General features: G+C 42.5%; 1 protein-coding gene across 1 annotated transcript; it reads left to right on the top strand.

Moving 5' to 3' along the window:
• Positions 1 to 11,802: 11,802 nt before the first annotated feature.
• Positions 11,803 to 53,003, top strand: LOC128644300 (poly(A) polymerase alpha-B-like; the record flags this gene model as incomplete). The annotated part of the gene is made up of 3 exons (XM_053696967.1): positions 11,803 to 12,068; positions 12,245 to 12,387; positions 52,903 to 53,003. Coding segments are annotated over exons 1-3 (340 nt in total), but the record flags the coding sequence as incomplete, so codon positions are not given.
• Between the last annotated feature and the right edge of the window lie 6,623 nt (positions 53,004 to 59,626).

The raw sequence follows: 59,626 nt of genomic DNA, 5'->3' as shown, positions 1-59,626 counted from the left end.
GTGCTTACGAGACTGCCGGACGGCAGCCTCCTGAAAGAATCACAGCTCATTCCACTAGGGCTGTGGCTTCCACATGGGCCTTCAAGAACGAGGCTTCTGTTGATCAGATATGTAGGGCAGCGACTTGGTCTTCACTGCACACTTTTACCAAATTTTACAAGTTTGATACTTTTGCTTCTTCTGAGGCTATTTTTGGGAGAAAGGTTTTGCAAGCCGTGGTGCCTTCCATTTAGGTGACCTGATTTGCTCCCTCCCTTCATCCGTGTCCTAAAGCTTTGGTATTGGTTCCCACAAGTAAGGATGACGCCGTGGACCGGACACACCTATGTTGGAGAAAACAGAATTTATGTTTACCTGATAAATTACTTTCTCCAACGGTGTGTCCGGTCCACGGCCCGCCCTGGTTTTTTAATCAGGTCTGATAATTTATTTTCTTTAACTACAGTCACCACGGTATCATATGGTTTCTCCTATGCAAATATTCCTCCTTTACGTCGGTCGAATGACTGGGGTAGGCGGAGCCTAGGAGGGATCATGTGACCAGCTTTGCTGGGCTCTTTGCCATTTCCTGTTGGGGAAGAGAATATCCCACAAGTAAGGATGACGCCGTGGACCGGACACACCGTTGGAGAAAGTAATTTATCAGGTAAACATAAATTCTGTTTTCCAGGCATGCTGCATAAAGACCTGCAATTGCCATGCCTTTTTGTTTATTTTTATTTTTATTTACCCTTTTTTCATTTTTAAACAATTCCTGGACATAAGTCCAGGCATTTTCTTTCTCTTTGGCATCTTTAGCAAATTCTGTGCTTTTATTCTTAGTGATATATGAAAGAATAAAACTTTCTAATTCTGACATTGTTTCCATTTTTTTTTGGTATATATTTATTTATTTACTTACTGTTTAAACAAAAGTAATTCCCTTTTTTTTCTGTTTGTATATCCTCCCCAGTAAGTTGGCCGGCACTTAAAGGTTCTTCTAATATACTATGCTTTAAAATATTTGGGAAATTTTAATTTTCAGTGTAGATCCTCTCCCTTATGTTCACTAGTCGTAAGGGTTACTCTAATCATACACTTTTTAAACAAAGAACTATATCGTGATTTTGTTAGCGTGGGGTAGGTTTTAAAACCTTTCCTTCATCTAATATCCTATCCGTTAGGTTTTCTTCCTTACCGAGATAGGCGTTGTTCAAAATTATGCTTAATTTCTCACAGACAAAATTTTTTATTAGAACAGTTTCAAAACTGCAAATCACATAATATACAATACTTTAGGCCTATATATTAATGCAGTAGTAATTGTTTTATTTCAAGGTGACAATTTAGCTTATGTCCACAAGATTTTAACTATTTTCATAGCTTCCTGTGGCTCATTGGAAAAATTAACAATTCAATACTAATTAATCCAGAAGTATATACTTACAGTACATGCCCATGCATGATATAACTATATAAATTCTGGCTTATTGTTTTAATTAGAGGGGCCACAATACAATATTTCTATAGTATGGGACTAGATATTTCTATATCAAAGCAACATGTTGCTTACAAGTAAAATGACTAGAATTTTATTCCACACAAAGGTGTGACTATTGCATAAACATATATAAATGTATATTTAAACCCAAATATTGTATTAAAATAAATATTATAACCAAATTTAATCTGTGAGGATTCTTTGAATAGAAGTAATCGTTCCAAAAAGATATCTTACTATTAGAACAATAAGCAGAATATGCTATGATTCTGTTACTGGTGATGACTGAAAACAGCCTAAAACATCCAATAGCCTCATCATATGTATAAAACATACATGCCGGATCTTATACCTTAATGGACACGACAAGTTCTAATACCCGAGTGGTCGCCAATTATTGAAGATTAATTTTATTAATTTTGGAATATAATATTTATATTAATAACTATTATTTATGAAAGAATTTGCTTGTGAGAAAGACAGCTTAATATAACAACTTTATTAGTCACAGCACCCAAAATCTTAGATCACACGATATAATATTCTATGCTTCTTTATATGGTACCATTAATATGTGTTACATTAAATACATTACATAAAACACATTGACATAACTGCATACAATTTCTTACATCAAATGTAAACAGACATAAAAACAACCTTATAGCTATAAAGTAAATAAGTGCATAATATAATTACCTCTGGGCCCAGTAAGAGGTTGTCAACTTGTCTCCTTTCTTTCCTTTCTCCTCTCCTCTCTCTCTTCTACTCTCTTCCTTCTCCCTATACCTTATATACCTTTTAAATGACAAGCCTCTTCAGCTAATACTTCCCAAAATGGATAATGGTGGGTATCCATTTTGGGTTAGCCTTTGAATGTGATTGGTTAGTATAATTCTGAGATATATTTTTGTATTTCTGCACTTCTAGCTATTTCTGACTTTTGAATAGCTGTTTCTTAGGCCACCAGTTGCGCTATTAATCATGCTCCTTACATGGCTTCTGGACTTTATTCTAACTAAAGGAATTTATTGCTTTATTCTTGTAAATGAACAGGTGTGTTCTTGGGAAGTTGTAGTATTTGAAACACACACAAACACACATAAATATATATATATATACATATATATATACACACATGCACACAAATACATATATACAATTTGATGGTATTTAGCCAATTACTCATATTGTAACAGTTTCTGGACCAACACTTCCAGTTTGTGGCCCTTCCCTTTGGTCTGGCGCTTTCGCTCAGTCTGAGAATCATTTGAGGGCTCTTCATCTTTTGCTCCAATCTCACGGTTGGAAGATCAACTCAGGAAAGAGTTCCCTGTTTCCCAGCAACAGGATGGATTTCCTGGGCACGATAATAAACTCGATCTGTGAGAAATATTTTCATGGACAATTGATGCAGGAAGATTGCGTCCTCTTGTCTTGCCCTTCAGTCCTCCTCAAGCCCCTCGGTGGCTCAGTGTATGGAGGTGATCAGACTCATGGTTTCGAGCATAGACGTCATTCCATTCGCCAGGTTCCATCTCAGACCTCTTCAATTGTGCGTGTTGAGACAGTGGAACGGCGATCATTCAGATCTCACAGCAGATATCCATGGATGCTCGGACTCAGATCTCCCTCTTGGTGAATCCGTCCGGAGCAAATGTCCATGGGGGCATCCTTCTTGAGACTGTCCTGGGAGATTGTAACCACTGACTCGAGTCTGCCAGGATGGGGAGCTGTTTGGGGGGCCAAGATGGCACAAGGAAAATGGACCCGGGAGGAGTAGCTCCTTCCGATAACTATTCTGGAACTCCGCGCAATCTACAATGCTTTGAAGGCATGTCCTCCTCTGGGGTTGTTCAGCTTCATCAGATTCCAGACCGACATTACCTTAGTGGCTTACATCAACCATCAGGGGGTACGAGGAGCTCCCTAGCTATGAGGGAAGTGTCTCGGATCTTGGAGTGGGCTAAGTCCCACAGCTGCTCGCTCTTAGCGATTCACATTCCATGTGTGGACAACTGGGAAGCAGATTTTCTCAGCAGGCAATCCTTCCATTCGGGGGAATGGTTTATCCACCCCGAAGTGTTTGTGTAGATTTGTCTCAGGTGGGGATCGCTGGATATAGACTTCATGGCGTCCAGACTCTATTGCAAGCTTCCCTGATACGGGTCGAGGTCCAGGGATCCCCAGGCAGAGCTGATAGATGCCTTGGGGGTTCAGCCTAGTTTACATTTTTCCGCTGTTACCAATTCTTCCTCGTGTGGTGGCACAAATTAAGCAGGAGCGAGCTTCTGCCATTCTGATTGCTCCATCGTGGCCGCGGAGGACGTGGTTTGCATATCTTGTGGGAATGTCATCCTCTCTGCCGTGGAGATTACCCTGTCAAAATATTGATTCTCTGAGGCTGACACTGTGGAGATTGAACGCCTAGACTTGGCCAAGAGAGGTTTTTCTGAAAGTGTGATTTGATACGCTAATTCAGGCAAGGAAGCCAGTCACTCGTCACATCTACCATAAGGTGTGTAGGACTTACTTGTCCTGGTGTGAGAAGCATGGATATCCTTGACATAAAGGTATCCAGGATTCTGTCCTTTCTCCAAGACGTCAGTTCCTTAAAGGGACAGATTTTGGCACAGTCAGTCTTGTTAAGACACTCGCTTAGCTCCCTGACAATACAATCTTTTGATCATGCTCTGTCTAGAATCAGGCCTGTCTTTAGACAGTCTGCTCCCCCATGGAGCTTAAATTTGGTCCTTAAAGGGACACTCAAGTCAAATTAAACTTTCATGATTCAGATAGAACATGCAATTTTAAACAACTTTCCAGTTCACTTCAATTAACGTGCACAGTCTTTTTATATTAACACTTTTTGAGTCACCAGCACCTACTAAGCATGTGCAAGAATTCACAGAATATACGTATATGCATTTGTGATTGGCTGATGGCTGTCACATGATACAGGGGGAGTGGAAATAGACATGACTTTGAAATTTGTCAGAAAAACATCTACTACTCATTTGAAGTTTAAACTAAGTGCTAATGCATTGTCTTGTTATCATGCATTTGTTTATTATGCTAATTTACTGTATTTACTGGTCCTTTAAGGTATTGTAGAGGGTTCCGTTTGAGCCTATGCACTCTATTGATATTAAGATTCTGTCCTGGAAGGTTCTTTTTCCTGTTGGCCATTGCATCGGCATACAGAGAATCTGAACTGGCTTCCTTGCAATGTGAGCATCTGGTTTTTCATGTGGATAAGGCTATGCTTCACACTAGTTTTGGGTTTCTTCCCAAGGTGGTGTCTAACTGTAACATTAATCAGGAAATAGTTGTTCCTTCATGTCCTAACCCTTCTTCTAAGGAGAGGATCCTTCATAACTTGGATGTGGTTCGTGCCTTAAAGTTCTATCTTCAGGCTACAAAGGATTCCAGACAGTCTACATCTTTTTGTGGTGCTTTCAGGGAAGTGCAAGGGGCATAGGCTTGGCCTATGAGACAGTGGGACATAAGCCTCAGAGGATAACGGCTCATTCAATTAGAGCTGTGGCTTCGTCTTGGGCCTTCAAGAATGAGGCCTCTATGGAGCAAATTTGTAAGGCGCTACCTGGTCCACCTTTCTCCAACATAGGTGTGTCCGGTCCACGGCGTCATCCTTACTTGTGGGATATTCTCTTCCCCAACAGGAAATGGCAAAGAGCCCAGCAAAGCTGGTCACATGATCCCTCCTAGGCTCCGCCTTCCCCAGTCATTCTCTTTGCCGTTGTACAGGCAACATCTCCACGGAGATGGCTTAGAGTTTTTTAGTGTTTAACTGTAGTTTTTATTATTCAATCAAGAGTTTGTTATTTTAAAATAGTGCTGGTATGTACTATTTACTCTGAAACAGAAAAGAGATGAAGATTTCTGTTTGTAAGAGGAAAATGATTTTAGCAACCGTTACTAAAATCGATGGCTGTTTCCACACAGGACTGTTGAGAGGAATTAACTTCAGTTGGGGGAACAGTGAGCAGACTTTTGCTGCTTGAGGTATGACACATTCTAACAAGACGATGTAATGCTGGAAGCTGTCATTTTCCCTATGGGATCCGGTAAGCCATTTTTATTACAGAAAGAAAAAAAAGGGCTTCACAAGGGCTTTTTAAGACTGTAGACATTTTCTGGGCTAAATCGATTTATATATAAACATATTTTATACTCCATAGCCTTGAGGAATTATTTTAATCTTGGGAATTATGTAAAATAACCGGCAGGCACTGTATTGGACACCTTATTCTCTAGGGGCTTTCCCTAATCACAGGCAGAGTCTCATTTTCGCGCCTCTATTGCGCACTTGTTTTTGAGAAGCATGACATGCAGATGCATGTGTGAGGAGCTCTGATACATAGAAAAGACTTTCTGAAGGCGTCATTTGGTATCGTATTCCCCTTTGGGCTTGGTTGGGTCTCAGCAAAGCAGATACCAGGGACTGTAAAGGGGTTAAATATAAAAACGGCTCCGGTTCCGTTATTTTAAGGGTTAAAGCTTCCAAATTTGGTGTGCAATACTTTTAAGGCTTTAAGACACTGTGGTGAAATTTTGGTGAATTTTGAACAATTCCTTCATACTTTTTCGCAATTGCAGTAATAAAGTGTGTTCAGTTTAAAATTTAAAGTGACAGTAACGGTTTGTACTTTGTTATCAAGTTTTTGCCTGTTTAACATGTCTGAACTACCAGATAGACTGTGTTCTGAATGTGGGGAAGCCAAGGTTCCTTCTCATTTAAATAGATGTGATTTATGTGACACAAAATTTAGAGAAAATGATGCCCAAGATGATTCCTCAAGTGAGGGGAGTAAGCATGGTACTGCATCATCCCCTCCTTCGTCTACACCAGTCTTGCCCACACAGGAGGCCCCTAGTACATCTAGCGCGCCAATACTCCTTACTATGCAACAATTAACGGCTGTAATGGATAATTCTATCAAAAACATTTTAGCCAAAATGCCCACTTATCAGCGAAAGCGCGACTGCTCTGTTTTAGAAAATACTGAAGAGCATGAGGACGCTGATGATATTGGTTCTGAAGGGCCCCTACACCAGTCTGAGGGGGCCAGGGAGGTTTTGTCTGAGGGAGAAATTTCAGATTCAGGGAAAATTTCTCAACAAGCTGAACCTGATGTGATTACATTTAAATTTAAATTGGAACATCTCCGCGCTCTGCTTAAGGAGGTGTTATCCACTCTGGATGGTTGTGAGAATTTGGTCATTCCAGAGAAACTATGTAAAATGGACAAGTTCCTAGAGGTCCCGGGGCCCCCCGAAGCTTTTCCTATACCCAAGCGGGTGGCGGACATTGTAAATAAAGAATGGGAAAGGCCCGGTATACCTTTCGTCCCTCCCCCCATATTTAAAAAATTGTTTCCTATGGTCGACCCCAGAAAGGACTTATGGCAGACAGTCCCCAAGGTCGAGGGGGCGGTTTCTACTCTAAACAAACGCACCACTATACCCATAGAAGATAGTTGTGCTTTCAAAGATCCTATGGATAAAAAATTAGAAGGTTTGCTTAAAAAGATGTTTGTTCAGCAAGGTTACCTTCTACAACCAATTTCATGCATTGTTCCTGTCACTACAGCAGCGTGTTTCTGGTTCGATGAGCTAGAAAAGGCGCTCAATAATAATTCTTCTTCTTATGAGGAGATTATGGACAGAATTCATGCTCTCAAATTGGCTAATTCTTTCACCCTAGACGCCACTTTGCAATTGGCTAGGTTAGCGGCGAAAAATTCTGGTTTTGCTATTGTGGCGCGCAGAGCTCTTTGGTTAAAATCTTGGTCAGCGGATGCGTCTTCCAAGAACAAATTGCTTAACATTCCTTTCAAGGGGAAAACGCTGTTTGGCCCTGACTTGAAAGAGATTATCTCTGATATCACTGGGGGCAAGGGCCACGCCCTTCCTCAGGATAGGTCTTTCAAGGCCAAAAATAAACCTAATTTTCGTCCCTTTCGCAGAAACGGACCAGCCCCAAGTGCTACGTCCTCTAAGCAAGAGGGTAATACTTCTCAAGCCAAGCCAGCCTGGAGGCCAATGCAAGGCTGGAACAAAGGAAAGCAGGCCAAGAAACCTGCCACTGCTACCAAGACAGCATGAGATGTTGGCCCCCGATCCGGGACCGGATCTGGTGGGGGGCAGACTCTCTCTCTTCGCTCAGGCTTGGGCAAGAGATGTTCTGGATCCTTGGGCACTAGAAATAGTCTCCCAAGGTTATCTTCTGGAATTCAAGGGGCTTCCCCCAAGGGGGAGGTTCCACAGGTCTCAATTGTCTTCAGACCACATAAAAAGACAGGCATTCTTACATTGTGTAGAAGACCTGTTAAAAATGGGAGTGATTCATCCTGTTCCTTTAGGAGAACAAGGGATGGGGTTCTACTCCAATCTGTTCGTAGTTCCCAAAAAAGAGGGAACATTCAGACCAATCTTAGATCTCAAGATCCTAAACAAGTTTCTCAAGGTTCCATCGTTCAAAATGGAAACCATTCGAACAATTCTTCCTTCCATCCAGGAAGGTCAATTCATGACCACGGTGGATTTAAAGGATGCGTATCTACATATTCCTATCCACAAGGAACATCATCGGTTCCTAAGGTTCGCATTCCTGGACAAGCATTACCAGTTTGTGGCACTTCCGTTCGGATTAGCCACTGCTCCAAGGATTTTCACAAAGGTACTAGGGTCCCTTCTAGCGGTGCTAAGACCAAGGGGCATTGCAGTAGTACCTTACTTGGACGACATTCTGATTCAAGTGTCGTCCCTTCCTCAAGCAAAGGCTCACACGGACATTGTCCTGGCCTTTCTCAGATCTCACGGGTGGAAAGTGAACGTAGAAAAAAGTTCTCTATCTCCGTCAACAAGGGTTCCCTTCTTGGGAACAATAATAGACTCCTTAGAAATGAGGATTTTTCTGACAGAGGCCAGAAAATCAAAACTTCTAAACTCTTGTCAAATACTTCATTCTGTTCCTCTTCCTTCCATAGCGCAGTGCATGGAAGTAATAGGTTTGATGGTAGCGGCAATGGACATAGTTCCTTTTGCGCGAATTCATCTAAGACCATTACAACTGTGCATGCTCAGTCAGTGGAATGGGGACTATACAGACTTGTCTCCGACGATACAAGTAGATCAGAGGACCAGAGATTCACTCCGTTGGTGGCTGTCCCTGGACAACCTGTCACAGGGGATGAGCTTCCGCAGACCAGAGTGGGTCATTGTCACGACCGACGCCAGTCTGGTGGGCTGGGGCGCGGTCTGGGGACCCCTGAAAGCTCAGGGTCTTTGGTCTCGGGAAGAATCTCTTCTCCCGATAAATATTCTGGAACTGAGAGCGATATTCAATGCTCTCAAGGCTTGGCCTCAGCTAGCAAGGGCCAAGTTCATACGGTTTCAATCAGACAACATGACGACTGTTGCGTACATCAACCATCAGGGGGGAACAAGGAGTTCCCTGGCGATGGAAGAAGTGACCAAAATCATTCAATGGGCGGAGACTCACTCCTGCCACTTGTCTGCAATCCACATCCCAGGAGTGGAAAATTGGGAAGCGGATTTTCTGAGTCGTCAGACATTTCATCCGGGGGAGTGGGAACTCCATCCGGAAATCTTTGCCCAAATCACTCAATTGTGGGGCATTCCAGACATGGATCTGATGGCCTCTCGTCAGAACTTCAAGGTTCCTTGCTACGGGTCCAGATCCAGGGATCCCAAGGCGACTCTAGTAGATGCACTAGTAGCACCTTGGACCTTCAAACTAGCTTATGTATTCCCGCCGTTTCCTCTCATCCCCAGGCTGGTAGCCAGGATCAATCAGGAGAGGGCATCGGTGATCTTGATAGCTCCTGCGTGGCCACGCAGGACTTGGTATGCAGACCTGGTGAATATGTCATCGGCTCCACCATGGAAGCTACCTTTGAGACGAGACCTTCTTGTTCAAGGTCCGTTCGAACATCCGAATCTGGTCTCACTCCAACTGACTGCTTGGAGATTGAACGCTTGATCTTATCAAAGCGAGGGTTCTCAGATTCTGTCATTGATACTCTTGTTCAGGCCAGAAAGCCTGTAACTAGAAAAATCTACCATAAAATATGGAAAAAATATATCTGTTGGTGTGAATCTAAAGGATTCCCTTGGGACAAGGTAAAAATTCCTAAGATTCTATCCTTTCTTCAAGAAGGTTTGGAGAAAGGATTATCTGCAAGTTCTCTGAAGGGACAGATCTCTGCTTTGTCTGTGTTACTTCACAAAAAGCTGGCAGCTGTGCCAGATGTTCAAGCCTTTGTTCAGGCTCTGGTTAGAATCAAGCCTGTTTACAAACCTTTGACTCCTCCTTGGAGTCTCAATTTAGTTCTTTCAGTTCTTCAGGGGGTTCCGTTTGAACCCCTACATTCCGTTGATATTAAGTTATTATCTTGGAAAGTTTTGTTTTTGGTTGCAATTTCTTCTGCTAGAAGAGTTTCAGAATTATCTGCTCTGCAGTGTTCTCCTCCTTATCTGGTGTTCCATGCAGATAAGGTGGTTTTACGTACTAAACCTGGTTTTCTTCCGAAAGTTGTTTCTAACAAAAACATTAACCAGGAGATAGTCGTGCCTTCTTTGTGTCCGAATCCAGTTTCAAAGAAGGAACGTTTGTTGCACAATTTGGATGTTGTTCGTGCTCTAAAATTCTATTTAGATGCTACAAAGCATTTTAGACAAACATCTTCCTTGTTTGTTGTTTATTCTGGTAAAAGGAGAGGTCAAAAAGCAACTTCTACCTCTCTCTCTTTTTGGATTAAAAGCATCATCAGATTGGCTTATGAGACTGCCAGACGGCAGCCTCCTGAAAGAATCACAGCTCATTCCACTAGGGCTGTGGCTTCCACATGGGCCTTCAAGAACGAGGCTTCTGTTGATCAGATATGTAAGGCAGCGACTTGGTCTTCACTGCACACTTTTACTAAATTTTACAAGTTTGATACTTTTGCTTCTTCTGAGGCTATTTTTGGGAGAAAGGTTTTGCAAGCCGTGGTGCCTTCCATCTAGGTGACCTGATTTGCTCCCTCCCTTCATCCGTGTCCTAAAGCTTTGGTATTGGTTCCCACAAGTAAGGATGACGCCGTGGACCGGACACACCTATGTTGGAGAAAACAGAATTTATGTTTACCTGATAAATTACTTTCTCCAACGGTGTGTCCGGTCCACGGCCCGCCCTGGTTTTTTAATCAGGTCTGATAATTTATTTTCTTTAACTACAGTCACCACGGTATCATATGGTTTATCCTATGCAAATATTCCTCCTTTACGTCGGTCGAATGACTGGGGAAGGCGGAGCCTAGGAGGGATCATGTGACCAGCTTTGCTGGGCTCTTTGCCATTTCCTGTTGGGGAAGAGAATATCCCACAAGTAAGGATGACGCCGTGGACCGGACACACCGTTGGAGAAAGTAATTTATCAGGTAAACATAAATTCTGTTTTCACACTTTTTACAAAGTTACAAATTTTATGTTTTTGCTTCCGTGGAAGCTGTTTTTGGGAGAGGTTTTGCAGGCTGTGGTGCCCTCAGATTAGGGTCCACCTTTTACCCTCCCGGTTTCATTTAGTGTCCTCTAGAGCAGTGTTCGCCAACCAGTGGTCCAAGGACCACTGGTGGTCCACGAGAAGATGTTGGTGGTCATTGACACCATCAAGCAGGAATTAGTCTCCTCTGATGGTGTCACCCTGTCGTGCCGCAACTCCCTACAGTGCCTGGCTGGGCATCAGTGAAAATGGAGGAGGAGTTAAATTACAATCTCCCTACTCATTAGGAAGTATTCTCTGTTTTGTCATTCAGTTAGTTAATTCCAAAAAATAATTCTTAAACATGTAAATATACACATAATGTAAACTTAGCTATGGTTATACTAGTTATGTACAGTGTGTGTGTATGTATGTATATATATATATTATGTATGTGTATATATTTTTTATTATGTTAGTGGTCCACGGGATTCAAAATTGTGAGTTTAGTGGTCCCTAAGGTCCGAAAGGTTGGTGACCCCTGCTCTAGAGCTTGGGTATATGTTCCCAACAGTAATTAATGAAGCCGTGGACTCTCCTTCCCATTAGATGGAAAACCATAAATTATGCTTACTTGAACATTTTATTTCCATCGAGGGGAGGAGAGTCCACGGCTCCTGCCCGTATCTCCGGTGGGCGGACCTAAATTTAATTAACCTTCTGGCACCATTTATACCCTGATTCTTCTACTGTTCCTTGTTCCCTCGGCAGAATGACTGGGGGGGATGAGGGAAGTGGGGGAGGTATTTGAGCCTTTGGCTGGGGTGTCTTTGCCTCCTCCTGGTGGCCAGGTTCTTAATTCTCAACAGTAATGAATGAAGCAATTGACTCTCCTCCCCTCAATGGAAATTAAATTATCAGATAAGCATAATTTGTTTTTCACTTTTTGTTTCCGAAGTTTACCGACAGGCAATAAATAGCAAGATGTTTGAAATGGACATGAAAATTGCGGCAATGCACGTCAAGCGAAAACAACTGCACCAACTACTTCCTCATCATGTACTCCCAAAGAAGAAAAGGGTAAACTAATTTTTCTGAAATCCTATAAAAAAAAATCATGTTGCCGACAATGTTTTTTTAACTTACTAATAAGTAAGCAAATTATTAAAATTTAATAGTAAAAATGTTATCTGGTTTATTGTAATAGTAAGTTGTATATTGTGTAGATTTTTTGTTTAATACCTTTCTGTTTTCAGCATTCAGTTGAAGGTGTTAAATTGGTATCGCTGCATGACAGCAGCCTTGACTTATCGATGGACAGTGACAACAGCATGTCTGTGCCTTCTCCCACTAATACATCTAAGACCAGCCCTTTGAATTCTTCTGGTTTGTCACAGGGGTAAGGAGAACTTTACTATATATTAGTAATTTATGCATAGTCTTGCAGCTGATCTACCTACATTAAAGGGACATGAAACGTTCTTTTCTTTCATGATTCAGATAGAGCATGCAATTTTAAACAACTTACTAATTTACTTTTATCAACATGTATTTGTTCTTTTGGTATCTTGTAAAGCAGAGAAGTAAGCCAAGGCGCATATACATGTCTTGCACACTATATCGCAGCAGTTGTACAAGAAAGTTCTGCCATCTAGTGCTCCTAAAAATGGATAACTTTCTTGCAAAACTGTTGCCATATATTAAATAGTGCTGCCATCTACTGCTCTTGAAAATGGATAACAATTTCCTGCCATGTGTTTCTCCAGGCACCTACCTTCTCTTCAACATAAAAGAATAACGTGAACAAAATAAATTTGATAGAAGTTAAAAAAAATAAAAAAAATTTGCATGCTCTGTCTGAATCGCAAAATAATTTTTTGGCTTTATATCCCTTTAAACTGATACCTAGCAAATATTTGTTTACCCGGAACAGTTATTTTTAAACACCTTGCAAATACTCTTACAAGGTTGTTCTGCTGTCTTGCATTAAAGGGATAGGAAAGTCAGAATTATACTTGCATTATTCATATAGAGCATGTAATTTTAAGACACTAAAGTCACTTCTATTTTCAAATATGCTCTTGCTTGGTATCCGCTGTTGAAAAAGAATACACACATATCCTATACTAGTGGGAGCTAGCTTCTGATTGGTGCCTGCACACATTTGTCTCTTGTGATTGGCTAACTAGACGTGTTCATCTACCTACCAGTAGCGCAATGCTGTTCCTTCAACAAAGGATAACAAGAGAATGAAGCACATTTGATAATATAAGTAAATCGGAAAGTTGTTTGAAATTTGTATGCTCTATCCAAATCATGAAATAAAATTTGGGGCTTTCCTGTCTCTTTAACCCCTTTTCGCTGGTTGTTAAGGGATTGTCTGGGTATAATAGCGTGAGCTGCACAACCACGCTATTAGACCATATGGGGTACGTCGCTGGTCGTTAAGGGGTTAATATATACTTGAAGAATATGAAATGTTTTGTAATGCGTTCACCACCTTGTTTGCCGCATTAAAAACTATTTTTTTTTTTTTTAAAGAATTCATGTCAAACTGTTTAGGGCAGTCCCTATTTTGAAGTTCCTTATCTGATCCTCCTGCTGAGGTCTATTAGGGACAAATTGGTGCCAGGGGTCTAAAGTCGTGCACTTGCAATTCTCAGAACTGAAATAAATTAGTTTTTATAGTTTATATTGAAAGAAAAGGGAGCAAAATAAATACAAATCTAAAATGTTTGTGCATAGTAAAATAAGTTTAGATTTGCCTTAGTGTTTTTAGGTCCTTTAAAGTAAAGTTACCTGGTCTGACATCTCTAAGGCTATATGCAAATTAGCTCTGCACTGATCTGTGTTATCCGTGTAGAAGGTAGCAGGGTCTGAGTATCTTGTAACCTACATAGAAATTGGTCATTTTTGTTTTTCTTTTGTAATATCTAAGGATGTCATTTAAAGCTTTTGAGAAAAAACAAACTTGCAGGTCAACCAATAATTTATCATATTAGTTTCAATGTCAAAGTAATTCTCTAACTTCAACTTTTTAGCACCAAAAAATATTTAAAGGGACACTAAATGCATTCCATGCGCCTTCCTATAATAATATTTGGTGCCACTGCAGGTATGTGAAGGAGAGTTGCTGCACATGTGCAAAAAATTTAGTGATGGACCCCAAGGCAGAACATAGGACAATCTGTGATGTCATCGCAGAAAATGCAGCCTGTCTGCAGAAAGATTGGGTCCTACAGATGCAGAGCATAGAGCTGAAGCGTTACTCTTTGCACGCTATGAAATTCCTTTACAACTAACTGCAAGTCAGTTTCCACTCATATCTGCGTGCCTCACAGTGCATATCTGATTATGGTGGCTTCACTGCTTGCCTTTTAACCCCCATTCTATAGCTAACAAAGATTGCAGCAATGTATTTCTGTGCAATACACTGCAGCTTTTTTGGAAGGCATGGGGTTAACGTGCAAACGTTTTAGCTGTGTGAGGGCTGCTCCACATGTGGGACTGCTGAGCCTTTGCGGTGCGTGAGGGAATGTCAGTGTGGCTACTTCCTGCAATCCTGCAGAGGCTTGATTTCTTTCTAATGACACGGTGAGTCCATGGATCATCTAATTACTTTTGGGAATATCACTCCTGCCCAGCAGGAGGCGGCAAAGAGCACCACAGCAAAGCTGTTAAATATCACTTCCCTTCCCTCCAACCCCAGTCATTCTCTTTGCCTATGTTAGAGCAAGGAAGTTAGGTGTTGGAAAGAAGATTCTTCAAGCAAGATTTTATTTTTCAGCAGTGCAAGATTGTTCTTTGTCCTAGGGTGTAGCCGTAGTCCATATCGGTCTCTTCAGTAGAGCAGAGGTAGCTTTCAAGCAATGGGAACTTGTGGGGATACAATCTTTCACTGTGCCTCCCATATAGTTAATGCTGCCCTAATACTGAGAGCCTGAGTAAGATTACTCGGTCTTTATATCTTTTTCCACAGGTCCATGTGAGGAAGACATCTCAAACCTAGTGCGCTGCCTGGCAGATCTGAGGTAAGTGCTGAGTTTATTTTCTTTTACAAGATACGATGAGTCCACAGATTTCATCCTTATGGGATATCGCCTCCTGGTCAGCAGGAGGAGGCAAAGAGCACCACAGCAGAGCTGTATATATAGCTCCTCCCTTCCCTCCCACTCCAGTCATTCCCTTTGCCTGTGTTAGTGATAGGAAGAGGTAAAGTGAGGTGTTAGTTTAGATTCTTCCATCAAGAGTTTATTATTTTTAAAATGGTACCAAAGTGTGCTATTTTACTATAGGGTGTAGCCGTATTCCTTGTCAGCCTCTAGAGTAGAGCTACAGGTGGCATTAAGGCACTGGGAACTGGGATGATTTTACGCTCTCTGTGCCTCCCATACTGTGTGCTGCCCTGCTGAATATGGTCTTAGCAGATATTATCTAAGACCCAGTTTGTACCCACAGATATCCTGGAGGAGAAGGACTTCTTGCAGTGTGGGACAAGTCATGCTGTTACTCAGCATTGAGGTATGTGCAGTCCCTTATTTTCTGTGACACTCAGTAACTCAGAAAAGACTTTGTTTTTCTTCTGTAAACTTGGCTTACGTTAACATGTCTGTGTTCTATTACACACAGTACTGAAGGGCTCCCCTCATTATTTGGTCTAATTTGGAACTGACATAATGTTTATATGGGGTTTTATTTGTGACGGTGTACACCGTTTTTAACCCTCTTTACACTTGGGCTGACGCTGGGGATCTGCCTTGGAGTATTATACTCCGGGGTGCACTGCTCTAGAATTCTTAGTCCCGGCGAGGTTATCAATAGCAGCAGACCGGGAGTTTGTTTTCAGAGGGGACTGGCTTATTTTTATTTCTATGCCACTGAGTTAGGTGTGGAATCTGTCCCGGCAGCTCCATTTTGTTTTTACACAGAGTACTGAGCCGCCCAGGAGTTTCGAATGGATACGCCCACGATGCTGGGCGTGGCCTTTCGTTCGTGCGCTGGAAGAAGCCGCGCAGTGTGTTCCTGGGAGTCGGACAGTGTGCTTTTGGCTCCGGTGTTTGCCTAGACAGAGTGGTTGGTAGAGAAACACTGGCGGTCTTAGGCACTCTGCTGGTCGGGTTGACGTCACCATGTCATAGGGAGCAGGTAGGTGCCGCAGCAGAGCTGTGGCGAGGTGCTTTTTATTTTCCAAGTGTGCAGTTACTTATCCCATTTAGATAACTTATTTGGCATATGTAAGACACGGTTTTTTCTGTTCAAAATTTTTGTACAGAGTGCTGGGCAATAAAATATTTTCGTTTTTATTTTAGAGAATAGTTTTTTTGTTTTGTTTTTTTTTACAAGTGGTCCTATGTTGGATATTTTCAAATTCTGTATGTGTTAAGTGCATTACATAATTGAAAACAGAATTTATGCTTACCTGATAAATTACTTTCTCCAACGGTGTGTCCGGTCCATGGCGTTATCCATAACTTGTGGGAATATCTCTTCCTCAACAGGAAATGGCAAAGAGTACAGCAAAAGCTGTCCATATAGTCCCTCCTAGGCTCCGCCCACCCCAGTCATTCGACCGACGGACAGGAGAAAAAACAGGAGAAACTATAGGGTGCCGTGGTGACTGTAGTTAAGAAATAAATATATCAAACCTGATTAAAAAACCAGGGCGGGCCGTGGACCGGACACACCGTTGGAGAAAGTAATTTATCAGGTAAGCATAAATTCTGTTTTCTCCAACATTGGTGTGTCCGGTCCACAGCGTCATCCATAACTTGTGGGAACCAATACCAAAGCTTTAGGACACGGATGAAGGGAGGGAGCCAATCAGGTTACCTAAACGGAAGGCACCACGGCTTGCAAAACCTTTCTCCCAAAGATAGCCTCCGAAGAAGCAAAAGTATCAAATTTGTAGAATTTGGCAAAAGTGTGCAGGGAAGACCAAGTCGCTGCCTTACATATCTGATCAACAGAAGCCTCGTTCTTGAAGGCCCATGTGGAAGCCACAGCCCTAGTAGAGTGAGCTGTGACTCTTTCAGGAGGCTGCCGTCCGGCAGTCTCATAAGCCAATCGGATGATGCTTTTCAGCCAAAAGGAAAGAGGTAGCAGTAGCTTTTTGACCTCTCCTTTTACCAGAATAGACGACACAGAGAAGATGTTTGTCTGAAATCCTTTGTTGCTTTTAGATAAAACTTTAAAGCACGGACTACATCTAAATTGTGTAACAAACGTTCCTTCTTTGAAACTGGATTCGGACACAAAGAAGGCACAACTATTTCCTGGTTAATGTTCTTGTTGGAAACAACTTTTGGAAGAAAACCAGGTTTTGTACGCAAAACGACCTTATCTGAATGGAACACCAGATAGGGCGGAGTACACTGCAGAGCAGATAACTCAGAAACTCTTCTAGCAGAAGAAATAGCAACTAAAAACAAAACTTTCCAAGATAACAACTTAATATCTATGGAATGTAAAGGTTCAAACGGAACCCCTTGGAGAACTGAAAGAACTAAATTTAAACTCCAAGGAGGAGTCAACGGCCTGTAAACAGGCTTGATCCTGACCAAAGCTTGAACATCTGGCACAGCTGCCAGACGTTTGTGTAACATGACAGATAAAGCAGAAATCTGTCCCTTTAGAGAACTCGCTGATAATCCCTTCTCCAAACCCTCTTGTAGGAAGGAAAGGATCCTAGGAATTTTAATCTTACTCCATGAGAATCCCTTGGATTCACACCAACAGATATATCTTTTCCATATTTTATGGTAAATCTTTCTAGTTACAGGTTTTCTGGCTTGTACCAGAGTATCTATCACAGAATCCGAAAACCCACGCTTAGATAAGATCAAGCGTTCAATTTCCAAGCCGTCAGCTGGAGAGAGACTAGATTTGGATGTTCGAATGGACCCTGTACCAGAAGATCCTGTCTCAAAGGTAGCTTCCATGGTGGAGCCGATGACATATTCACCAGATCTGCATACCAAGTCCTGCGTGGCCACGCAGGAGCTATCAAAATTGCCGAGGCCCTCTCCTGTTTGATCCTGGCTACCAGCCTGGGAATGAGAGGAAACGGTGGAAAAACATAAGCTAGGTTGAAGGTCCAAGGCGCTACTAATGCATCCACTAGAGTCGCCCTGGGATCCCTGGATCTGGACCCGTAGCAAGGAACTTTGAAGTTCTGACGAGACGCCATCAGATCCATGTCTGGAATGCCCCATAATTGTGTCAACTGGGCAAATATCTCCGGGTGGAGTTCCCACTCCCCCGGATGGAATGTCTGACTACTCAGATAATCCGCCTCCCAGTTTTCCACTCCTGGGATGTGGATCGCAGATAGGTGGCAGGAGTGATCCTCCGTGCCCATTTTATGATCTTGGTCACTTCCCTCATTGCCAGGGAACTCCTTGTTCCCCCCTGATGGTTGATGTAAGCAACTGTCGTCCTGTTGTCTGATTGGAATCTTATGAATCTGGCCTTTGCTAGCTGAGGCCAAGCTTTGAGAGTATTGAATATCGCTCTCGGTTCCAGAATGTTTATCGGGAGAAGAGATTCTTCCCGAGACCATAGACCCTGAGCCTTCAGGGAGTCCCAGACCGCGCCCCAGCCCTCTAGACTGGCGTCGGTCGTGACGATGACCCACTCTGGTCTGCGGAAGCTCATTCCCTGGGACAGATGATCCTGGGTTAGCCACCAACGTAGTGAGTCTCTGGTCTTCTGATCTACTTGGATCACTGGAGACAAGTCTGTATAATCCCCATTCCACTGTTTACTGCACAGTTGTAATGGTCTTAGATGAATTTGCGCAAAAGGAACTATGTCCATTGCTGCAACCATCAATCCTACTACTTCCATGCACTGAGCTATGGAAGGTCGAGGAACAGAGTGAAGAACTTGACAAGCGTTTAGAAGCTTTGACTTTCTGACATCTGTCAGGAAAATCTTCATTTCTAACGAATCTATTGTCCCCAAGAAGGGGACTCTTGTCGACGGAGACAGGGAACTTTTTTTTATGTTCACCTTCCAGCCGTGAGATCTGAGAAAGGCCAGAACGATGTCTGTGTGAGCCTTTGCCTTTGAAAGAGACGACGCTTGTATCAGAATGTCGTCCAAGTAAGGTGCCACTGCAATGCCCCTTGGTCTTAGAACCGCTAGAAGGGCCCCGAGTACCTTTGTGAAAATCCTTGGAGCAGTGGCTAGCCCGAATGGGAGAGCCACAAACTGGTAATGTTTGTCCAGAAAGGCGAACCTTAGGAACTGGTGATGATCTTTGTGGATAGGAATATGTAGATACGCATCCTTTAAATCCACGGTAGTCATAAATTGACCCTCCTGGATTGAGGGTAAAATCGTTCGGATAGTTTCCATTTTGAACGATGGTACTTTGAGAAATTTGTTTAGAATCTTTAAATCTAGAATTGGTCTGAAGGTTCCCTCGTTTTTGGGAACTTCAAACAGATTTGAGTAAAAACCCAGTCCTTGTTACACAATTGGAACTGGGTGTATCACTCCCATTTTTAACAGGTCTTCTACACAATGTAAGAATGCCTGTCTCTTTATTTGGTTTAAAGATAAGTGAGACATGTGGAAGCTTCCTCTTGGGGGTAGTTCCTTGAATTCCAGAAGATAACCCTGAGAAACTATTTCTAGTGCCCAGGGATCCTGAACATCTCTTGCCCAAGCCTGAGCAAAGAGTCTGCCCCCTACCAGATCCGGTCCCGGATCGGGGGCTGCTCCTTCATGCTGTTTTGGTAGCAGCAGCAGGCTTCTTGGCCTGTGTACCCTTGTTCCAGCCTTGCATCGGTTTCCAGGCTGGTTTGGTCTGCGAAGCATTACCCTCTTGTCTAGAGGCTGCAGAGTTGGAGGCCGGTCCGCTCCTGAAATTGCGAAAGGAACGAAAATTAGACTTATTCTTGGCCTTGAAAGGCCTATCTTGTGGGAGGGCATGGCCCTTACCCCCAGTGATGTCTGAGATAATCTCTTTCAACTCTGGTCCAAAAAGGGTTTTACCCTTGAATGGGATATTAAGCAATTTTGTCTTGGAAGATACATCCGCTGACCAAGACTTTAGCCAGAGCGCTCTGCGTGCCACAATTGCAAACCCAGAATTTTTCGCCGCTAATCTAGCCAACTGCAAAGCGGCATCTAAAATAAAGGAATTAGCTAACTTAAGTGCGTGTATTCTGTCCATAACCACCTCATACGGAGTCTCTCTATTGAGCGACTTTTCTAGTTCCTCGAACCAGAACCACGCTGCTGTAGTGACAGGAACAATGCACGAAATAGGTTGTAGGAGGTAACCTTGCTGAACAAGAATCTTTTTAAGCAAACCCTACAATTTTTTATCCATAGGTTCTTTGAAAGCACAATTATCCTTGATAGGAATAGTAGTGCGCTTGTTTAGTGTAGAAACTTCCCCCTCGACCTTAGGGACTGTCTGCCATAAGTCCTTTCTGGGGTCGACCATAGGAAATAATTTCTTAAATATAGGAGGGGGAACAAAAGGTATGCTGGGCTTCTCCCACTCCTTGTTCACTATGTCCGCCACCCGCTTGGGTATAGGAAAAGCGTCGGGGTGCACCGGAACCTCTAAGAACTTGTCCATCTTACACAATTTTTCTGGAATGACCAGATTGTCACAATCATCCAGAGTAGATAACACCTCCTTAAGCAGTGCGCGGAGGTGCTCAGATTTAAATGTCACAACATCAGGTTCTGCCTGTTGAGAAATTCTACCTGAATCTGAAATTTCCCCATCTGACAAAATCTCCCTCATGGCCCCTTCAGAATGGTGTGAGGGTATGACAGAACAATTATCATCAGCACCCTCCTGCTCTACAGTGTTTAAAACAGAGCAATCGCGCTTTCTCTGAAATGCAGGCATTTTGGATAAAAAATTAGCTATGGAGTTATCCATTACTGTCGCCAATTGTTGCATAGTAACAAGCATTGGCGCGCTAGAAGTACTAGGCGTCTCCTGCGTGGGCAAAACTGGTGTAGACACTGAGTGAGATGAAGTAGAACTATCTTTACTCTCCATCTGATGAACCATCTTGGGCAACCTTACTATCTGTGGCAGTACTGTCCTTACTTTGTTTGGATGCTATGGCACAATTATCACACAATTTGGAAGGGGGAGACACATTGGCTTCCATACATACAGAACATAGCTTATCTGAAGGTACAGACATGTTAAACAGGCTTAAACTTGTCAAAAAAGTACAAAAAAACGTTTTAATTAAAACCGTTACTGTCTCTTTAAATTTTAAACAGGGCACACTTTATTACTGAATATGTGAAAAACAATGAAGTAATTGTTCAAATTTTACCAAATTTTCACCACAGTGTCTTAAAGCATTCAAAGTATTGCACCCAAATTTTCAGAGCTTTAACCCTTAAAATGAAGAAACCGGAGCCGGTTACAGATTTAACCCCTCTACAGTCCCAGCTACAGCCTTTGCTGCGACTTTACCAAACCCAGGGGGGAATGCGATACCAAATGAAGCCTTCTAGGAACCTTTTCAACTACTTTCAGATCCACACACATGCAGCTGCATGTCTTGCTCTCAAAAGTAACTGCGCAGTAATGGCGCGAAAATGAGGCTCAGCCTACTACAGTGAAGGCCCTTCCTGACTGAAAAGGTGTCTAAACCAGTGCCTGATGTTAAAAAACGTTCCCCAAAGTTTATAAGTGTGAAATTCAACCTCAATCTGTATAAAATGCCCAAATAAAGCAATCGATCTTGCCCATAAAAGTGTCGACCAGTTTTATAGCCCATATTAAGCCCTTTATTCTGTTTGAGACTAAGAAAATGGCTTACCGGTCCCCATGAGGGGAAATGTAAGCCTTCCAGCATTTCACAGTCTTGTTAGAAATATGGCTAGTCATACCTTAAGCAGAAAAGTCTAACTGTTTCCCCCAACTGAAGTTATTTCATCTCAACAGTCCTATGTGGAAACAGCAATCGATTTTAGTTACTGCTGCTAAAATCATATTCCTCTCACAAACAGAACTCTTCATCTTTTTCTGTTTCAGAATGAATAGTACATACCAGCACTATTTTAAAATAACAAACTCTTGATAGTAGAACAAAAAACTACAACTAAACACTCTCTTAACTCTCTCCGTGGAGATGTAGCCTGTGCAACGGCAAAGAGAATGACTGGGGTGGGCGGAGCCTAGGAGGGACTATATGGACAGCTTTTGCTGTACTCTTTGCCATTTCCTGTTGGGGAAGAGATATTCCCACAAGTTATGGATGACGCCGTGGACCGGACACACCAATGTTGGAGAAATACTACGACCAATACCATTTTTTATCATGGAAGATCTTAATGCCAGTATCTGTTCCATGTGTTTGAATGCCAATGTGGAACCCAGTTACTTTTTGTCCCTCATGCACTAAGAGGGCATTAGTTTAGAGAGCAGATATTCTTTAATAAAGCTATATCTAAGGATGTTTCTCAGCCTGATGAGATTCAGAGTATGCCGCAACTTTCTCCCCAAGCGTCACAGCCGTTAACACCCGCGCAGGCAACGCCTTGTTCTTAAACTGTGTCTGCTGCATTCACCCTGCAGGATATTGCTGCAGTTATGTCATCTACTCTTTCAGGAACTTTCTGACTCAGGAAGTACATTGCCCCCGACAGATTAGGACATGTCTTTCAGGTTTAAGCTTGAACACCTCCGCCTGTTACTCCGGGAGGTTTTGGTGACTCTGGACGACTGTGATTCTATTGTGGTCCCTCCGGAAAAATTGAGTAAGATGGAAAGATATTTAGAGGTCCCTTCTTATTTTGACGTTTTCCCTGTTCCTAAGAGAACTTCGGAAATTATTGCTAAGAAATGGGAGAGACTGGGTATTCCATTCTCCACTTCTATTTTCAAGAAAATGTACCCTATAGCTGAAACCATTCGGGTTTCTTGGCAGATGATCCCTAAGGTCGAGGGAGCTATTTCCACCCTGGCTAAACGTACTACTATTTCTTTCATGTAATTAGCAAGAGTCCATGAGCTAGTGACGTATGGGATATACATTCCTACCAGGAGGGGCAAAGTTTCCCAAACCTCAAAATGCCTATAAATACACCCCTCACCACACCCACAATTCAGTTTTACAAACTTTGCCTCCTATGGAGGTGGTGAAGTAAGTTTGTGCTAGATTCTACGTTGATATGCGCTCCGCAGCAAGTTGGAGCCCGGTTTTCCTCTCAGCGTGCAGTGAATGTCAGAGGGATGTGAGGAGAGTATTGCCTATTTGAATGCAGTGATCTCCTTCTACGGGGTCTATTTCATAGGTTCTCTGTTATCGGTCGTAGAGATTCATCTCTTACCTCCCTTTTCAGATCGACGATATACTCTTATTTATATACCATTACCTCTGCTGATTTTCGTTTCAGTACTGGTTTGGCTTTCTACAAACATTCTACGGGGTCTATTTCATAGGTTCTCTGTTATCGGTCGTAGAGATTCATCTCTTACCTCCCTTTTCAGATCGACGATATACTCTTATTTATATACCATTACCTCTGCTGATTTTCGTTTCAGTACTGGTTTGGCTTTCTACAAACATGTAGATGAGTGTCCTGGGGTAAGTAAATCTTATTTTCTGTGACACTCTAAGCTATGGTTGGGCACTTTATTTATAAAGTTCTAAATATATGTATTCAAACATTTATTTGCCTTGACTCAGAATGTTCAACATTCCTTATTTTCAGACAGTCAGTTTCATATTTGGGATAATGCGTTTGAATCAATCATTTTTTCTTACCTTAAAAATTTGACTTTTTTCCCCCTGTGGGCTGTTAGGCTCGCGGGGGCTGAAAATGCTTCATTTTATTGCGTCATTCTTGGCGCTGACTTTTTTGGAGCAAAAAATCTTTTCTGTTTCCGGCGTCATACGTGTCGCCGGAAGTTGCGTCATTTTTTTGACGTCCTTTTGCGCCAAAAATGTCGGCGTTCCGGTTGTGGCGTCATTTTTTTTACTTCAGGAAAATCGCTGTCTAGTGCTGGAACTACCAAAGCTAAGTGTATCTGCTGTAAACTTTTGGTAGCTATTCCTCCGGCTGTTGTTTGTATTAATTGTCATGACAAACTTGTTAAAGCAATATAATATTTCTTTTAGTAATGTACCATTGCCTGTTGCAGTTCCCTCAACATCTAAGGTGCAGAATGTTCCTGATAACATAAGAGATTTTGTTTCTGAATCCATTAAGAAGGCTATGTCTGTTATTTCTCCTTCTAGTAAACATAAAAAATCTTTTAAAACTTCTCTCTCTACAGATGAATTTTTAAATAAACATCATCATTCTGATTCTGATGACTCTTCTGGTTCAGAGGATTTTGTCTCAGAGATTGATGCTGATAAATCTTCATATTTATTTAAAATGGAATTTATTCGTTCTTTACTTAAAGAAGTACTAATTGCTTTAGAAATAGAGGATTCTGGTCCTCTTGATACTAATTCTAAACGTTTAGATAAGGTGTTTAAATCTCCTGTGGTTATTCCAGAAGTTTTTCCTGTTCCTAATGCTATTTCTGAAGTAATTTCCAGAGAATGGGATAAATTGGGTAATTCATTTACTCCTTCTAAACGTTTTAAGCAATTATATCCTGTGCCGTCTGACAGATTAGAATTTTGGGACAAAATCCCTAAAGTTGATGGGGCTATTTCTACCCTTGCTAAACGTACTACTATTCCTACGTCAGATGGTACTTCGTTTAAAGATCCTTTAGATAGGAAAATTGAATCCTTTCTAAGAAAAGCTTATCTGTGTTCAGGTAATCTTCTTAGACCTGCTATATCTTTGGCTGATGTTGCTGCAGCTTCAACTTTTTGGTTGGAGACTTTAGCACAACAAGTAACAGATCATGATTCTCATAATATTTATTATTCTTCTTCAGCATGCTAATAATTTTATCTGTGATGCCATTTTTGATATTATCAGAGTTGATGTCAGGTTTATTTCTCTAGCTATTTTAGCTAGAAGAGCTTTATGGCTTAAAACTTGGAATGCTGATATGGCTTCTAAATCAACTCTACTTTCCATTTCTTTCCAGGGTAACAAATTATTTGGTTCTCAGTTGGATTCCATTATCTCAACTGTTACTGGTGAGAAAGGAACTTTTTTTACCACAGGATAAAAAATCTAAGGGTAAAAACAGGGCTAATAATCGTTTTCGTTCCTTTCGTTTCAACAAAGAACAAAAGCCTGATCCTTCATCCTCAGGAGCAGTTTCAGTTTGGAAACCATCTCCAGTCTGGAATAAATCCAAGCCTTCTAGAAAGGCAAAGCCTGCTTCTAAGTCCACATGAAGGTGCGGCCCTCATTCCAGCTCAGCTGGTAGGGCGCAGGTTACGTTTTTTCAAAGAAATTTGGATCAATTCTGTTCACAATCTTTGGATTCAGAACATTGTTTCAGAAGGGTACAGAATTGGTTTCAAGATGAGACCTCCTGCAAAGAGATTTTTTCTTTCCCGTGTCCCAGTAAATCCAGTGAAAGCTCAAGCATTTCTGAATTGTGTTTCAGATCTAGAGTTGGCTGGAGTAATTATGCCAGTTCCAGTTCTGGAACAGGGGATGGGGTTTTATTCAAATCTCTTCATTGTACCAAAGAAGGAGAATTCCTTCAGACCAGTTCTGGATCTAAAAATATTGAATAGTTATGTAAGGATACCAACGTTCAAAATGGTAACTGTAAGGACTATCTTGCCTTTTGTTCAGCAAGGGCATTATATGTCCACAATAGATTTACAGGATGCATATCTGCATATTCCGATTCATCCAGATCATTATCAGTTCCTGAGATTCTCTTTTCTGGACAAGCATTACCAGTTTGTGGCTCTGCCGTTTGGCCTAGCTACAGCTCCAAGAATTTTTACAAAGGTTCTCGGTGCCCTTCTGTCTGTAATCAGAGAACAGGGTATTGTGGTATTTCCTTATTTGGACGATATCTTGGTACTTGCTCAGTCTTTACATTTAGCAGAATCTCATACGAATCAACTTGTGTTGTTTCTTCAAGATCATGGTTGGAGGATCAATTTACCAAAAAGTTCATTGATTCCTCAGACAAGGGTAACTTTTCTGGGTTTCCAGATAGATTCAGTGTCCATGACTCTGTCTTTAACAGACAAGAGACGTCTAAAATTGATTTCATCTTGTCGAAACCTTCAGTCACAATCATTCCCTTCGGTAGCCTTATGCATGGAAATTCTAGGTCTTATGACTGCTGCATCGGACGCGATCCCCTTTGCTCGTTTTCACATGCGACCTCTTCAGCTCTGTATGCTGAATCAATGGTGCAGGGATTACACAAAGATATCTCAATTAATATCTTTAAAACCGATTGTACGACACTCTCTAACGTGGTGGACAGATCACCATCGTTTAATTCAGGGGGCTTCTTTTGTGCTTCCGACCTGGACTGTAATTTCAACAGATGCAAGTCTCACAGGTTGGGGAGCTGTGTGGGGATCTCTGACGGCACAAGGAGTTTGGGAATCTCAGGAGGTGAGATTACCGATCAATATTTTGGAACTCCGTGCAATTTTCAGAGCTCTTCAGTCTTGGCCTCTTCTGAAGAGAGAATCGTTCATTTGTTTTCAGACAGACAATGTCACAACTGTGGCATACATCAATCATCAAGGAGGGACTCGCAGTCCTCTGGCTATGAAAGAAGTATCTCGAATTCTGGTTTGGGCGGAATCCAGCTCCTGTCTAATCTCTGCGGTTCATATCCCAGGTATAGACAATTGGGAAGCGGATTATCTCAGTCGCCAAACGTTGCTTCCGGGCGAATGGTCTCTTCACCCAGAGGTATTTCTTCAGATTGTTCAAATATGGGAGCTTCCAGAAATAGATCTGATGGCGTCTCATCTAAACAAGAAACTTCCCAGGTATCTGTCCAGATCCCGGGATCCTCAGGCGGAAGCAGTGGATGCATTATCACTTCCTTGGAAGTATCATCCTGCTTATATCTTTCCGCCTCTAGTTCTTCTTCCAAGAGTAACCTCCAAGATTCTGAAGGAATGCTCGTTTGTTCTGCTGGTAGCTCCGGCATGGCCTCACAGGTTTTGGTATGCGGATCTTGTCCGGATGGCCTCTTGCCATCCGTGGACTCTTCCGCTACGACCAGACCTTCTGTCGCAAGGTCCTTTTTTCCATCAGGATCTCAAATCCTTAAATTTAAAGGTATGGAGATTGAACGCTTGATTCTTAGTCAAAGAGGTTTCTCTGACTCTGTGATTAATACTATGTTGCAGGCTAGTAAATCTGTATCCAGAGAGATATATTATAGAGTCTGGAAGACTTATATTTCTTGGTGTCTTTCTCATCATTTTTCTTGGCATTCTTTTAGAATTCCAAGAATTTTACAGTTTCTTCAGGATGGTTTAGATAAAGGTTTGTCCGCAAGTTCCTTGAAAGGACAAATCTCTGCTCTTTCTGTTCTTTTTCACAGAAAGATTGCTAATCTTCCTGATATTCATTGTTTTGTACAAGCTTTGGTTCGTATAAAACCTGTCATTAAGTCAATTTCTCCTCCTTGGAGTTTGAATTTGGTTCTAGGGGCTCTTCAAGCTCCTCCGTTTGAACCTATGCATTCATTGGACATTAAATTACTTTCTTGGAAAGTTTTGTTCCTTTTGGCAATCTCTTCTGCCAGAAGAGTTTCTGAATTATCTGCTCTTTCTTGTGAGTCTCCTTTTCTGATTTTTCATCAGGATAAGGCAGTGTTGCGAACTTCTTTTGAATTTTTACCTAAAGTTGTGAATTCCTACAACATTAGTAGAGAAATTGTGGTTCCTTCATTATGTCCTAATCCTAAGAATTCTAAGGAGAAATAGTTACATTCTTTGGATGTTGTTAGAGCTTCGAAATATTATGTTGAAGCTACTAAGTCTTTCCGAAAGACTTCTAGTTTATTTGTTATCTTTTCCGGTTCTACTAAAGGCCAGAAAGCTTCTGCCATTTCTTTGGCATCTTGGTTGAAATCTTTAATTCATCTTGCCTATGTTGAGTCGGGTAAAACTCCGCCTCAAAGGATTACAGCTCATTCTACTAGGTCAGTTTCTACTTCCTGGGCGTTTAGGAATGAAGCTTCGATTGATCAGATTTGCAAAGCAGCAACTTGGTCCTCTTTGCATACTTTTACTAAATTCTACCATTTTGATGTATTTTCTTCTTCTGAAGCAGTTTTTGGTAGAAAAGTACTTCAGGCAGCGGTTTCAGTTTGAATCTTCTGCTTATGTTTTTCATTAACTAGCTCATGGACTCTTGCTAATTACATGAAAGAAAACATAATTTATGTAAGAACTTACCTGATAAATTCATTTCTTTCATATTAGCAAGAGTCCATGAGGCCCACCCTTTTTTGTGGTGGTTATGATTTTTGTATAAAGCACAATTATTCCAATTCCTTATTTTATATGCTTTCGCACTTTTTTTATCACCCCACTTCTTGGCTATTCGTTAAACTGAATTGTGGGTGTGGTGAGGGGTGTATTTATAGGCATTTTGAGGTTTGGGAAACTTTGCCCCTCCTGGTAGGAATGTATATCCCATACGCCACTAGCTCATGGACTCTTGCTAATATGAAAGAAATGAATTTATCAGGTAAGTTCTTACATAAATTATGTTTCCTATTGAGGATAGTTGTGCTTTCAAAGACCCTATGGATAAGAAGTTGGAGGGTCTCCTCAAAAAGATCTGTGTTCATCAGGGGTTTCTAATGCAACCGGCGGCCTGTATTAGTCACGACTGCTGCCGCTTTTTGGTTTGATGCTTTAGCAGAGTCTCTTAAGACTGAGACTTCTTTGGAAGAAATACAAGATAGAATTAAGGCTCTTAAGTTGGCTATTTCTTTTATTACAGATTCTTCCTTTCAGATAACCAAATTGGAGGCGAAGAGTTCAGGATTTTCCATTTTAGCACGCATTGCCTTATGGTTAAAATCTTGGTCTGAGGATATGTCATCTAAATCTAAGCTTTTGGCTATTCCTTACAAGGGAAAGACCCTGTTCAGGCCTGACTTGAAGGAGATTGTTTCTGACATCACGGGAGGTAAGGGACACCTCCCTCAAGATAAAACGTTCAAACAAAGTGGGCGACAGAGTAATTTTCGTTCCTTTCGAAATTTCAAGGGAATCCCCTCTTCCGCTAAACAGGAAGGGAATTATTCACAAGCCAAACCCACCTGGAGACCCAACCAGTCTTGGAACAAGGGTAAACAATCCAAGAAGCCAGCTACTGCTACCAAGACAGCATGAAGGGTTGGCCCCCGAAACAGGACCGGATCTAGTAGGGGGCAGACATTCTCACTTTGTCCAGGCTTGGATAAGAGACGTTCAGGATCCCTGAACACTAGAAATTGTGTCTCGAGGGTATCAGTTGGAGTTAAAAAAAATTCCTTCCCCAGATGAAGGTTTCTTCTTTCATGATTATCTGTAGACCAGATAAAAAGAAAGGCGTTCTTACGCTGTGTAAGATCTATCCTCCATGGGTGTAATCTTTTCCTTTCCAATACAGGGACAGGGGTTTTATTCAAATCTCTTTGTAGTTTCCAAAAAAGAGGGAACGTTCCGACCTATTTTAGACCTCAAAAGTCTAAACAAATTTCTCAGAGTTCTATCCTTCAAGATGGAAACTATTCGTACCATTCTTCCATTGATCCAGGAGGGTCAATTTTATGACTACCGTGGATCTAAAGGATGCATATCTTCATGTTCCTATCCACAGTGATCATAACAAGTTCCTGAGGTTTGCCTTTCTGAACAACCATTTTCAGTTCGTGGCCCTTCCTTTCGGTCTGGCCACGGCAGCCAGAATTTTCACAAAGGTTCTGGGGTCTCTGCTGGCAGTTCTAGACCGCAGGGCATTGCAGTGACACCTTATCTGGACGATATTCTGATCCAGGCGTCTTATCAACTGGCAAAGTCTCATACCGACATTGTTCTGTCCTTTCTGAGGACTCATGGGTGGAAGGTAAATCTGGAAAAGAGTTTGCTAGTTCCACAAACAAGGGTTTCTTTCTTGGGAACTCTAATCGACTCTGTCCATGAAGATTTTTTTGACGGAAGTCAGAAAGTTAAAGATTCTGAATACCTGCCGATCCCTTCAGTCCAATCCTCGGCCGTCAGTGGCTCAATGCATGGAGGCATTGGATTGATGGTAGCGGCAATGGACATCATTCCATTTGCTCGTTTTCATCTCAGACCTCTAGAACTGAGCATGCTCAGACAATGGAATGGAGATTATGCAAATTTGTCTCCTCAAATAGATCTGGATCAGGAGACGAGGGACTCTCTTCTATGGTGGTTGTCGCCGGATCATCTGTCCCAAGGGACGTGCTTCCGCAGACCCTCATGGGTGATTGTGACAACGGACGCCAGCCTGATAGGAAGGAGGAGCAGTCTGGAACTCCCTGAAGGCTCAGGGTGTGTGGACTCGATCGGAGTCTCTACTTCCCATCAATATTCTGGAGTTAAGAGCAATATTCAATGCGCTTCAGGCTTGGCCTCAGTTGGCTTCGGCTAAATTCATCAGTTTCCAGTCGGACAATATCACAACTGTAGCTTACATCAATCATCAGGGAGTAACAAGGAGTTCCTTAGCGATGACAGAAGTAGCCAAGATAATTCAGTGGGCGGAGGCTCATTCTTGTTATCTGTCGGCAATCTACATCCCAGGAGTGGAAAACTGGGAAGCGGATTTTCTGAGCAGGCAGACTTTTCATCCGGGGGAATGGGAACTCCATCCAGAGGTATTTGCCGACCTGATTCTCAAGTGGGGCAGGCCGGAATTGGATCTTATGGCATCTCGTCAGAATTCTAAGCTTCCGAGATACGGGTCCAGGTCCAGGGATCCCCAGGCCGAACTGATAGATGCCTTGGCAGTACCTTGGTCGTTCAGCTAGCTTATGTGTTTCCTCCGTTTTGCTCTCCTTCCCCAGGTGATTGCTCGAGTCAAACAGGAGAGGGCTTCGGTGATCCTCATTGCTCCGGCATGGCCTCGCAGGACTTGGTATGCCGATCTGGTAGACGTGTCCTCTCAGCCACCGTGGACGCTTCCATTGAGGAAAGACCTGTTAATTCAGGGACCCTTCCATCATCCGAATCTAGTGTCTCTGCAGCTAACTGCTTGGAGATTGAACGCTTGATCTTATCTAATATCCAATATTTTTGTCAGGCTCTGACTAGCATCAGGCCTGTATTTAGACTCATCCTTGGAGTTTGAATTTAGTTCTTAGTGTTCTTTAAGAGGTTCCGTTTGAACCTATGCATTCCATAGATATTAACCCCTTAATGACCGAGGACGTACGCCACACGTCCTCAGAAAAAAGGCAGTTAACGCCTGAGGACGTGTGGCGTACGTCCTCGGTTTGGAAAGCAGCTGGAAGCGATCCTCATCGCTTCCAGCTGCTTTCCGGTTATTGCAGGATGCCTCAATATCGAGGCATCCTGCAATAACAATTTGTACCCCTCCGGTGCAGAGAGAGCCACTCTGTGGCCCTCTCTACACCGGCCATCGATGGCCGCAATCGTTGGTGGGTGGGAGCTGCAGTGGGAGGCGGGTGGGCGGCCATCGATGGCTTCAGATTCACAGAGGGGGGCGGGATCGGGGGGGGGAGAGTCAGGGGCGCGCACAGACACGCGCGCGTGCACGGGGGATCGGCGGGCGGGCGCGTGCACGGGAGGGAGCGGGTGGGAACCACTTACACTACAGAAATAATTATGTAGTAAGTGGGAGGAAGAGGGGGAGTAAATGCCCCCAAAAACTAATCTAAGGGATCTGGGAGGGGGTGGGGGTAGGGGTTGGTCGTGGGGAAGCTACACTACAGCAAAATGTAAAAAAAATAAATACAAAAAGAGGAAAAAATATTGTTAACTGGGTACTGACAGACAGCTGCCAGTACCCAAGATGGCCCCCAATAAGGCAGGGGGGGGGGTTAGAGAGCTGTTTTTGGGGGGGATCAGGGAGGTTGGGGGCTAAGGGGGGATCCTACAAAGTAGCATATGTAAATATGCTAAAGATGTATTTTTTTTTTAAAAAAAAAAACTTTTATTTTAGTACTGGCAGACTTTCTGCCAGTACTTAAGATGGCGGGGACAATTGTGGGGTGGGGGAGGGAAGGGAGCTGTTTGGGAGATATCAGGGGGTCTGATGTGTCAGGTGGGAGGCTGATCTCTACACTAAAGCTAAAATTAACCCCGCAAGCTCCCTACAAACTACCTAATTAACCCCTTGACTGCTAGCCATAATACATGTGTGATGCGCAGCAGCACTTTGCGGCCTTCTAATTACCAAAAAGCAACCCCAAAGTCATATATGTCTGCTATTTCTGAACAAAGGGGATCCCAGAGAAGCATTTACAACTATTTGTGCCATAATTGCACATGCTGTTTGTAAATAATTTCAGTGAGAAACCTAAAATTGTGAAAAATTTAGCGTTTTTTTTAATTTGATTGCATTTGGCGGTGAAATGGTGGCATGAAATATACCAAAATGGGCCTAGATCAATACTTGGGGTTGTCTACTACACTACACTGAAGCTAAAATTAACCCTAGAAGCTCCCTACATGCTCCCTAATTAACCCCTTCACTGCTGGGCATAATACACGTGTGGTGCGCAGTCGCATTTAGCAGCCTTCTAATTATTAAAAAGCAAAACCAAAGCCATATATGTCTGCTATTTATGAACAAAGGGGATCCCAGAGAAGCATTTACAACCATGTATGCTATAATTGCATAAGTTTTTTGTAAATAATTTCAGTGAGAAACCTAAAGTTTGTGAAAAAAATTGTGAAAAAGTGAACATTTTTTTTTATTTGATCGCATTTGGCGGTGAAATGGTGGCATGAAATATACCAAAATGGGCCTAGATCAATACTTTGGGATGTCTTCTAAAAAAAAATATATACATGTCAAGGGATATTCAGGGATTCCTGAAAGATATCAGTGTTCCAATGTAACTAGCGCTAATTTTGAAAAAAAGTGGTTTGGAAATAGCAAAGTGCTACTTGTATTTATGGCCCTATAACTTGCAAAAAAAGCAAAGAACATGTAAACATTGGGTATTTCTAAACTCAGGACAAAATTTAGAAACTATTTAGCATGGTTTTTGTTTGGTGGTTGTAGATGTATAACAGATTTTGGGGGTCAAAGTTAGAAAAAGTGTGTTTTTTTCTATTTTTTCCTCATATTTTATAAAAAAATTTATAGTAAATTATAAGATATGAGGAAAATAATGGTATATTTTGAAAGTCCATTTAATGGCGAGAAAAACGGTATATAATATGTGTGGGTACATTAAATGAGCAAGGGGAAAATTACAGCTAAACACAAACACCGCAGAAATGTAAAAATAGCCTTGGTCCCAAACGGACAGAAAATGGAAAAGTGCTGTGGTCATTAAGGGGTTAAGTTATTATCATGGAAAGTTTTATTTTTGGTTGCTATTTCTTCTGCTCGCAGAGTTTCTGAGCTTTCGGCATTACAATGTGATTCTCATCTTATTTTTCATTCCGATAAGGTAGTGTTGCGTACCAAACTTGGTTTTCTTCCTAAGGTTGTTTCTAACAAAAATATTAATCAGGAAATTGTTGTTCCTTCCTTGTGTCCTAATCCTTCTAAGAAGGAGCGTCTGTTACATAATTTGGACGTGGTCAGTGCCTTGAAGTTCTACTTACAGGTGACTAAGGATTTTCATCAATCATCTTCATTATTTGTTGTTTTTTCTGGGAAACGTAGGGGTCAGAAAGCTACGGCTACCTCCCTTTCCTTTTGGCTGAAGAGTATCATCCGTTTTGCATATGAGACTGCTGGACAGCAGCCTCCTGAACGAATTACGGCTCATTCCACTAGGGCTGTGGCTTCCTCATGGGCTTTTAAAAATAATGCTTCTGTTGAACAGATTTGCAAAGCTGCAACTTGGTCGTCTCTTCACACTTATTCCAAATTTTACAAATTCGATACTTTTGCCTCGTCTGAGGCTGTTTTTGGGAGAAAAGTTATTCAAGCAGTGGTGCCTTCCGTTTTAGGTTCCCTGTCTTGTCCCTCCCTTTCATCCGTGTCCTTTCTCTTCCTAACTTTGGTCGAATGACTGGAGTGGGAGGGAAGGGAGGAGTTATATATACAGCTCTTCTGTGGTGCTCTTTGCCTCCTCCTGCTGACCAGGAGGCAATATCCCATAAGTAAGGATGAAATCCGTGGACTCATCGTATCGTAAAAGAAACCAATTTTATCAGGTAAGAATAAATTTCATTTCTCCAACATAGGTGTGTCCGGTCCACGGCGTCATCCTTGTGGGATATTCTCTTCCCCAACAGGAAATGGCAAAGAGCCCAGCAAAGCTGGTCACATGATCCCTCCTAGGCTCCGCCTTCCCCAGTCATTCTCTTTGCCGTTGCACAGGCAACATCTCCACGGAGATGGCTCAGAGTTTTTTGGTGTTTAAATGTAGTTTTTATTCTTCAATCAAGAGTTTGTTATTTTAAAATAGTGCTGGTATGTACTATTTACTCTGAAACAGAAAAGAGATGAAGATTTCTGTTTGTAAGAGGAAAATGATTTTAGCAACCGTTACTAAAATCGATGGCTGTTTCCACACAGGACTGTTGAGAGGAATTAACTTCAGTTGGGGGAAACAGTGAGCAGACTTTTGCTGCTTGAGGTATGACACATTCTAACAAGACGATGTAATGCTGGAAGCTGTCAATTTCCCTATGGGATCCGGTAAGCCATTTTTATTACATAAAGAAAAAAAGGGCTTCACAAGGGCTTTTAAGACTGTAGACATTTTCTGGGCTAAAACGATTTATATATAAGCATATTTTATACTCCATAGCCTTGAGGAATTATTTTAATCTTGGGAATTATGTAAAATAACCGGCAGGCACTGTATTGGACACCTTATTCTCTAGGGGCTTTCCCTAATCATAGGCAGAGTCTCATTTTCGCGCCTCTATTGCGCACTTGTTTTTGGGAAGCATGACATGCAGATGCATGTGTGAGGAGCTCTGATACATAGAAAAGACTTTCTGAAGGCGTCATTTGGTATAGTATTCCCCTTTGGGCTTGGTTGGGTCTCAGCAAAGCAGATACCAGGGACTGTAAAGGGGTTAAATATAAAAACGGCTCCGGTTCCGTTATTTTAAGGGTTAAAGCTTCCAAATTTGGTGTGCAATACTTTTAAGGCTTTAAGACACTGTGGTTTTCACATTTGCAGTAATAAAGTGTGTTCAGTTTAAAATTTAAAGTGACAGTAACGGTTTTATTTTAAAACGTTTTTTGTACTTTGTTATCAAGTTTATGCCTGTTTAACATGTCTGAACTACCAGATAGACTGTGTTCTGTATGTGGGGAAGCCAAGGTTCCTTCTCATTTAAATAGATGTGATTTATGTGACACAAAATTTAGAGAAAATGATGCCCAAGATGATTCCTCAAGTGAGGAGAGTAAGCATGGTACTGCATCATCCCCTCCTTCGTCTACACCAGTCTTGCCCACACAGGAGGCCCCTAGTACATCTAGTGCGCCAATACTCCTTACTATGCAACAATTAACGGCTGTAATGGATAATTCTATCAAAAACATTTTAGCCAAAATGCCCACTTATCAGCGAAAGCGCGACTGCTCTGTTTTAGAAAATACTGAAGAGCATGAGGACGCTGATGATATTGGTTCTGAAGTGCCCCTACACCAGTCTGAGGGGGCCAGGGAGGTTTTGTCTGAGGGAGAAATTTCAGATTCAGGGAAAATTTCTCAACAAGCAGAACCTGATGTGATTACATTTAAATTTAAATTGGAACATCTCCGCGCTCTGCTTAAGGAGGTGTTATCTACTCTGGATGATTGTGAGAATTTGGTCATTCCAGAGAAATTATGTAAAATGGACAAGTTCTTAGAGGTCCCGGGGCCCCCCGAAGCTTTTCCTATACCCAAGCGGGTGGCGGACATTGTAAATAAAGAATGGGAAAGGCCCGGTATACCTTTCGTCCCTCCCCCCATATTTAAGAAATTGTTTCCTATGGTCGACCCCAGAAAGGACTTATGGCAGACAGTCCCCAAGGTCGAGGGGGCGGTTTCTACTCTAAACAAACGCACCACTATACCCATAGAAGATAGTTGTGCTTTCAAAGATCCTATGGATAAAAAATTAGAGGGTTTGCTTAAAAAGATGTTTGTTCAGCAAGGTTACCTTCTACAACCAATTTCATGCATTGTTCCTGTCACTACAGCAGCGTGTTTCTGGTTCGATGAACTAGAAAAGGCGCTCAATAATAATTCTTCTTATGAGGAGATTATGGACAGAATTCATGCTCTCAAATTGGCTAATTCTTTCACCCTAGACGCCACTTTGCAATTGGCTAGGTTAGCGGCGAAAAATTCTGGTTTTGCTATTGTGGCGCGCAGAGCACTTTGGCTAAAATCTTGGTCAGCGGATGCGTCTTCCAAGAACAAATTGCTTAACATTCCTTTCAAGGGGAAAACGCTGTTTGGCCCTGACTTGAAAGAGATTATTTCTGATATCACTGGGGGCAAGGGCCACGCCCTTCCTCAGGATAGGTCTTTCAAGGCCAAAAATAAACCTAATTTTCGTCCCTTTCGCAGAAACGGACCAGCCCCAAGTGCTACGTCCTCTAAGCAAGAGGGTAATACTTCTCAAGCCAAGCCAGCCTGGAGGCCAATGCAAGGCTGGAACAAAGGAAAGCAGGCCAAGAAACCTGCCACTGCTACCAAGACAGCATGAGATGTTTGCCCCCGATCCGGGACCGGATCTGGTGGGGGGCAGACTCTCTCTCTTCGCTCAGGCTTGGGCAAGAGATGTTCTGGATCCTTGGGCGCTAGAAATAGTCTCCCAAGGTTATCTTCTGGAATTCAAGGGGCTTCCCCCAAGGGGGAGGTTCCACAGGTCTCAATTGTCTTCAGACCACATAAAAAGACAGGCATTCTTACATTGTGTAGAAGACCTGTTAAAAATGGGAGTGATTCATCCTGTTCCATTAGGAGAACAAGGGATGGGGTTCTACTCCAATCTGTTCGTAGTTCCCAAAAAAGAGGGAACATTCAGACCAATCTTAGATCTCAAGATCCTAAACAAGTTTCTCAAGGTTCCATCGTTCAAAATGGAAACCATTCGAACAATTCTTCCTTCCATCCAGGAAGGTCAATTCATGACCACGGTGGATTTAAAGGATGCGTATCTACATATTCCTATCCACAAGGAACATCATCGGTTCCTAAGGTTCGCATTCCTGGACAAGCATTACCAGTTTGTGGCACTTCCGTTCGGATTAGCCACTGCTCCAAGAATTTTCACAAAGGTACTAGGGTCCCTTCTAGCGGTGCTAAGACCAAGGGGCATTGCAGTAGTACCTTACTTGGACGACATTCTGATTCAAGCATCGTCCCTTCCACAAGCAAAGGCCCACACGGACATTGTCCTGGCCTTTCTCAGATCTCACGGGTGGAAAGTGAACGTAGAAAAAAGTTCTCTATCTCCGTCAACAAGGGTTCCCTTCTTGGGAACAATAATAGACTCCTTAGAAATGAGGATTTTTCTGACAGAGGCCAGAAAATCAAAACTTCTAAACTCTTGTCAAATACTTCATTCTGTTCCTCTTCCTTCCATAGCGCAGTGCATGGAAGTAATAGGTTTGATGGTTGCGGCAATGGACATAGTTCCTTTTGCGCGAATTCATCTAAGACCATTACAACTGTGCATGCTCAGTCAGTGGAATGGGGACTATACAGACTTGTCTCCGACGATACAAGTAGATCAGAGGACCAGAGATTCACTCAGTTGGTGGCTGTCCCTGGACAACCTGTCACAGGGGATGAGCTTCCGCAGACCAGAGTGGGTCATTGTCACGACCGACGCCAGTCTGGTGGGCTGGGGCGCGGTCTGGGGACCCCTGAAAGCGCAGGGTCTTTGGTCTCGGGAAGAATCTACTCTCCCGATAAATATTCTGGAACTGAGAGCGATATTCAATGCTCTCAAGGCTTGGCCTCAGCTAGCAAAGACCAAGTTCATACGGTTTCAATCAGACAACATGACGACTGTTGCGTACATCAACCATCAGGGGGGAACAAGGAGTTCCCTGGCGATGGAAGAAGTGACCAAAATCATTCAATGGGCGGAGACTCACTCCTGCCACTTGTCTGCAATCCACATTCCAGGAGTGGAAAACTGGGAAGCGGATTTTCTGAGTCGACAGACATTTCATCCGGGGGAGTGGGAACTCCATCCGGAAATCTTTGCCCAAATCACTCAACTGTGGGGCATTCCAGACATGGATCTGATGGCCTCTCGTCAGAACTTCAAGGTTCCTTGCTACGGGTCCAGATCCAGGGATCCCAAGGCGACTCTAGTAGATGCACTAGTAGCACCTTGGACCTTCAAACTAGCTTATGTATTCCCGCCGTTTCCTCTCATCCCCAGGCTGGTAGCCAGGATCAATCAGGAGAGGGCATCGGTGATCTTGATAGCTCCTGCGTGGCCACGCAGGACTTGGTATGCAGACCTGGTGAATATGTCATCGGCTCCACCATGGAAGCTACCTTTGAGACGAGACCTTCTTGTTCAAGGTCCGTTCGAACATCCGAATCTGGTCTCACTCCAACTGACTGCTTGGAGATTGAACGCTTGATCTTATCAAAGCGAGGGTTCTCAGATTCTGTCATTGATACTCTTGTTCAGGCCAGAAAGCCTGTAACTAGAAAAATCTACCACAAAATATGGAAAAAATATATCTCTTGGTGTGAATCTAAAGGATTCCCTTGGGACAAGATAAAAATTCCTAAGATTCTATCCTTTCTTCAAGAAGGTTTGGAGAAAGGATTATCTGCAAGTTCTTTGAAAGGACAGATTTCTGCCTTGTCTGTTACTTCACAAAAAGCTGGCAGCTGTGCCAGATGTTCAAGCCTTTGTTCAGGCTCTGGTTAGAATCAAGCCTGTTTACAAACCTTTGACTCCTCCTTGGAGTCTCAATTTAGTTCTTTCAGTTCTTCAGGGGGTTCCGTTTGAACCCTTACATTCCGTTGATATTAAGTTATTATCTTGGAAAGTTTTGTTTTTGGTTGCAATTTCTTCTGCTAGAAGAGTTTCAGAATTATCTGTCCTGCAGTGTTCTCCTCCTTATCTGGTGTTCCATGCAGATAAGGTGGTTCTGCGTACTAAACCTGGTTTTCTTCCGAAAGTTGTTTCTAACAAAAACATTAACCAGGAGATAGTCGTACCTTCTTTGTGTCCGAATCCAGTTTCAAAGAAGGAACGTTTGTTGCACAATTTGGATGTAGTTCGTGCTCTAAAATTCTATTTAGATGCTACAAAGGATTTTAGACAAACATCTTCCTTGTTTGTTGTTTATTCTGGTAAAAGGAGAGGTCAAAAAGCAACTTCTACCTCTCTCTCTTTTTGGATTAAAAGCATCAGATTGGCTTACGAGACTGCCGGACGGCAGCCTCCTGAAAGAATCACAGCTCATTCCACTAGGGCTGTGGCTTCCACATGGGCCTTCAAGAACGAGGCTTCTGTTGATCAGATATGTAAGGCAGCGACTTGGTCTTCACTGCACACTTTTACTAAATTTTACAAGTTTGATACTTTTGCTTCTTCTGAGGCTATTTTTGGGAGAAAGGTTTTGCAAGCCGTGGTGCCTTCCATCTAGGTGACCTGATTTGCTCCCTCCCTTCATCCGTGTCCTAAAGCTTTGGTATTGGTTCCCACAAGTAAGGATGACGCCGTGGACCGGACACACCTATGTTGGAGAAAACAGAATTTATGTTTACCTGATAAATTACTTTCTCCAACGGTGTGTCCGGTCCACGGCCCGCCCTGGTTTTTTTAATCAGGTCTGATAATTTATTTTCTTTAACTACAGTCACCACGGTATCATATGGTTTCTCCTATGCAAATATTCCTCCTTTACGTCGGTCGAATGACTGGGGAAGGCGGAGCCTAGGAGGGATCATGTGACCAGCTTTGCTGGGCTCTTTGCCATTTCCTGTTGGGGAAGAGAATATCCCACAAGTAAGGATGACGCCGTGGACCGGACACACCGTTGGAGAAAGTAATTTATCAGGTAAACATAAATTCTGTTTTTTTCTGGGCTTAAATGCATGAAAAATTGGGCACTTTATTTCCATTAATAGATGGGACACATAAATTTCTCCTATATGTTTGGGGGAACATATAAAGGATAGGCTGTATTAGTTATGTTAAGCACTGGGGCTGAGGAGTATTAGATGAGGTTCATGTTTAGTGTGGTGTTCACTTCTCCCAGCGGCTTGACTTTAAGAAACATTTTTCCGACCGTGAGGTTAATTATTTAGAAGATCACGATGGGCGGGGCTAGCTGAGGCGGCAATTGCTGTTGCGCACCTTTCTCCAACATAGGTGTGTCCGGTCCACGGCGTCATCCTTACTTGTGGGATATTCTCTTCCCCAACAGGAAATGGCAAAGAGCCCAGCAAAGCTGGTCACATGATCCCTCCTAGGCTCCGCCTACCCCAGTCATTCTCTTTGCCGTTGTACAGGCAACATCTCCACGGAGATGGCTTAGAGTTTTTTAGTGTTTAACTGTAGTTTTTATTATTCAATCAAGAGTTTGTTATTTTGAAATAGTGCTGGTATGTACTATTTACTCAGAAACAGAAAAGAGATGAAGATTTCTGTTTGTATGAGGAAAATGATTTTAGCAACCGTCACTAAAATCCATGGCTGTTCCACACAGGACTGTTGAGAGCAATTAACTTCAGTTGGGGGAACAGTGAGCAGTCTCTTGCTGCTTGAGGTATGACACATTCTAACAAGACGATGTAATGCTGGAAGCTGTCATTTTCCCTCTGGGATCCGGTAAGCCATGTTTATTACGATTGTAAATAAGGGCTTCAAAAAGGGCTTATTAAGACTGTAGACTTTTTTTGGGCTAAATCGATTGATTATTAACACATATTTAGCCTTGAGGAATCATTTTATCTGGGTATTTTGATATAATAATATCGGCAGGCACTGTTTTAGACTCCTTATTCTTTAGGGGCTTTCCCAAAGCATAGGCAGAGCCTCATTTTCGCGCCGGTGTTGCGCACTTGTTTTTGAGAGGCATGGCATGCAGTCGCATGTGAGAGGAGCTCTGATACTTAGAAAAGACTTTCTGAAGGCGTCATTTGGTATCGTATTCCCCTTGGGGCTTGGTTGGGTCTCAGCAAAGCAGATACCAGGGACTGTAAAGGGGTTAAAGTTCAAAACGGCTCCGGTTCCGTTATTTTAAGGGTTAAAGCTTCCAAATTTGGCGTGCAATACTTTTAAGGCTTTAAGACACTGTGGTGAAAATTTGGTGAATTTTGAACAATTCCTTCATGTTTTTTCGCATTTGCAGTAATAAAGTGTGTTCAGTTTAAAATTTAAAGTGACAGTAACGGTTTTATTTTAAAACGTTTTTTGTACTTGTTATCAAGTTTATGCCTGTTTAACATGTCTGAACTACCAGATAGACTGTGTTCTGAATGTGGGGAAGCCAGAATTCCTATTCATTTAAATAAATGTGATTTATGTGATAATGACAATGATGCCCAAGATGATTCCTCAAGTGAGGGGAGTAAGCATGGTACTGCATCATTCCCTCCTTCGTCTACACGAGTCTTGCCCACTCAGGAGGCCCCTAGTACATCTAGCGCGCCAATACTCCTTACTATGCAACAATTAACGGCTGTAATGGATAATTCTGTCAAAAACATTTTAGCCAAAATGAACACTTATCAGCGTAAGCGCGACTGCTCTGTTTTAGATACTGAAGAGCATGACGACGCTGATATTAATATTTCTGAAGGGCCCCTAACTCAGTCTGATGGGGCCAGGGAGGTTTTGTCTGAGGGAGAAATTACTGATTCAGGGAACATTTCTCAACAAGCTGAACCTGATGTGATTGCATTTAAATTTAAGTTGGAACATCTCCGCATTCTGCTTAAGGAGGTATTATCCACTCTGGATGATTGTGACAAGTTGGTCATCCCAGAGAAACTATGTAAAATGGACAAGTTCCTAGAGGTGCCGGGGCTCCCAGAAGCTTTTCCTATACCCAAGCGGGTGGCGGACATTGTTAATAAAGAATGGGAAAGGCCCGGTATTCCTTTCGTCCCTCCCCCCATATTTAAAAAATTGTTTCCTATGGTCGACCCCAGAAAGGACTTATGGCAGACAGTCCCCAAGGTCGAGGGAGCGGTTTCCACTTTAAACAAACGCACCACTATACCCATAGAGGATAGTTGTGCTTTCAAAGATCCTATGGATAAAAAATTAGGTTTGCTTAAAAAGATGTTTGTTCAGCAGGGTTACCTTCTACAACCAATTTCATGCATTGTCCCTGTCGCTACAGCCGCATGTTTCTGGTTCGATGAGCTGATAAAGGCGGTCGACAGTGATTCTCCTCCTTATGAGGAGATTATGGACAGAATCAATGCTCTCAAATTGGCTAATTCTTTCACCCTAGACGCCACTTTGCAATTGGCTAGGTTAGCGGCTAAGAATTCTGGGTTTGCTATTGTGGCGCGCAGAGCGCTTTGGTTGAAATCTTGGTCGGCTGATGCGTCTTCCAAGAACAAGCTACTTAACATTCCTTTCAAGGGGAAAACGCTGTTTGGCCCTGACTTGAAAGAGATTATCTCGGATATCACTGGGGGTAAGGGCCACGCCCTTCCTCAGGATCGGCCTTTCAAGGCAAAAAATAAACCTAATTTTCGTCCCTTTCGTAGAAACGGACCAGCCCAAAGTGCTACGTCCTCTAAGCAAGAGGGTAATACTTCTCAAGCCAAGCCAGCTTGGAGACCAATGCAAGGCTGGAACAAGGGAAAGCAGGCCAAGAAACCTGCCACTGCTACCAAGACAGCATGAAATGTTGGCCCCCGATCCGGGACCGGATCTGGTGGGGGGCAGACTCTCTCTCTTCGCTCAGGCTTGGGCAAGAGATGTTCTGGATCCTTGGGCGCTAGAAATAGTCTCCCAAGGTTATCTTCTGGAATTCAAGGGACTTCCCCCAAGGGGGAGGTTCCACAGGTCTCAGTTGTCTTCAGACCACATAAAAAGACAGGAATTCTTACATTGTGTAGAAGACCTGTTAAAAATGGGAGTGATTCATCCCGTTCCATTAAGAGAACAAGGGATGGGGTTCTACTCAAATCTGTTTATAGTTCCCAAAAAAGAGGGAACGTTCAGACCAATCTTAGATCTCAAGATCTTAAACAAGTTTCTCAAGGTTCCATCGTTGAAGATGGAAACCATTCGAACTATTCTTCCTTCCATCCAGGAAGGTCAATTCATGACCACGGTGGATTTAAAGGATGCGTATCTACATATTCCTATCCACAAGGAACATCATCGGTTCCTGAGGTTCGCATTCCTGGACAAACATTACCAGTTCGTGGCGCTTCCTTTCGGATTAGCCACTGCTCCAAGGATTTTCACAAAGGTACTAGGGTCCCTTCTAGCTGTGCTAAGACCAAGGGGCATTGCTGTAGTACCTTACTTGGATGACATTCTGATTCAAGCGTCGTCCCTTCCTCAAGCAAAGGCTCACACGGACATTGTCCTGGCCTTTCTCAGATCTCACGGATGGAAAGTGAACGTGGAAAAGAGTTCTCTATCTCCGTCAACAAGGGTTCCCTTCTTGGGAACAATAATAGACTCCTTAGAAATGAGGATTTTTCTGACAGAGGCCAGAAAAACAAAACTTCTAGACTCTTGTCGGATACTTCATTCCGTTCCTCTTCCTTCCATAGCTCAGTGCATGGAAGTGATCGGGTTGATGGTAGCGGCAATGGACATAGTTCCTTTTGCACGCATTCATCTAAGACCATTACAACTGTGCATGCTCAGTCAGTGGAATGGGGACTATACAGACTTGTCTCCGAAGATACAAGTAAATCAGAGGACCAGAGACTCACTCCGTTGGTGGCTGTCCCTGGACAACCTGTCACGAGGGATGACATTCCGCAGACCAGAGTGGGTCATTGTCACGACCGACGCCAGTCTGATGGGCTGGGGCGCGGTCTGGGGATCCCTGAAAGCTCAGGGTCTTTGGTCTCGGGAAGAATCTCTTCTACCGATAAATATTCTGGAACTGAGAGCGATATTCAATGCTCTCAAGGCTTGGCCTCAGCTAGCGAGGGCCAAGTTCATACGGTTTCAATCAGACAACATGACAACTGTTGCGTACATCAACCATCAGGGGGGAACAAGGAGTTCCCTGGCGATGGAAGAAGTGACCAAAATCATTCTATGGGCGGAGTCTCACTCCTGCCACCTGTCTGCTATCCACATCCCAGGAGTGGAAAATTGGGAAGCGGATTTTCTGAGTCGTCAGACATTGCATCCGGGGGAGTGGGAACTCCATCCGGAAATCTTTGCCCAAGTCACTCAGCTGTGGGGCATTCCAGACATGGATCTGATGGCCTCTCGTCAGAACTTCAAAGTTCCTTGCTACGGGTCCAGATCCAGGGATCCCAAGGCGGCTCTAGTGGATGCACTAGTAGCACCTTGGACCTTCAAACTAGCTTATGTGTTCCCGCCGTTTCCTCTCATCCCCAGGCTGGTAGCCAGGATCAATCAGGAGAGGGCGTCGGTGATCTTGATAGCTCCTGCGTGGCCACGCAGGACTTGGTACGCAGATCTGGTGAATATGTCATCGGCTCCTCCTTGGAAGCTACCTTTGAGACGAGACCTTCTTGTTCAGGGTCCGTTCGAACATCCGAATCTGGTTTCACTCCAGCTGACTGCTTGGAGATTGAACGCTTGATCTTATCGAAGCGAGGATTCTCAGATTCTGTTATCGATACTCTTGTTCAGGCCAGAAAGCCTGTAACTAGAAAGATTTACCACAAAATTTGGAAAAAATATATCTGTTGGTGTGAATCTAAAGGATTCCCTTGGGACAAGGTTAAGATTCCTAGGATTCTATCCTTCCTTCAAGAAGGATTGGAAAAAGGATTATCTGCAAGTTCCCTGAAGGGACAGATTTCTGCCTTGTCTGTGTTACTTCACAAAAAGCTGGCCGCTGTGCCAGATGTTCAAGCCTTTGTTCAGGCTCTGGTTAGAATTAAGCCTGTTTACAAACCTTTGACTCCTCCTTGGAGTCTCAATTTAGTTCTTTCAGTTCTTCAGGGGGTTCCGTTTGAACCCTTGCATTCCGTTGATATTAAGTTATTATCTTGGAAAGTTTTGTTTTTAGTTGCAATTTCTTCTGCTAGAAGAGTTTCAGAATTATCTGCTCTGCAGTGTTCTCCTCCTTATCTGGTGTTCCATGCAGATAAGGTGGTTTTACGTACTAAACCTGGTTTTCTTCCAAAAGTTGTTTCTAACAAAAACATTAACCAGGAGATTATCGTACCTTCTCTGTGTCCGAAACCAGTTTCAAAGAAGGAACGTTTGTTGCACAATTTGGATGTTGTTCGCGCTCTAAAATTCTATTTAGATGCTACAAAGGATTTTAGACAAACATCTTCCTTGTTTGTTGTTTATTCCGGTAAAAGGAGAGGTCAAAAAGCAACTTCTACCTCTCTCTCTTTTTGGATTAAAAGCATCATCAGATTGGCTTACGAGACTGCCGGACGGCAGCCTCCCGAAAGAATCACAGCTCATTCCACTAGGGCTGTGGCTTCCACATGGGCCTTCAAGAACGAGGCTTCTGTTGATCAGATATGTAGGGCAGCGACTTGGTCTTCACTGCACACTTTTACCAAATTTTACAAGTTTGATACTTTTGCTTCTTCTGAGGCTATTTTTGGGAGAAAGGTTTTGCAAGCCGTGGTGCCTTCCATTTAGGTGACCTGATTTGCTCCCTCCCTTCATCCGTGTCCTAAAGCTTTGGTATTGGTTCCCACAAGTAAGGATGACGCCGTGGACCGGACACACCTATGTTGGAGAAAACAGAATTTATGTTTACCTGATAAATTACTTTCTCCAACGGTGTGTCCGGTCCACGGCCCGCCCTGGTTTTTTTAATCAGGTCCGATAATTTATTTTCTTTAACTACAGTCACCACGGTACCATATGGTTTCTCCTATGCAAATATTCCTCCTTAACGTCGGTCGAATGACTGGGGTAGGCGGAGCCTAGGAGGGATCATGTGACCAGCTTTGCTGGGCTCTTTGCCATTTCCTGTTGGGGAAGAGAATATCCCACAAGTAAGGATGACGCCGTGGACCGGACACACCGTTGGAGAAAGTAATTTATCAGGTAAACATAAATTCTGTTTTTCTCCACTTCCTGATCGTAGGGGTGACTAGGTCAGTTAGCGAAGTTTCAGACGCAGGGAAGCTCAAGATGAACGCTTAATACAGCGTTGTTAGACCAGACAGCTTTTCACTGTGCTTCAAGACGAGTTCCGGATTGCAGGGGAAGTTAGGCACCTCAGCAAAGCTAAGCTGAGGTGTAGAGGTTGTCCGGAGTGTGTGGTGTGTTTTTATCCATTTCCTTGCTACAAAAATTTAAGTTTCATTTTAAATTTAACGAGGCAGTAACGTTTTTCTTTATAATCTCATCAAAAATTTAAAAAGTTTTAGTGGTAATTTTGTTCCGTTGTGAGTTAAGATGAACCAAGAGGCCCTGCAAAATATTACCTGTTCTTTATGTTTTGATGCTAATGTAGAACCACCAATCCCTTTCTGTTCCTAATGTATTGAGAGAACTTTGAATTACAGGGATAGACTTTTTTCTGAGCCAACATTGTCTAAGGCGGATGCTGTCCAGGAGTCTAATGACTGTTCAATATATGCCGCAGCTTTCTCCTCAAGTGTCCGAAGTATCGCCCACACATGCAGTGCCCTGCGCTTCCTCTCTAACTCCGCCTGGAGTTACGCTGCAAGAGATCGATAGCCTCATGTCCTCTGCGGTATCTGATGCGTTGTCTGCTTTTCCCATGCTGCAGTGAAAGCGCAAAAGGAAATGTAAAGAATCCGTGAGTACGGCTTCTGACACAGTCGTGGCTATTGCGAATGTTCCCTCCCAGAAGTTTTTAGCTGGAACACCTCAGTTTTGTTACTTATGGAGGTTTTGGCTACCTTGGATGACTCCGACACTACAGTCGTAGTCAATCCTAAGAAGTCTAGCAAGCTAAACAAGTATTTTGATGTACCTTCCATGGTGGACTTTTTCCCTGTACCAGATCGGGCTACAGAGATTGCTAGGGAATGGGAGAGACCGGGTATCCCTCTTTTCTCCATCCCCTATTTTTAAAAATGTTTCCTATAGCAGACTCTATCAAGGAGTCTTGGCAGACGTTCCCCCAAGGTGAAAGGGGCAATTTCCACTTTAGCTAAGAGAACCACTATTCCCATAGAGGATAGTTGTTCCTTTAAAGATCCTATGGATAAGAAAAGAAGTTAGAGAGGTTGCTCAAAAAGATGTACGTACACCAGTGTTTACAATGGCAATCTGCAGTGTGTATTGCTACTGTCACTAGTGCAGCGGAATACTGGTTTGATGCGTTGTCTGATTCTATTCAGACACACTCCCCTTGGAGAGATCCAGGATAGGATCAAGGCCCTTAAGTTGGCCAATTCCTTTATTACTGATGCTTCCCTTCAGGTTATCAAGCTGGGAGCTAAAATTTCTGGGTTTGCCTACTGGCCCGCAGAGCCTTATGGTTAAAATCCTGGTCTGCGGATGTGTCATCTAAGTCTAAGCTTTTGGTGATTCCTTACAAGGGTAAGAACTTGTTTGGGCCAGGATTGGCGGAGATTATTTCAGACGTTACGGGTGGAAAGGGCCTTCACCCTCAGGATAAGAGGAATAAGCAGAAGGGACGTCAGAGTAATTTTCGTTCCTTTCGAAACTTCAAGGGTAAGCCTTCCTCTCCCTCTACAAAGCAGGACCAGTCCAAGCTGTCCCGGAGGTCCAACCAGTCTTGGAGCAAGGGAAAGCAATCTAAGAAGCCTGCTACTCAGTCAGCATAAAGGGTCTGCCCCCGATCTCGGAACGCATCTTGTGGGGCGCAGACTTATCTTCTTTGCTCAGGCGTGGTTTCGGGATGTTCAGGATCCCTGGGCAGTTGACATCGTGTCCCAGGGATTCAAGCTAGAGTTCAAGACCTTTCCTCCTAGGGGCAGGTTTCTGCTCTCAAGATTATTTGTAGACCAGATAAAGAGAGGCGTTCTTACACTGTGTACGAGACCTTTCTGCTCTCAGAATGATAGTTCCTGTTCCAATGCAGGAACAGGGTCTGGGTTTTTACTCCAATCGGTTCGTGGTGCCCAAATAAGAGGGAACTTTCAGACCAATTCTAGACCTCAAAAGTCCAAACAAGTTCCTCAGAGTACCGTCCTTCAAAATGGAGACTTTGTTCCATACTTCCCTCTGTTCAAGAGGGTCAATTCATGACAACAGTAGATGTAAAGGATGCGTACCTGCATATTCCCATACACAAGGACCACAAGTTTCTGAGGTTCGCATTTCTAGACAAACACTTCCAGTTTGTGGCTCTTCCATTTGGCCTTGCCACAGCTCCCAGAATTTTTTCAAAGCTCCTGGGATCTCTGTTGGCGGTGCTCCGGTTGCGGGGGGGATTGCAGTGGCGCCTTATCTGGACGACATCTTGGTTCAGGAACCATACTTTCAACAAGCGAACTCCCACATGGAGATGATCCTGCGATCTCATGGATGGAAGGTGAATCTAGGAAAGAGATCCTTAATTCTGGCTACAAGAGTAGTATTCTTGGGACCCATAATAGACTCCCTATCGATTTAATTTTTTTTTTTTTTTAAAAGAGGTCAGAATATCAAAGATCTTAGACTCCTGTCTAGCCCTTCAGTCCTCTCCTCGGCCGTTAGTGGCTCAATGTATGGAGGTAATCGGTCTGATGGTGGCTGCCATGGACATCATTCCGTTTCCACCTCAGACCTCTGCAGTTATGCATGCTAAGTCAATGGAACAGGGATTATGCGTATGTCTCTGATTAGTTAGATCCGACAACAAGAGATTCTCTTCTTTAGTTGGTTTCTCAGGATCATCTCTCCCAGGGAACCTGCTTTCGCAGACCCACTTGTGTGATTGCGACAATGGACACCAGGCTGCTGGGATAGGAAGCAGTCTGGGGCTCCCTAAAGGCTCAGGGGACATGGACTCGGGAGGTGTCTGTTCTCCCCATAAACATTCTGGAGCTGAGGGCATTCTTCAATGCTCTTCTAGCCTTGTCTCCACTTTGGTCGGGTTTATCATGTTCCAGTTGGACAACATAACTTTGGTGGCTTACATCAACCATCAGAGGGGAGTTCATTTGCCATGACAGAGGTAGCCAAGATTATTCGGTGGGCGGAAACCCACAACTGCTGTCTGTGATCCACATTCCAGGAGTGGACAATTGGGAAGCGGATTTTATGAGCAGACGGACCTTTCACCAGGGGAAGTGGGAACTCCACCCGGAAGTGTTTTCAAGCTTGATTCTCAAATGGGAAGAGCCAGAGTTGGATCTCATGGCATCTCGGCAGGTACGGGTCGAGGTCGATCGATGTGCTGGCGCGGTCCCTTGGAATTTCAGTCTTGCATACCTATTTCCTCCATTTGTTTTACTTCCTCGGGTCATTGCCCGAATCAAACAGGAGAGGGGGTCAGTGAACCTCATTGCTCTGGCATGGCCTCGCAGGATCTGGTATGCAGACCTAGTGGAGATGTCTTCTCTCCCTCCTTGGAGACTTCTACGGAGGAATGACCTTCTACTTCAAGGGCCCTTCCTGCACCCAAATCTAGTTTCTCGGAAGCTGACTTCTTGGAGATTGAATGCTTAATTTTATCTAAGTCGGTCATTAAGACCATGATTCAGGCTTGGAAGCCTGTTACCAGGAAGATTTACTTCAAGATATGGCATAAATATCTGCATTGGTGTGGAATCCAGAGGCTACTCTTGGAGTAGAGTTCGAATTCCTAGAATTTTGTCTTTTCTCCAAGAGGGTTTGAAGAAGGGATTATCAGCAAGTTCTTTGAAGGGTCAAATATCTGCCTTGTCTATTTTGTTACATAAACGACTGGCGAATATACCGGACGTGCAATCCTTCTGTCAGGCCTTAGTCAGAATCAGGCCTGTGTTCAAACCTGTTACTCCTCCCTGGAGTCTTAACCTTGTTCTTAAAGTTCTTCAACATTCTCCATTTGAGCCTATGCATACCCTAGATATTAAGTTTTTTATCTTGTAAAGTTTTGTTTGTTGCAATTTCTTCTGCATGCAGTCTCAGAACTCTCAGCGTTGCAATATGAATCCCCTTATTTTTCATTCTGATAAGGTAGTTCTACGTACTAAGTTGGATTTCCTTCCTAAGGTTGTTTCGGATAGGAACATTAATCAAGAAATTGTTGTTCCTTTTATGTACTAACCTTTCTTCCTATAAAGAGTCTGCTGCACAACCTAGATGTTAAAATTCTATTTACAGGCGTCTAAGGATTTTCGCCAGTCTTCGGCTCTGGGAAACTTAAGGATTAGAAAGCTACGGCGACTTCTTTCTTTGTGGTTGAAGAGTATAATTTGATTGGCCTATGAAACTGCTGGACAGCAGCCTCCTGAGAGAGTTACGGCTCATTCTACGAGGGCTGTTTCCTCTTCCTGGGAATTTAAAAATGAAGCTTCTGTGGAACAGATTTGCAAGGCTGCAACTTGGTCCTCTCTTCACACTTTTTCAAAATTCTATAAATGTTATACTTTTGCGTTGGCTGAGGCTTCTTTTGGGAGAAAGGTTCTTCAAGCAGTGGTGCCTTCCGTTTAGGTTCCCTGTCTTGTCCCTCCCTTATGTGTCCTCTAGCTTGGGCATTGATTCCCAATAGTAATTAGATGATCCGCAGACTCACTGTCATTAGAAAGAAAGCAACATTTATGCTTACCTGATTTATTTATTTCTTGACACGCTGTGTCCACGGCCTGCCCTGTTTTCTTAAAGATAGGGTTTTTTTTGTTTATAAACGTCAGACACCTCTGCACCTTGTTGCTTCCTTTCTCTCCTTTGCTTTGATCAAATGACTGGGGTTGGAGGGAAGGGAGGTGATATTTAACAGCTTTGCTGTGGTGCTCTTTGCCGCCTCCTGCTGGGCAGGAGTGATATTCCCAATAGTAATTAGATGATCCGTGGACTCACCGTGTCAAGAAATAAATAAATTTATCAGGTAAGCATAAATTTTGTTTTATAGCAGTTTTTGAGAGGCTCTTCTCAAATATATAAGCTCAGCATAACTGAGATGTTGATACCGTGTGGAGTTGTTTTTTTAAAAAAAATTTTTTTTTTATAGTGGTCTGGTTGAAGAGAGGCTACAAATGTTTAAAATTAGACACATATCCTTTTTGTTCTAAATGTTTTTTTTGCTTTGGAACATTTTTAAAATTTAGTGAAATAATTATTTGTGTTTGTGATACCCCAATAACTGAACTTAGCAAAATATACCAGTGTTCACATTTGTTGCTTACAAGTGTTTCTGTATCTAACATTTACCATATAACAAACTTTGGTTTGTTCATTTAGGAGCTTCTTATGGAGCACACTGTTTTCATATTACGCAATTTATTAGGAACATTGAACATCAGCTCTAATTTACTGTATTACTTTATATAACTCTAGCAGATGAAACTAAGTTATTTTCCCTTTATTTGTAATACAATTTTAAAATCTGCCATTATATATATATATATATATATGTGTGTGTAAGCAACAGGAGAGCACTCTCACTTCTGAATCAATCTGCCAGGGTGCTAGCAAAAATGGATAATAGCAATGAACAAATGGCAGCACTCACTGGTCCTTTAAGTGAATATCTTTATTATAAAGATATTCACTTAAAGGACCAGTGAGTGCTGCCATTTGTTCATTGATATATATATAGATATATATAGATATATATAGATATATATAGATATATATAGATAGATAGATAGATAGATAGATATATAGATATATAGATATTGAAGGCAGATAAGAGCCATAGGCCCAGCAAGTCTGCCCGATATTACCAAACAGTATAAACTCTCTCTCTATATCTCTGTATCTATAATTTTTTTAACCTTGCCTCTTAGACTTTGCAAAGCTCTTACTCCTGAATTTAAGAAGTTAAAGGGACATGAATCCCACATTTTTTTTAGTTTATGGTTTAGCAAGGACATGCCATTTTAAACAAGTTTCTACTTCTTTACTTCTATTTTGCTTTATATCCTTTGCTGAAAAGGCTCAGTAGCTGCTGATTAGTGGCTGCACATAGATGCCTTGTGTGATTGGCTCACCTATATGCATTGCTTCAACAAAGGATATCTAAAGAATAAAGCAAATTAGATAATAGAAGTGAATTGGAATGTTTAAAATTGTATTCATCTGAATCATGAAAGAAAACTTTTGGGTTTTGTCTCGGTGAGCAATGAACCTTTTTATTTCATTTAACATAATTATGTAATGTTAGACCAAAAGCAAAGAAAAAAAATATTTTAGTCATTTTAAAAACTAATACAATTTTATTTTTCTCTGCAGCTAATTTGTAATGCAATATATTCTAAAACTTTTTAAAAAAATACTTTACGCTCCATTTAATTAACACATTGCAATTTAGTTGGTGCTTTAGTGTAAATGCCTAATTTAAAATCAAAATTTATTTCAAAATGACCTGCAGAAAAATATTCATTAAAAAATTCTCATCTCTGAAAGTGAAAAAAAGTTCTGCCTCTGGGGTGATGGATATTTTTCCACATGGCAGCACTCATGACTAGAGAGAGGCAGGAAATAACCTCAATACTATGCTTTTGCAATGTATTTAGTGTTGAATGTCCCTTCAACATTTTATCCTTTTTTGTGTCAATAATGAAAACTATTACATAAGCATTACTGTGCACTCTTTAATTTGCTTTTGAAAGATTGTAGCTTTTTGATGCTTATAGGCTACAGATAGTTACAATTATATTTTTTACTTTAAAGCAGAAACAGCCCAGCTGCACCCACAGGAACTTCTTCTGTGACGAACACCCCAACTTCTGATGTAATTGTACCACAGAATAATTCCAGTGAAAACTCAGGTGGTAAGACTTCATTATAGGAGACCTTTTCTTTTTCAGTTTGTAATGTTTTCTCCAACATAGGTGTGTCCGGTCCACGGCGTCATCCTTACTTGTGGGATATTCTCTTCCCCAACAGGAAATGGCAAAGAGCCCAGCAAAGCTGGTCACATGATCCCTCCTAGGCTCCGCCTTCCCCAGTCATTCTCTTTGCCGTTGCACAGGCAACATCTCCACGGAGATGGCTCAGAGTTTTTTGGTGTTTAAATGTAGTTTTTATTCTTCAATCAAGAGTTTGTTATTTTAAAATAGTGCTGGTATGTACTATTTACTCTGAAACAGAAAAGAGATGAAGATTTCTGTTTGTAAGAGGAAAATGATTTTAGCAACCGTTACTAAAATCGATGGCTGTTTCCACACAGGACTGTTGAGAGGAATTAACTTCAGTTGGGGGAAACAGTGAGCAGACTTTTGCTGCTTGAGGTATGACACATTTCTAACAAGACTTGGTAATGCTGGAAGCTGTCATTTTCTCTATGGGATCCGGTAAGCCATTTTTATTAAATAAGAATAAAGGGCTTCACAAGGGCTTTAAAGACTGGTAGACATTTTTCTGGGCTAAAACGATTGATTTATAAGCATTTTTAATAGTTTATAGCTTTGAGTTATTTTATTCTTGGGAATTATGTTAAAGTAACGGCAGGCACTGTATTGGACACCTTTTTCACTGGGGGCCTTCTCTAATCATAGGCAGAGCCTCATTTTCGCGCCACTAATGCGCAGTTGTTTTTGGGAAGCAAGGCATGCAGATGCATGTGTGAGGAGCTCAGATACATAGAAAAAGCTTTCTGACGGCGTCATTTGGTATCGTATTCCCCTCTGGGCTTGGTTGGGTCTCAGCAAAGCAGATACCAGGGACTGTATAGGGGTTAAATATAAAAACGGCTCCGGTTCCGTTATTTTAAGAGTTAAAGCTTTCAAATTTGGTGTGCAATACTTTTAAGGCTTTAAGACACTGTGGTGAAATTTTGGTGAATTTTGAACAATTCCTTCATACTTTTTCACATATTCAGTAATAAAGTGTGTTCAGTTTAAAATTTAAAGTGACAGTAACGGTTTTATTTTAAAACGTTTTTTGTACTTTGTTATCAAGTTTATGCCTGTTTAACATGTCTGAACTATCAGACTATGTTCTGTATGTGAGGAAGCCAAGGTTCCTTCTCATTTAAATAGATGTGATGTATGTGACAAACAATTTAGAGAAAATGATGCCCAAGATGATTCCTCAAGTGAGGGGAGTAAGCATGGTACTGCATCATCCCCTCCTTCGTCTACGCCAGTCTTGCCCACACAGGAGGCCCCTAGTACATCTAGTGCGCCAATAATCCTTACTATGCAACAATTAACGGCTGTAATGGATAATTCTATGAAAAACATTTTAGCCAAAATGCCCACTTATCAGCGAAAGCGCGACTGCTCTGTTTTAGAAAATACTGAAGAGCATGAGGACGCTGATGATAATGGTTCTGACATGCCCCTACACCAGTCTGAGGGGGCCAGGGAGGTTTTGTCTGAGGGAGAAATTTCAGATTCAGGGAAAATTTCTCAACAAGCTGAACCTGATGTGATTACATTCAAATTTAAATTGGAACATCTCCGCGCTCTGCTTAAGGAGGTGTTGTCTACTTTGGATGATTGTGACAATTTGGTCATTCCAGAGAAATTATGTAAGATGGACAAGTTCCTAGAGGTCCCGGGGCCCCCCGAAGCTTTTCCTATACCCAAGCGGGTGGCGGACATTGTAAACAAAGAATGGGAAAGGCCCGGCATACCTTTTGTCCCTCCCCCAATATTTAAGAAATTGTTTCCTATGGTCGACCCCAGAAAGGACTTATGGCAGACAGTCCCCAAGGTCGAGGGGGCGGTTTCTTCTCTAAACAAACGCACTACTATCCCTATAGAAGATAGTTGTGCTTTCAAAGATCCTATGGATAAAAAATTAGAGGGTTTGCTTAAAAAGAGGTTTGTTCAGCAAGGTTACCTTCTACAACCAATTTCATGCATTGTTCCTGTCACTACAGCAGCGTGTTTCTGGTTCGATGAACTAGAAAAGTCGCTCGATAAAGATTCTTCTTATGAGGAGATTATGGACAGAGTTCACGCTCTTAAATTGGCTAACTCTTTTACTTTAGACGCCACTTTGCAATTAGCTAGATTAGCGGCGAAAAATTCAGGGTTTGCTATTGTGGCGCGCAGAGCGCTTTGGCTAAAGTCTTGGTCAGCGGATGCGTCCTCCAAGAACCAATTGCTTAACATACCTTTCAAAGGGAAAACGCTGTTTTGCCCTGACTTGAAAGACCAATCTTAGATCTCAAGATCCTAAACAAATTTCTCAAGGTTCCATCGTTCAAAATGGAAACCATTCGGACAATTCTTCCTACCATCCAGGAAGGTCAATTCATGACCACGGTGGATTTAAAGGATGCGTATCTACATATTCCTATCCACAAGGAACATCATCGGTTCCTAAGGTTCGCCTTTCTGGACAAGCATTACCAGTTTGTGGCACTTCTATTCGGATTAGCCACTGCTCCAAGAATTTTCACAAAGGTACTAGGGTCCCTTCTAGCGGTGCTAAGACCAAGGGGCATTGCAGTAGTACCTTACTTGGACGACATACTGATTCAAGCGTCGTCTCTGCCACAAGCAAAGGCTCATACGGACATTGTCCTGGCCTTTCTCAGATCTCACGGGTGGAAAGTGAACGTAGAAAAAAGTTCTCTCTCCCCGTCAACAAGAGTTCCTTTCTTGGGAACAATAATAGACTCCTTAGAAATGAGGATTTTTCTGACAGAGGCCAGAAAATCAAAACTTCTAAGCTCTTGTCAAGTACTTCATTCTGTTCTTCTTCCTTCCATAGCGCAGTGCATGGAAGTAATAGGTTTGATGGTCGCGGCAATGGGCATAGTTCCTTTTGCGCGAATTCATCTAAGACCATTACAACTGTGCATGCTCAGTCAGTGGAATGGGGATTATACAGACTTGTCTCCGACGATACAAGTAGATCAGAGGACCAGAGATTCACTCCGTTGGTGGCTGACCCTGGACAACCTGTCACAAGGGATGAGCTTCCGCAGACCAGAGTGGGTCGTTGTCACGACCGACGCCAGTCTGGTGGGCTGGGGCGCGGTCTGGGAACCCCTGAAAGCTCAGGGTCTTTGGTCTCGGGAAGCATCTCTTCTCCCGATAAATATTCTGGAACTGAGAGCGATATTCAATGCTCTCAAGGCTTGGCCTCAGCTAGCAAAGTCCAAATTCATAAGGTTTCAATCAGACAACATGACGACTGTTGCATATATCAACCATCAGGGGGGAACAAGGAGTTCCCTGGCGATGAAAGAAGTGACCAAAATAATTAGATGGGCGGAGATTCACTCCTGCCACTTGTCTGCAATCCACATCCCAGGAGTGGAAAATTGGGAAGCGGATTTTCTGAGTCGTCAGTCATTTCATCCGGGGGAGTGGGAACTCCATCCGGAAATCTTTGCCCAAATAATTCAATTGTGGGGCATTCCAGACATGGATCTGATGGCGTCTCGTCAGAACTTCAAGGTTCCTTGCTACGGGTCCAGATCCAGGGATCCCAAGGCGACTCTAGTGGATGCACTAGTAGCACCTTGGACCTTCAACCTAGCTTATGTGTTCCCACCGTTTCCTCTCATTCCCAGGCTGGTAGCCAGAATCAAACAGGAGAGGGTATCGGTGATCTTGATAGCTCCTGCGTGGCCACGCAGGACTTGGTATGCAGATCTGGTGAATATGTCATCGGCTCCACCATGGAAGCTACCTTTGAGACAGGACCTTCTTGTTCAAGGTCCGTTCGAACATCCGAATCTGGCCTCACTCCAACTGACTGCTTGGAGATTGAACGCTTGATTTTATCAAAGCGAGGGTTCTCAGATTCTGTCATTGATACTCTTGTTCAGGCTAGAAAGCCTGTAACTAGAAAAATCTACCATAAAATATGGAAAAAATATATCTGTTGGTGTGAATCTAAAGGATTCCCATGGAACAAGGTAAAAATTCCTAAGATTCTTTCCTTTCTTCAAGAAGGTTTGGAGAAAGGATTATCTGCAAGTTCTTTGAAGGGACAGATTTCTGCTTTATCTGTTTTACTTCACAAAAAGCTGGCGGCTGTGCCAGATGTTCAAGCTTTTGTTCAGGCTCTGGTTAGAATCAAGCCTGTTTACAAACCTTTGACTCCTCCTTGGAGTCTCAATTTGGTTCTTTCAGTTCTTCAGGGGGTTCCGTTTGAACCCCTACATTCCGTTGATATCAAGTTATTATCTTGGAAAGTTTTGTTTTTGGTTGCAATTTCTTCTGCTAGAAGAGTTTCAGAGTTATCTGCTCTGCAGTGTTCTCCTCCTTATCTGGTGTTCCATGCAGATAAGGTGGTTTTGCGTACTAAACCTGGTTTTCTTCCGAAAGTTGTTTCTAACAAAAATATTAACCAGGAGATAGTCGTGCCTTCTTTGTGTCCGAATCCAGTTTCAAAGAAGGAACGTTTGTTACACAATTTGGATGTAGTTCGTTCTCTAAAATTCTCTTTAGAGGCTACAAAGGATTTCAGACAAACTTCTTCCTTGTTTGTTGTTTATTCTGGTAAAAGGAGAGGTCAAAAAGCAACTTCTACCTCTCTCTCTTTTTGGCTTAAAAGCATCATCCGATTGGCTTATGAGACTGCCGGACGGCAGCCTCCTGAAAGAATCACAGCTCACTCCACTAGGGCCGTGGCTTCCACATGGGCCTTCAAGAACGAGGCTTCTGTTGAGCAGATATGTAAGGCAGCAACTTGGTCTTCACTGCACACTTTTGCCAAATTTTACAAATTTGATACTTTTGCTTCTTCTGAGGCTATTTTTGGGAGAAAGGTTTTGCAAACCGTGGTGCCTTCCATCTAGGTGACCTGATTTGCTCCCTCCCATCATCCGTGTCCTAAAGCTTTGGTATTGGTTCCCACAAGTAAGGATGACGCCGTGGACCGGACACACCTATGTTGGAGAAAACAGAATTTATGCTTACCTGATAAATTACTTTCTCCAACGGTGTGTCCGGTCCACGGCCCGCCCTGGTTTTTTAATCAGGTCTGATGAATTATTTTCTCTAACTACAGTCACCACGGTATCATATGATTTCTCCTATGCATATTCCTCCTTTACGTCGGTCGAATGACTGGGGAAGGCGGAGCCTAGGAGGGATCATGTGACCAGCTTTGCTGGGCTCTTTGCCATTTCCTGTTGGGGAAGAGAATATCCCACAAGTAAGGATGACGCCGTGGACCGGACACACCGTTGGAGAAAGTAATTTATCAGGTAAGCATAAATTCTGTTTTTTTAAAGAAGGAATTCTAACGTACACAGCTTTGATTTTTTATTAACAATAAAAAACCTTATTCATATAAATGGCAAATTTAAGAAGCTTAATACAATAGATATTTATATTTGTAAATTTAGGTTCTTATATTGCCCCCTGAAGAAAATGCATATCTTTTCTTGTATAACCATATTTAAAAGGATAGAACGGTCAGAAAAGTGTGCATGGGTGCATTTCAATTTTAAAATGTGGCATTTTTGCAATATACTTTCATTAGCAAAAATGCTTCTAGTAGAAGTTTATTACTGTTTTTCAGTGTCATAACGCACATGTCCTGTGAAGGCCTATTCAACCACCACACCACCTCAAGTCAACAGTGACTTGTATGACAGACTGTCATCAGAAGCAATACACACCACCGCCAGCTCTTTTGCCTTCACAGGATATGTGTGTATCCCACAGAAATGCAGTCATGACTTTTGCTTGAAGCATTTTTGCTGATGATAGTACAGACATCCCAACCTGCAAAAACTCATTTCAGGGAGGTGGCTTCTCCCGCTACTGCGCTGCCACCCTCAACCCCCCTCCCAGTTATATATTGGACACCTTGAAACCCTAAATAAGATAGACTTATCATTAAAGTAGCTTCCCACTAAAGTCACATTAAAAAAAGTAGCTTTATTGCACAACCACATACAACAAACCTATTTCTTTCATGTAATTAGCAAGAGTCCATGAGCTAGTGACGTATGGGATATACATTCCTACCAGGAGGGGCAAAGTTTCCCAAACCTTAAAATGCCTATAAATACACCCCTCACCACACCCACAAATCAGTTTTACAAACTTTGCCTCCTATGGAAGTGGTGAAGTAAGTTTGTGCTAGATTCTACGTTGATATGCGCTCCGCAGCAGGTTGGAGCCCGGTTTTCCTCTCAGCGTGCAGTGAATGTCAGAGGGATGTGAGGAGAGTATTGCCTATTTGAATGCAATGATCTCCTTCTACGGGGTCTATTTCATAGGTTCTCTGTTATCGGTCGTAGAGATTCATCTCTTACCTCCCTTTTCAGATCGACGATATACTCTTATATATATATATATATATATACCATTACCTCTGCTGATTTTCGTTTCAGTACTGGTTTGGCTTTCTACAAACATGTAGATGAGTGTCCTGGGGTAAGTACGGTAAGTCTTATTTTCTGTGACACTCTAAGCTATGGTTGGGCACTTTTTTATAAAGTTCTAAATATATGTATTCAAACATTTATTTG

This window comes from Bombina bombina, unplaced genomic scaffold, assembly GCF_027579735.1.
Source record: "Bombina bombina isolate aBomBom1 unplaced genomic scaffold, aBomBom1.pri scaffold_1212, whole genome shotgun sequence".
Taxonomy (NCBI): domain Eukaryota; kingdom Metazoa; phylum Chordata; class Amphibia; order Anura; family Bombinatoridae; genus Bombina; species Bombina bombina.
The sequence above is the reverse complement of the archived record's forward strand: the minus strand, read 5'-3'. Positions and strand labels throughout refer to the sequence as shown.